Genomic DNA, 72,089 nt, shown 5'->3' on the forward strand with positions numbered 1-72,089 from the left:
TAAAATAGAGAAAATGTATTTAAATTCCAGTGCAAAAAGACAAATTAGAGGAATTCGGTGGCCACAAAGATAATATTCATATGTAATGCCATTGTTTAATAAATAGCCTACATGTATTAAGCTCTACTTTAGTTGCTCAAAACAGTTTTCCTGGTCATAACTGCTTATTTGTTAGGTTTTGCTCTTTAATGTACATCTAGACATTAACAAACACTAGATTTTTATAAGTTAGATTTTTTAAATGTTGCATATAAAAAGGTTCCTTACTGACAAGCAAATTAGGAATTTAACCCAATGAAGAAGTTTAAATCTTTTTACACAACATTTAAATAATAAAAACAACAGAGTTATGTCACAACTCTGGTACAGCGATATGCAGTGGGATATACATTTGAAATATGTTGTATTATTTGTGTACCATATAATACCTGAATGACAAGATGAATGCAGTCTTAAAATCCTAAGGATATTCAGTGAAAATAGCTTGCAGTGTTTTACAAATAACTGATACATGAAAAAAATATATTTATTTCTTGCAATGATGGGTGTTTTGATCATTGTGTGTGCAAATTGAAAGATTCAGCATTTCACATCAAAGATGTGAGTGTAAATATCAACTTACAAATAAAAATATTAATATGACTAGTTCTCACATTCAGATCAACAACCTCTCGAGTTTAGCTACATGCATGCTTGTTGTCACCACTAGAATTACCTACTATAGGAAAGCAAAATAAACCAGTCCCTTCAGGATTTAGCTAAATCAATCAAACTCCGCAATTTTCACAAAAGCTCAAACATTTTCAAAGAAAGGTTGTTTCTTAGTTCCAAAAATTTTAATTAACAGTCTTGCGTTCACATCATAAAGACAAATCACCAATATTCACCATGGATTTAACATTAAAACTACTGGAACAACTTGTGGCAGAAATGATGAGCCTGTGGCTAAATGTACATCTTTCATATGTAAATGCAGGCATCAAATAGACATCTCAGAGATGTAAATGTGCGATTTGGGTGCTTTACTGTCAGATGCTGGTGTCACCCTCTGTAAAACTTAATGGCACTAGTGCTGGTTTTCCTCAAACATTAGTCTGGAGCCCTATAATGTTTCTCGAAGTCAGAAAAGCTAGAGGAGTACAGTGAGAAGTTCTTGGTAGCCACAGTGACAATCAGAGGTTGTAAACCTTTTAGGGATGAATGAGTGCTGAAGGTGTGAGGGAGTTGTGCTTTGTCTACACTTGCATTCACACACTACTGTGTGATGTAATACAAAAACTTGAAACAGAAGATTCTATCCTCCCCTTATTCCCTGCATTATTGGGCAATTTTTTTAGCATGACATTAAAGAAATTCATTCTCCCAAAGTTAAAATCCTTCAGTGGACATTTATTTCACCCAATCTCAATGCTCTTGAGCAGCTGTGGGGGATTCTGTTGAGTTGAGCTAAGCAAAACTCCTCATTAAAGATCAGAGCATTTAAGGAGGTCATCCAGGAGTTAAACAGGACAGATGTGAAAATTTGTCATGAAGTTGTGAACATGAAGCATCAGAGCAGTGTACTTCTGGAGTAGATACTTGGAATTAATTTCTCAAGTGCTTAAATGTCACCTTATACTGTAGAATGGCTTAACTGTAGAGTGCACTTGTTTTTTTTAAATGTTAACCTTATGCTGCATTCCAGATAAAGTGAATAAAGTTACGTGACATTTAGCCAAGTATGGTAACCCATAAACAAATTCGTGCTCTGCATGTTACCCATGCAAAGTGCACACACACAGCCCTAGTGTAGTAAGTTCGTGAGAGGAAAGGAAGAGGACAAAGGGGTCGGCTGGACTGCTGACGAATTTACTAACTCAAATTCAAACTTAAACTTTATAAACACCAATGGTGACTTTTACTCTGACATCAACACAGACACGATCACACAACACGTCCGGGTAAAATGTATCGCTTCCGTTTCCGGTTCGCGTAAGCATTCTGTCTCTGTCTCGACTGCTTCTGTCTCTCCTGGCGTTTTATACTCTTTCCGCGCCAATTACTGAAACCAGAGACAGGTGTTGATCAGGCGGCAAGGAAGTCGACCGGAAGTTGAAGTCAGCCGTGTGCCGCCACCTTTTAGCAGAACTTCACTTGCGTTAGCATTCCCATTGACTCCCATTCATTTTGGCGTCACTTTGACAGCAAATAACTTTACATCTGAGGCATTTGAAGACTCCATTTGTCCAATTGTTTTTGTAAAAATAGGCTAACAATTGCGTCATAACCACTCAACTTTCTGTCGCATTACCGTACAGACAGGAGGAGAAGCTCGCAGGCAATTAACTTAATATGGCGTACTGGCGTTGCAATTTAAAAAAACTATACTAATACAGGTGGTCACTCTATTTGTGCGAGTTATTCAGCCAATAAAGTGTAGGCCTATGTATTTCAAATTTGTGTCTAGTACTATATAAATTACAAAGGTATTTCAAATGACCCGACCGACCGCAACCCGAATATAAAAAATATTTTTGGATGACTTGTAACCGCGGGTAACCACAGGCACCACCTTCTTTTTCGGATCAACCCGCGTATCAATGGCTCTCACATCTCAACCTGACAATTTTTACAAGCATTCCGTTTTTCATACAAAACAGGAAATGGGAAAATGGGAAGCTCTCAGTCTCTTTCTACTTGTGTGTCTTTCTTGAAGTTGAATTGTGTAATTTTTTTTAATGCATGCTGTATTTGCAATTCTATTTTGTGAAATAAGCTGTGCAGAAACTTTTAAACTCATTGGTTGCTTTTTTTCAGGAACAGGAACTCGAGCATGGAGAAGGAGTGGAGATTACTTGGTTTCCTTGTTCTGTCATTATGTTTTCTTGTCAGCAATGGTCAAAACATTGGTAGGGACAGATTTTACTTGATGAGAGTATTCAGCACAATTTCTGCATATTCCATTTGGTCTAGTTGTTGATTAAATTAAAAGTCTCTGGTTTCCTTCTCTCAGTCTGTACACAGAACACAGTGGCTGACATTGTATTCCTGGTGGATGGCTCTTCCAGTATTGGGCCGGAGAACTTCCAGAAAATCCGTGAATTCCTTTCCTCACTTGTAGAGAACTTTGAAGTTGCTCCTGACAGAATCAGGATTGGTTTGGTCCAGTACACTGACACACCATATACTGAATTTACACTAAACACTTACCAGAACAAAGAGGAAATTCTCAGCTACATCCAAAATCTTCGTTATAAAACTGGTGGGACATTTACCGGCAAGGGTTTGGAGTTTATGCTGAAACAACACTTTGTTGAAAAGGCCGGAAGTCGAGCAAAGCAGAATGTTCCTCAGATTGCCATTGTTATCACAGATGGTGACTCTCAAGATGAGGTCGAGTCACAGGCTCAGGAGCTGAGGCAAAGGGGAATCAAAATATTCGCCATAGGGATCAAAGATGCAAACGTGGCATTACTGAGGCTGATCGCGAGTGAGCCGTATGATCAGCATCTATACAGTGTATCAGACTTTGTAGCTCTGCAAGGAATCTTTCAGAGGGTAATTGGGAAAGTGTGTACCACTGTAGAGGAAACCCAACAAGATGTCATCCTGATGTCAAGAGGTAACATATTACATTGAAAAATTGCTGCGCTTCTCTGGGCCACAGCTTTACTGGAAAATATTTGAGTGAGAGAACCTGATGAGAAATCAGTAGCAACAAATAACTTTAATTCTTAAAACTTCATTATTTTTTTTGTCCTTTTAATATTAGTGTGACAAAGCCTTTTTTTAGGTGTTAAAAACATTTTGAGGGTTAGTTTGAAGTCCGAAGGTTATATAGTTTGAATATTTGTATCAAATCAAAACCATTCCAAGCAAGTCTCAGAGTATTCTGTCAATGTAAATTGGATTTTTAAGAATCTGCCATGTGCAAGTCTAATCATTTATAAGAAATAAAATATATGACGGCAGAACAGCCTGAAGGACTGTGCTAATTTTGATGCACATAACTTGAAAGCTAGCTACAGATTAGAAGTTTTTCATGGAATTGTAAGAAATTTTTCTCTCTCTATATATATATGAATTCTGATTACATTAGAAAAGACGGTAACACTTTAGTATAGGGTCCAATTCACACTAATAACTAGTTGCTTATTAGCATGTCTATTATTAACATATTGGCTGTTTATTAATGCTTATAAAGTACATATAATGCATGACATCCATAATCCTACCCAATACCCTAAACCTAACAACTACCTTATACACTATTAATACGCAGCAAATAAGGAGTTAATTGAGGCAAAAAAGTTAATGGTTAGTTAATAGTGAGAATTGGACCCTAAAATAAAGTGTGACCGAAAAGACATAGGAAGTTGAATCAGAACAGGCAGACATTTAAAATTATGTTGTCTTATGAAGTCTCAAGTTAAGGCAACATGAAAACAGTGGCCCATTTGCAGCTGATTACACCCTTAAAGTAATCTTGGCATTATATTTGGTATTTGCGCAAACGTAAGAATTAAGAGCAGAATCAAGTGGTCAAAGTTGCATCTAAAATTCTTTCCTTTGTTTTAGGCTGCACCGAAACTCAGGCAGACATTGTGCTTCTTGTTGACTCATCTGGTAGCATTGGAGAGAGTGATTTCGAAGAAGTGAGGAAGTTCCTCCATTATTTTGTGGACAGTTTTAACCTTGAACCTGACAAGGTGAGAGTGGGACTTGCTCAGTTCAGTGACAGACCGTACCAAGAGTTCCTGCTCGGTGAATATTCAGATAAGGGAGACCTGCACCAAAAGTTGAATGATCTCATCTACCGTAAAGGACGCACCAACACTGGTCAGGCTCTGACTTTCATCCGTGAAAATTACTTTAGACAGGCCAGAGAGAAAGTTCCTGGCATTGCCATAGTCATCACAGATGGGGAATCAAATGATAAGGTGGAGGAACCTTCCCAAAGATTACGAAGCCTAGGAGTTTCCATCTTTGTCGTCAGGGTGGGAAGGGCCAACATGAAAACACTGCGTACCATTGCTAATATCCCACATGAAGAGTTCTTATTCAGTATCGACAGTTATCAAGAACTGCAAGGTCTAAAAGAAAGTCTTCGCAACAAGGTGTGCCTTACTGTGACGCTCCAGTCACAAGGTAACACATTTTATTTGCTATGCTTTCCTATTTGTGTCTTTACTGTGGGATTGTTAAATATGAAAACCTTAGGATTAGTACAAGCAAAACAAAAACATTTCTTAAATGTACTAGCTTTGAGTCCCACTCCCATCATACAGTGAACTCCTATCTGCTGTTTTATGTGCTCTAGTATGGTACAGTTTATTGATGTATTGCCTAAATGCAAATAATTGTATTCATTGATTTCCATTCTCTTCAGCTTTTGAGCAAAAGTTTGCTGATCTCTTCATATTGGTTGATAGTTCAGCATCTAGACAAGAGCAGCAAATAATAAAGAATTTTCTTCAAAGACTGATCCAGCAGCTCAATGTGGGAAAGAATACTAATCGTGTCGGCCTGGCTCAGTTCAGTGAAAATGTCAAGGAGGAGTTCTTGCTAAATACTGATAAGTCCAGGAGTGAGATTTTGGCATCTGTTCGCAGCCTGACACTGAGGCCTACAGGGGAGCGTCGAATTGGCAATGCAATTGAATATGCTCGTAAAAATTTCTTCAGTACTGTCACTGGAAGCCGAGTCTCTGAAGGCTTTAAGCAGTTTCTGTTAGTCATTTCAGCTGGAGAATCCGCCGATGGTGTAATCCAAGCATCCCGCACAATCAGAAAAGATGCAGTGACAGTTTTTGCTGTTGGCTTGAGCAAAGCTGATGCAAATGAAATGAAGGACATCTCTAGCCAACCACACAACTACAAGTTAGTAGGTAACATCCAACAAGTACAACAACAAATTACATATGCCATTGACAAATGGGAAGATGCTGCTGTCACAAGGGGTGAGTACATGCATAATCTTCAAATCTTTCCATAAAACCTGTAAATGTTTGATTTGCTAAGAGTTTAAGATTGAAAAACTATTATGTAGTATATAATATACAAAAGTTCTAAAATTCTCTTGTCTTTTTGACAGAGTGCATGTTTGACAGGGTGGCAGATATTGCTTTTATTGTTGATCAGTGCGAAAATATCAGATCTGAAAAATTCCAACTGGTGCGCCACTTTCTCAAGAACACCATCGGAGGTCTTGATGTGGGTGAGGGAAAAATAAAAATAGCTTTGGTCCTCTATAGTGACATCCCTCGAGCGGATGTGTACTTCAACACCTTCGATGATAAGACTGACATCCTGCGCTATATCAGCAGCATGCCATATGGTCGTGGTAAACCAACACTGGAGCTGCTCTCACATTTGCCAAAGATAAAGTGTTCACCAAAGAAAGAGGCAGCAGAAGAGATCAGAATGTTCAGCAGGTTGCTGTTGTGATCACTGATGGAAAGTCAACAGATGACGCCGCCAGTGCTGCGGCAGCATTGCGGCGATCTGGCGTCACTGTATTTGCTCTTGGTATCAAAGACACAGAGGAGGAGGACTTGAGAGAGATTGCATCCTATCCATATAAAAAGTTTGTTTTCAATGTTAAAGAATTTCATGAACTAAATTCACTTTCAAATATTTTAACCAGAACACTTTGCAATCAAATCACAGATTCCTTGATACCTACAGGATCACAGAGCTTTGCATTACAAGGTTGGTAAGATGTTTTTACTAAATTTCTTTTAAATTACTAAGAGCACAGTAATTATGAAAAAAATAAAATAAAAAATAATAATATCTGTATAATTTTCAAAATCTCATTTCACTCCACTGCAGGTTGCAAGGAAACAACCAACGCCGACATATACTTTCTTTTGGATGATTCAGGAAGTATTCAAAATAATGAGTTTGATGATATGAAAGCCTTTACTAAACATTTGCTTGAAGCATTTGAGATTGGACAAAACCATGTGCGCTTTGGGTTGGTTACATTTGCAAACAACGCAAACATAGTTTTTAGAGTACATGAATATAACTCAAAAGCTGATATCGAAAATGCAGTGACATCCCTCGAACATAAGGGAGGGGCACCAGGACTGATCTGGGATTGAGAGAAATGATAAAGCTGTTCGATAATGCAGCACAAACACATGGGGAAGAGGTCCGAAAGATTCTTATTGTCATCACGGATGGCGAGTCAATAGGGACAGACGAGCCCGTAAAAGTACCTGCTGATCTGCTGAGAACAGAACATAATGTCATCATTTATGCTATTGGTGTGAAAAATGCATCTGTGCCAGAGCTGGAAGATATATCTGGCAGCCCACAAAGAACATTTTATGTCAAAAACTATGATTTCCTTAATGAAATCAAGAAAGATATCATTACAGAAATATGCGGTGAGAAATTAATGGCATATGTTTGTATGATATTTTTGCACAGTTACCTGATTTGCAAAATAATACAGTGCATGCCGATAAAAATGTTTTTCTCTTGGCCTAATTAGAATTTGTTTCAAGATTCCTTTAACAGAAGGAGTGATCATTTTATGAATTTATCTTATTTTTAGGTTGTGAAGGTCTTTTGGCAGATGTTGTCTTTCTGCTTGATGGATCAGAAAGCGTTCATGCTGAGGACTTTGAAAATATGAAGGAGATAATGAAGCTTGTGATAGATAAGTTTGCAATTGGACTGGACAAGGAGCGTGTTGCAGTTGTTCAGTACGGCACAAACACAAAGGAGGAGTTTTCCTTAAATACATTTAAAGATAAAGATAAATTATCAGAGGAAATTATGAATATTAAACAGATGAATGGAGAAACGAAGACTGGAAACGCACTTACAGAAGTATTAAAATCTTTCGCCATTTCTAAAGGAGGACGCTGCAGTGCTTTAAAGTTCTTGATAGTTCTTACAGATGGAGAGAGTAGGGATGATGTAGCCGAGCCTGCTAAAGTCTTGAGAGACAATTTCATCAACATTAATGCCATTGGTATGAAACATGCAGACAGATCTCAGATTCTTGACATTGCTGGATCCCATAATGGATCCGAAGAAGGAGCATTCTTTGAAGAAACATTTGCTTCCTCAAAAGACTTAAGTAATGCCATCATTCCCACGATCTGCAACACAGGTACGTAAACCAAATCAAGAGAGGTCAACTCATGTCAGTAACTTATGTCAGTTGATGTTAAACCCGTTGAAAAAATTTTTTTTAGTCAACTGTTATCTCTGAGGGTATCTATATGCAAGTGTACTCCTAAAAGTGCAAACATTTATAATAGTCTTTCTCCATGAACATGGACCAAAAGTACTGATGACACATCTTGCACTCAAAATCTGTTCCATTTCCAAAGTCCCCTGAGACTGTATGAATCTGACCAGTGTAGCATGTAGACTTTTATGGCTCATGTCTGTTTAGCTTAAAGAGAAGGATTGCATATTTGTAATGTGTACATGCACTAAAAGCTTGTAATTGCTCGTTACAGTTGTAATTGTATTACAGTAAAAATCACTTCAAATATTAGCTAAAGTGTGTTTGTCTCCTGCTAAAGTGACTTTTCCAAATGACCTCTAAGATTAACATTTTATATCTTTGCAGAATGCAAGACAAAACAAATTATTGACGTAATCTTCCTTGTTGATGCCTCTGGACGTCGCAATAAAGATGGTTTTCAAGAAATTATAAACTTAATGAAATATATGGTGAGCAAATCTGTAGTTGGAGAAAAACAGGTACGATTTGGGGCCATCACATACTCTGACAACCCGCAGTTGGAGTTCACACTAAATCAGTACTACAGTCAAACTGATATTCAGAGAGTTATCTCAAACCTCAAAGCTTCAGGAGGACGCAGAAACACGGCCGGAGCCCTGAAGTATACACTCAACTACTTTGATAAAAAACATGGTGGACGACGGGAAGAGAAAGTTCCCCAAGTGCTATTTCTGATTACAGATGGCAAGGCTAATGACTTTAATGGTCTGGCAAAATGGCTTGAAACCCTGGCAGAGTCAAATGTCATCTTTTTTGCTATTGGTATTCAAGATGCCGATAAGACACAGCTAAATCAGATGGTGGGATATGAAGGAACAGTGCACTATGCGAACACCTACAATGATCTGTGTGGACTACAAAAACAGGTCGCCCAAGAGCTCTGCGAACCAAGTAAATCTTATTCTTATCACCATACACCCCTTATCACAGTACAGACCCCCTCCCCCCAGTCCCAGACTAAAATGCATGTATGATCCGTTTTAACTGAAAGTAACTTGCTCTGAATAATCTTAAAACATGTCAGTTCCATTGTTTTGTCCCTGTCTGCACAAAAGTAGTGTTTTTATCTATGGCACATTTATAAAAACTGCTTAAATGTCCACTCATCATGCAATATGGGTTTGGTTCTATTTTCGTTAACTAAATTGGGTAAAAAACAATCAACACTGACAATAAAATCAATGTCAAATTAGCAATCAGGGCCCACACTCATGAAAAATCGTAGTGCTAAAAGTAAAAAAAAATATCAGAAATGTGGGTGTTTCCTCTTAGAATTAAAGATCGTAGTAAAGAAAAAAAAGTAATTAAAAAAACAACTTCACCCTTAATGGAGGTTTTAAGGACTTTTAAGAGGCTTTTAAGAGGCTTTTAAGAGGAGAAAATGGAAGAAACATGAAGAGGGAGAAGAAATATTTTGCACACAATGCATGGTAGAGAGTTAACAAGACGCTGAACATTAGATTGTGCAGGGATTATGTTTGTGACCAAGACATGCTAACATCTCCGACACCGCATTGAAACACCATAGCGCCAGAAATGGAAGTAAATCACTACATTAACCACATTAGCATATTTGGCAACTGGAAAAATACAACTATGCAGAAGCGATGATTTGGGTCTGTCACAACCTTAAGTGATCACACAAACAATTACAATACTTATTATGCCACTGTTCATTTCCTATAAAATACATTAAGTATGACATAATCTTCAATAAAAAATAAAAAATAATATTTATATATACCTATATAATGTGTGTGTGTGAGAGAGAAAGAGAGAGCCAGAGTATGGTAAAACAGGAAAATTGCACCTGTAATTTAAAAGTGAAGGCTTATAATAAACACTACTCTTAAAACAGCTCTTTTATTTCCCTCTTGGACAACCATCCAATCACAGTCTTCAAAGGACTGTCATAGCTAGCAACGGGGTCAGCCCCGTCTCCTCACTAAGATTTAAGAAACCTTGTTGCTGCCAATACATTATCCATTATCAATCACGTTTACATCAAATGTAATAAAATTACAATCATTCTTGCCGAAATTACAGTGCTTCCGTTCCGTATTTAGATGTATTGATTAGGTTAATTGTCCAGTCAGGCATGTAAAATTCTCTTTCACATGCCCCTTCAAAAAAAATAAATAAAATCCCCTTGTCCCAGACAAGCATTAATGTCAAGCTCTGTTATTGTATAAATTTAACCCATCAAAGTCGGAGTAACCATGTTACCCGTCACTGCTGAAATCCACCCACATTTGGCAGGTTGGCAGGTGTCATTGTCAAGCCCTGACTGAATATTAGAAAAAATCAGAATTTTAGCTATCAATAAAAAATAATTTGACTTCCCACACTTTTTAGAGAGATGGATGGTCATCAAAATTATTATCTTATTAACCTGGTGGTCAGTCTGTGCCCCTCTAAGGGATCTGGGGAACTCGGGGGTCGGGGTCTTAGACCACCTATTGAACTATCTGTAACTATCGGTATAAAAAAAAAAAATGTGTGATTTGAAGTGACCAAGAATAAATAGCCCCTACAGTAAATGATGATAAACTTGTGGCCTGCTAATCTACAGTTTCAGTGTTGCTTTAAAGAACTGTCCATTAATGTAGTTCTAATGTTTTTTTTTTGTTTGTTTGTTTTTATTCTCTTTCTAGTTTGTGAGAGGACACAGTTAGATCTTGTTTTTTTAATTGATGGATCAGAGTCTATTAAAAATGAAAGTTGGGTTGCTCTCAAAAGATACATGATTGGCATTGTGAGAGAGCTGGATATTGCTAAAGTCAAATGGCAAGTGGCTGTTGCCCAGTTCAGCGATATATTCATGCATTACTTTTACCTGAACACATACAATAGTTTTGAAGGAGTGAAGAAAGCTATAAAAAATATTGATCAGCGAGAACAGGGCACATTTACGTGGAATGCCCTGAGAAATATTCGATACTACTTCACAAAAGAGAATGGATCCAGAATAGATGAACGAGTCGCTCAGAATCTTCTGCTGATCACAGACGGAGATGCTAAAGATAAGGAAGACTTGACTGCAGTAAAATATCTCAGAGACAAGGGCATATCAATTACTGCCATTGGGATAGGCAAAGAAATACAGAAACATGAGTTGCAGAAAATGACTGGAGAGAATCAGGTCCTTATTGAATCTTTTGATGGCCTTGAACTGATGACAACCAGAAGGAGAGTGTTACATTTACTCTGTGCCCACATCCCAGACGATCAACCCACACGTGGTAAGTGACTAGATTTTATAGTATACGTATGTGTACATCCACAATTTTCAGAATTTTGGAATTAATTTTTGCCAGGAATTTTTTTTTTCTATGCCCTGAAAAGATACAACATTAATATCCTTTTTGAAATCACCTGTGGATGGCAGAAAATTTTTAAGTGATTTTGGAAAACCCTTACTACTTAAAAAAATCTAACATGGTAATATACTGAGGAGTGTACATATGTATGCATTTGCAATAATGATGATTCCAGACTGTTTTCTAAATGGATTGCAAATTTCAGTTTCAATTGCATTTTACATATATGAGCACATTAATTGTGACATAATCCAAATGCAATCGCAAAATCACTGTTTGCGTTTTCACAAACACGCAGTGGAATGTAACCTGCCAAAACTCAAATGGAATTGCAATGTAAATATACTATGTGCCGTGTTTGTATTGGGAAGTGACATTACTCTTTGAACAAAATAATAAGGCATCGTTAAAGGCAGCTGCCTATCTGATAGATGCGTTTGAGCGAACAGACAGTGCAAATCGGGTCTCCTTAAATGTGATTGGTTAAAATGTGCCCTACTTTAAAAACAAATGAAAATTAAATACAGCGCAGCATGACCAGATCTTAATTTAATGCCAAAATGGACAATGTCAATTCATTTTCACTTTGTTAGCAGCAGACGTAATATATTGAATTTGTTTGTGCAAAGGCATTATTGTCCAATTTAGTGGAATGTTTGGCCGAAATCCCCATGGCCAGGGCAAGGCTAAGACTTGCTCCACATTTGACAGACAAATCCAAGTTGAACTCTGCGACTCGTGATGATAAATTGATGTCTAAAAACACAAAACGATCAGTCTGTGCAAGAAACTCAATAGTATTTATATTGTTTAGTTTTTTTTTTTTTTTTTACCTCTGATTCACGCAATGCCCGAACTGTTAGGACCCTTGTGAATGTGCTTCACAGCAGCATGCACCTGAGGTATCATCTTCTTCTACTTGCTTTATGGTGGATCGCAGACTTATAAGTGCACTACTATCTCTCAAATGGACCATTGACACTCCTAATTGAGATATTGTAGATAATTGTAGATAGAGTGTCAGTGGTCCACTTGAGAGATAGGTGACGGTAGTGCACTTATAATAATACATAGATTCTGTTACCATTGCCATCCATTGTACAACTGAGAGATTGCACCGGCTGACATTAAAAATTATAATTTGTGTTCTACTGAAGAAACAAAGTCACCTACATCATGGATGCCCTGGGGGTCAGCATATTAACATAATATTTTCATTTTTGGGTGAACTATCCCCTTAATGGTGAATATTGACACTATTGTGCATTCTGTCGTGGCTCTCGTTGTGTAAGGCATCGAAAATTAAAATGAAAAAGGAAATGTGATTTAGTTTGAGTTTTGGCAAATTTGGGGGAAATACAGTTGTTTTTACATTTGAAATTTGCCGTTGCCTTTGGATTATGTAACAATTAATGCATCCACATATGGAAAATGCAATTGAAATACAATTTGCAATTCCTTTTGAAAATAATTCAGAATATTCTTCTATATCTTTCTTGAAGATTGTGACCGAATGTTTTGTTCAAACAGATTGTGATATTGACATTGCCTTTGGGTTTGACGTGTCCAGACGAACAAGCACACAAACTCTGTTCACACCTCAGGTGAAACAGTTGGTTTCTGCAGCCATCCATCGTATCTCCATGATTGGTGATCTGTGCTGCGTCGCAAAGGACAAGATTATAACTAGATTTGGCTATAGGCTTGTGTCTGGGACAGATGGGAGTGTTCTGGATGAATATGGCTTTGACAAGTACAGCCAGGGTGTGGTGGAGAAAGTGATGTCATGGCAACCTAAGGCACCCCTGGACTTCAACAAGCTTCTGTTAGATTCCTTCAGAGAAAAGTTCGCCTCTTCCAAAGCCAAGGCAAAGGTGGGAGTGTTTTTGAGATATAAAACTAACCATCAAAGTGATTGTCAACTCTATATTATATTCTTTATGTTAATGTTCCCTTAAATAAACGAGCACCCCTGCTGATGTTATTTTTAAATGAATTTAGATTTGTTTTACTTCTATACTTTCATAAGAAATGTTAAACTATCATTTTCATGAACAATTAAATACTATGCACTTGATGTTTGGCATGACATTTCAACCAAAACTACGCTTTAAGATTAAATTATATCAGTAAGAGCATTGTTGGAAAAAATATGAATTTCAAAAATGTTAATTTCCTAGTATGCAGCAGGATCTACAACAGGCTGTAAATGACAATAGATGGAAGAGTCCAACTAAACATGGTTGGAAAATCAGATTCAGCTCATTGGTGTACTCTTTATTTTTCTTTGGTCACTTAGGTTCATATCGGGCACCTAGATGCCATTAAATATTTATTGCTTATTTAGTTGATGGCACTTTGAAAACAGTGTTCACAATCCCCTGACATTTATTCGTCTGTCTAGGTTTTGATAATCTTCACAGACGGGCTGGATGATGAAATTGAGCGTTTAAAGGAGAGATCAGAGACACTTAGGCAAAGTGGTAAGTGATGTCTTTGGCTATGTCCACATTAATCTGGATTTATTTGAAAACTCTGTTTTTCGTTTTGTCTACTATACTGCTTTCAAGTGGTTTCCAAATTATGTACGCTCACATTGAAATGTTTGAAAATGCATCTATCACCTCACTGCAAATATGTAAAATGTAAGCTCTCTGAGTTATAACAAAAGATCAAACATAAAAAAGTTACTGTTTTATTAGAAAAATCCAGGACACTTTAAATCACTATTTCATATATTTAAATGCACAATTGATTGTAATTGCTGATCGCAGATTTTTTATTTGCAGGGCTGTGAAATTAAATGTAATGTGATATTAAGTACAAAGTAGCATTATCTTTAACAACGTTAGCAGTGTTAGCAAAAACTGAGCATTACACAGCATTTTGTAACTGCACACACTAGCATACATCATAGCATCATAACATGTTCACTGATAGACGTTTGGGTGGTAGTTAGTGTATGACTCAATGATGACATGGGAATACAACAGAAGCTTTATAAATATTGTAATACCTATAGCTTTCACTTACTTTTCATGTAATGAGCAGCTATCTTGAATTCTCAACTTGGAGTTGAGCAAGGCGAACTGAGTTCCCAAGAAGAAACTTGAACTTGCGTAAGCATTCCAATTGAAAATTCCAACCTGGAGCTCTGAACTCCCTACCTCCAATTATATATCGAACCCAGCATTTATCGCTGAACCATAAATTTCGGAGAAGTTGCAAAATATTTCAAGATTGGTCCACCCAACCCTGTGCTACAGGTTCCTTGTGTGTTTGCAGAACTTTAATACATTTTGTAAAAGGATATAACTGTATATTGGCTTGTTTTGGAAACACTACCTAAAGCTGCATTCCATAAACCTTGCCTCTTTGTCACCATCTTTGTTTGAAACCTGCAATTGCAGTTATTTGCTGAATTATCTCCTTTTCATGGGTTGTTCATTGGTTCACCTCCTCAGCGTGGATGAATCTAAAGTTTTGAGGTCTATGTGTGGTCTGTCAGTCACTGCACAACTGTGGATATTCACTGTGCTTCAGCATTACAGATACTATGTCTTGGAAGTATGAACAAAATAAGAAGGTAAATGTAGTGTTTAGCATTATCTGTAGATTTATGTTTTTGTAGTCTAATCTAATTTTCATACCACTCAAATGCCATTGAAAAAAAAAATATTTTAACCTTAAAAAAAACAATGTAATGTTCCTAAGGACTATTTGAAATACAAATTAAATAATAGGATACAAAAGGACTGAAAAGGTCAGAGCAGTGAGATCCACGTCATATGCATCAGGTTTTAAAGAGACAGTGCTTATTTTAAAGTGAAACCTGCTGAAGTCTGTCATTGATGTAAATCAAAGAACAAAAGAAAAAGAGAAATCCTTGGACTTTTCTAGTCACTGATTCACTTTTATAGCTTGAATAAAGATGAATCTATATAGTTTGTGCATATATAATTGTCACGGTGGTGCAGGGATGAACTCAAGCGCAGACAGATGTGGCAAAGAGTTAGTTTTAGGCCCTGACTATAAGCATCTACACATGCAATATAGCCTACTGGCTGGAACTGTTTATTTATGTTTACAGACGTGATGCAATAATGCAAAGACAAATGACCCAGACCATTCAAATTAGAAAACATTATTACAAGCTTACCATTGCTAATTGGGCTAAGGTAAGAAGATTGAACACTGATTCATTATGAACTTGCACAGTAATTGATTTTGGATAATTTTAAACCAAAATATATTATGGAAAGCAGCTTTAATTAGCAGTCCTGTGTAAGTAGCCCCCATGAATGCCTGTGCCAGGCCATTTTTGTGGGTCTTTTCCTCTGCAAAAATTTTAAGGCAACTGAACCATTTTTACTGCATTCCCTCTGTACTAAACCCATGTGTGCTCATTTCTGATGTGTAAACTAGGGGTCAGTGCACTGCTGATTGTGTCTTTGGAGGGAACAGTAGACTTTCACGAGCTGGAATTTGGCAGAAGTGTCGGCCCATCGCAGCCACTGTCCATCAACATGCTAAATGTAGGCAACGCTCTCATGAAACAGATTGTAAGTATCAAAACAATGCTTAAAGGTGCATTTCACTCAAAATAAAAGAAGCATTTTGCAGTTCTTGCATGGCTTATTTATTTACTGTATTAATTTATTTTACTCAATAGCAGCTGTTTTGAAAGAAATCTTATATTGAACCTAAAATATTATTTTGTGTATTTTAAATGAAGGCTTTTCATAGCTACTTCCCTTGAACTTCTTAATCGTATTGTCAGCTTTATTTTTTATTTTCTTATTAAATAAATGAGCTCTTACTATTTTGGATTAGTTCTGCTCTGTGGCCTTCCTTCCTGGCCCTCATTTTACATTGCACAGAAAAAAATTGTCTATTGTATAATCATCAAATATTGATGTTTATTAACATCTTTGATTTCCAGATTCTGTTAGTAGGCTTTAAATCACCACACAAAACACATTATGGTTAACACAAACTATTGCAACTGGACAAACATTTAAATAATTCTTAATTGTAACTTGTATATGAGTTTATAGTTTTCACTGTAATTTTCTTAAGCTACTACCAAGTGACGGATACATTTGTTAGTAAAGTACCCTAACATTTGATTGGATGCCTTGCTTGTGACTTCAACAACAAAATACAAACAGTTTCACTCATTGTATGCTTTTCTCTCCCCTCAGGAAACAGTAGCGCTGAGGGAATGCTGCGATGTGCCTTGTTCATGCACTGGTGATCCTGGACCTCGAGGACCCCCTGGAAACCCGGGTAAAAAGGTCAAAGCCTCTCAATTCTTATAATGTAGATAATAAATGTTGTGGATTTACAGTAAATATTTTTTTCTTGCTTTGTTTCCCTTGGATGGATTATTTTCTCACTAAGCTTGAAGCATTATGTCGTTATGCCAATTTTAAATACATTGCTGCTTTAGAATTTAACTAAAATGAGATATCTTAAAAGGCAGTATGATTTTTAATGGCCTTCGCATCAGGAACAACCCTGTTTTTCTTTTATTATTTAGGGCTTCGATGGTCAGAAGGGCCATCCTGGATTTCCAGGAGATGAAGGTAGTATGGTAAGTGAAACTGTCAGCCAACATGTACTGAAGGCAAGACATCACAGATTAATACGGTAAAAAAAGAACTAATAGATGTCACCGTACTCCCAAGTTGATTGATTAAATTAAAAATAGTTCAATGAAAAGTTATGTTTAAATAACATAACATAATAATGTGTATCTAACAAATCTGCATACATTTCCAAAACAGAAATCTGTTTACTGGATTTTCATCTGGTTTGAAAATTATTGGAAATTCATTGTTTCATTTTGTTGACATATTAGATTCAAAAGCTTTTACAGGTTGGATTTTCTCTTGAAACCCTCCATAAATCAGAAAATACTGTCAAAGGTCAGAAAAAAAGAATCACCATGTTTTTAGGGATCAAATGTTATATAAAATAAGGCAAATTATATATGAACAAATGTTTCTGTAAAATGTCAGAATATAGATGGGAAATTTTGGTGTTTGCAAGGGCTACTGAAGTGGAGAAAGACTCATTTTGGGAAAGGGATTTCAAAAAAAATGTGTTGGAATTGAAATCTACCGACACAAATAGATAAAGTGCAATAAACATCTAAATAATTTTAAAATAAGTTTAAGAGCAACCTGATCTCATAGGAATTCATATGTATTTTATGTAAAATGTGGTTCTACAAAACGTACAATGTACAATACTGACGCATTTACAGCATCTACTGTAAAAGCACAATACCGATGCATTGATGACACCTAAAACATAAATGATTTACATATGAACAACTTTACAAAGTTATAATTGAATCCTAATGAATACTGAAATCGCGGCATTATCATTTTATTATATTGTATTCAGTTCTCCTGCAAATGGCGTTATGCTTTCAATTGCAGTTTCAATTAAATTAAGTTTACTCATTTACTAAATATGAAATATGATCTAATTTTGTTCTGTTCTGTGTAACTTCTGCTGCCGACTTATTTCAAAGTATAAATAATGTTAAACAAGACTATACCCCTTGAAATTAATAAAATTTTTGCAATCGTCTAACCATTACTTATCATGTAATATTTACTATGTTTGCCATGCACGCCTTCATGGAGTAGATCGGGATAATAATCTAGATAATGTTTTCAGGGATTAACAACTTCATTTTGCTCTGCACCTCACACAAAACTATTGTATTCTGAATAAGAGGACTGCGGCTGCAACGCATTAACATTTTGATTATTTTTGGTTCTGCTTTTGACATTTTTGCGATAAATAAAATTATTGTGATTGCGCTTATCTTTCTGTCGTGTTTTTTTTTATACTGTATTTTTAAGCAATAAAATTATTATTAGTTAGGTTTATACGTGGGAGAGGGATTAGCGAAAAAAATCTATTTAATGCTCTATTGTTACTAAATTGGTCATTTCCATGTATATTTCAGTCAGATACATTTTATATCTTTTTATATACACTATAAAATGCCTAGGTTTGGGGTAGGTTAAAGGGGGCTAAAAATCGAAATAGCTTTTCGAAAAAAAATATAAAATGCACTGATATAAATCTAAATTGATCTAAAAAATTTTAATTTTTTGCTTTAAATACAATGTAATTACATTTTAAAAACTGCAATACATCCAAATTGCAAGTTTCAGCAACAATCAAAATGCACAAAAATGTACATTTCGTGCTTGTAAACTTTACGAACTAATAGCTACATATGAGGCAGTTTAGAGAGGATGAACGTTGTATTTCTCCCTTCTTGTTTCTGGCAGGGAGAGAGAGGACCACCAGGACCGAATGGATCTAAGGGACACAATGGTTGCCGCGGAAACAGAGGAATGAAGGTAATGTAACATATAATTATCATTGGAGATGCATCTCTTGATGTAATTTTTATTAGTGCAGTGATCTTGGGTCCGTTCTTCGTGCCTCGCTTAATACATCTGAGATGATTTGACAGATGCCAGATCATTTAATCGTGATGACTGATTACTGACAGCATTAATTACACTTTCTTAATCCATACAATCCATTTTATGACACAATTGACTGTGTTTAAATTAATTGTGCATTATAAAATAATTTTGAGATTTGAGAAGTGAGAAGTGAGAATTGAGTGTGCATCTCCTGCGATGCATTAAAGCAACCCACATCAAAGCTCACCATTCAAATAATGCATGGCTCGGACGAACTGTATGTAATGTGTGTATGATTGAAAAAACTATTTAGATGATTACTCCTTCATGAATAAACCTCTCAATGAGTAAACTTGTAAAAATTATTTATTATTATGATTATGATTATTATTATTATTATTACTAAAAATTATTCCAGCAACTCCAGGATGAGGTCCACGGAACCTACAATCCTGTATCATGTCAAATCATCAACAATAAAATCCAGCTAACTGAGTAATCCACGTATGAAGAACAGGCCCCTGCTTGGAATTTCAGGATTTATCTTAGTATGCAAAATAGTACAATACTCTAGTCTATGTCTTCATACACCACTTGTAAATAAAACTATAAACTGGTACTTTTTCTGTTTTTACATTCAAGTAGTTACCATGAATCTAGAATTTGACATAGAAATAAAATGGTTTAATATTTTGTTATTTGGCGCAAACACATTAAGTGGGACTGAATTAATTGTTTTAGGTATTGATATATGCTACCTGCATGCCTATTACTAACTGCATGGCTAGGATATGATTATGTCAGCGTATAAAGTTCCTGTGTATGAGGACAGATGAGATTATGTTTTACCGCTGTGCTGAGTAAAGGAAATGTTTTCAAATTTAATTTCAATAGGGCCAGAGAGGCATCGCTGGAAATAAAGTGAGTAACAAGATTTATTATTCTATTCATTGGCTGTTAGTAATATCATTGCTCCCACTTAAACAGTTTACTTTTTGGAAAAAAATGTATACTGAAAAAGATAGTGCTTTAATTTTAGGGTCATAAGTGCAAGTATACGTTTTATTTGTTAAGTGTTATTAATGACTTCCCTAAAGAGATTTTAAGTGTGTGACCACCTTTGACCTCTGTCTGACAGGGTGAAGCTGGGGAAGATGGGCTGGATGGAGTGGATGGAGAACAGGTCACATCTTTATTTCTCTCCTCTGCCTATTTTCTACACTTACATTCACAGTGTCACAAATGCAAATAAATGTACTTTATTAAAGGGCCTACTTTTTCTGAGATTTTAGCAGAGGTATTTGTGTTTCACATCATAGAAGACAATGCTAGCAGCATCCAATAATTGTAACTATTGGAGAAGGTCCATTTAAAGCTTTTTTTGCGCTTTTCATCTTCCTGGTTTAAAATCCACATCATGTTGACATCAGAATTTGTGACGTGGCAATCAACTATAGTATGTTGGTGATGCTTCAGTGTCTATTAACTTATTCATGAGAATGAGTGTTCTTATCCTTTGAATAGATGCTTCGCTTAATCATTCACAGCAGCATGTGTTGATATGCAATGACAGGCACTTTAGACTGTGTGAAATCGCATGCATTATCTGAGAGAAACGTTCATGCATTGGAGGAGAGTGTTTGTTTTGCATTGTAATAAGAGTGTGGCACAAATGCGATTCATTCACTTAGTGAGTATAACTGTTTTTATAGCCTAATGACACAACCGGTCAAAAAGCACATATAATCGCTGCAGAATAAGCCTTTAAATTTATCAGGGGTGCAACAGCATGTCCATGTCCATGTTTTCGATAGTTCTGCTATCTAGATGGAAATCAGGCTTTCGTTCTGTACAAATCAGTTTGAGTCTCGTTTTCTGTTTTTGTGCATGAAATTAAATGTGCAAGCAAAGTCAACATTGGTGTCCACACAAGTCAAAATGAATAAAAATGCAACTGTTGATGTCTGATAAAAAAAAAAAAAAAAAAAAAAAAAAAAGAATTAAAATCCTAAAATGTATTAAATATAAAGTTATACCTTCCAAGTATAAAATTCCCTCTTTTGATTGATTGATTGATTGATTGATTTGCCTGTTATGTATGGAATAAGTTTTCTGCCAAATAATTGGAGTGACAAATAAAAAAAGAATAAGTGTGAAACCAAAATTTAAAAAATGCAAGTAAATGGAAACAAAGTTTTCAGAATAGCAAACAACTGTCACAGGTCAAAAAATAACAAGTATAAATCCAAAATCTAATAATGCATTAAAAAATAATAATAAGCATGAAACAAAACTTTAAACACATTTAAAATGATTTTGCGCACAACTAACATTTTATTGGAAAATAATCCGTCTTGCACACCATATCATGTTTTCCTTGGTTATATTTGTCTTTTTTGACCTACTGTATGAAACTGCTCAGTAGAGCAACACGTCCTCACTAAAAGAGTTATTAAGACATTTGATTGACTGTACTCTTGTTTCTGTTGCGTGCAGGGTGATGCTGGCCTAAATGGGCTTCCAGGACCTAAAGGAGACCCGGGCAGTGCTGTAACTACATTATAACACACATTACAAATGCCTGTTTTGTTTGCTCACATCTGTCAATTTATGTACCATTGTTAATATTAACAGAAAAAATTTAAAAACAACCCAGTGTCTTCCTTACAGTAGTATTTCTGTTTTTCAGAATATGAAGGGTTTCAGAGGCAGTCCTGGACCTAAGGGACACAGCGGAGTGAGAGGAGATCCTGTAAGGATTTCTCTGTGTTTAAAGTAGCTAATTGTTTTGCCATCTAAACAGACTGACTTGATTTGTCTGTGCTTGATTCTCTGTTTGTGTTAATAGGGTGCACCAGGAAGAGACAACACAATCCGAGGTCCAAAAGGCGAGAGGGGAGATACTGGGCTCCCGGTGAGGGTCTTTTTTTATACTCCTTCTGAAAAATGTTAACTCAGTTTGAATGAAATGATGTTTCTAACGATGTGCTGTAAATCAGCGTTATAATGTCTATACACTACCAGTGCTGCGTGACCTAATCCTTGTTTAATATTGACTAAAATACATTTAATTAAACTTTAATATTGGACCATTTCTTTAAGACAGAAATGTTAAAGCTGCTGTCATCTCTTGAATATATGGACATCAAAATGTGTAAACTCAGAGTGAGAGTTTTAGATTTTATTTTAAAGTCGCGATGAACAGCTCGTATGTTCAGAAGGATATTGATGTATTCTCCTGTGTTTGCATAAGTTTTATTTTACCTTACAAATCTGATGAAATGGCACATGTAAATGAACAAACCACTGACAACAGCCATCACATCACATTTTTTTTTAACACAATCTATAGAATTGTTCTGTTTTGAGTGTCTTTATTTTAAATGTATTTATTTTGATAGCTTTTGTTTGCGTCTGTACAGGTATACTGTACAGGTACAGTATAATACAGTTCCACCTTATAAAATAGCCTAAATTACTTCAACCAGACATAACTATTAATTCACAAAAATAAATGTATAGCCTGTATTTGTCGACAAAACCGACAGACGCACAACAGACATCTACTTTCGTCTCCATTTTTCGACGTGTTTTTAAGATTATCCGATGTGTGAACATTATCAGTAAAAGTGTATTATGACTGTTCTGTTCTGTTCTGTGTGTTCAGGGTGACCAGGGCCTTCCTGGACCCTCAGGCAGACCTGGAGATAACGGTGATCCTGTGAGTATCACCTGTACATAGAACTGTCATTATGACTTACTGTAACTGTGACTTACTCTCAGAAGAAAGGAACAAAGCTGTCACAGATGCAGTATTGTAAGATACAAAATCTAAAAGGTATATATTTTTGTACCTTAAAATGCATATTGGTACCTAAAAGAGTAAAATCCTAGTTGTTTACTTTTTTTTTTCTGAAAATGTATAGTTTCTGTACTATTCAGTGTCACTCTATCCTTTATCTATCTATAATATTGCATTTTTTGATTTCATAGGTGTTACAGGTAGATATTTATTACCATTCAAAAGACTGGGTTCATTTTTTTTCTGATACGTTTATTCAAAAAGGACACATTAAATTGATCAAAACATTTATAATATTGCAGATTTCTGTTAGTAATAAATGCTGCTTTTCAAACTTTCTGTTCATCCACGAATCCTGAAAAACGACACTGTGTCATGGTTTGCACAGTTTCATTAAACAACATAACCATTTTCTGCTGTGATAATAATAAAAAAAAGTTTTCTTGCCAAATCAGCATATTGGAATGTTTTCTGAAGGATCATGTGAAACTGGAGTGGAGTAAAGAAAAATAAAGTTTTATTTAAATAGATTTCTATTTATGTATTATTGCAAAAATATATAATATATATAATATTGCAATAATAATATTTTTCACTGGATTTCTGACCAAGTGGATGCAGCCGTGGTGAGCATAAGAGACTTCTAAAACATGAAAATATCTTACAGATCCTAACTTTTGAATGGTGCCTGTTTTGATGTGACACTGGGATGTTTTTTTTATCAAAAAGGAAATAAATGAAATAAGTATAAAGATGTTTTATCCTTCAGATAACTTCTCAGTTTATTTTGGTAGGGTGCTCCAGGAAGAAAAGGCCGACCAGGAGCGCCGGTAATGTAGCATGACAAATACACATAGAAATCAGTTCTAATCAGTTATCATCTATTCTACTTGATTGTGTTTTTATTTAAATATATATATATATATATATATATATATATATATATATATATATATATATATAATTATGTCATTATTGTTGTATGTAAACTGCTGTTGTAATGTGCTGATGGTAAACGTGTGTATCTGTTTAGGGTGCATCTTCAAATGCCAAAGGAGAAGCTGGACAGCCAGGGCTTCCTGGTTATCCTGGACAAGTGGTGAGTACTAGGACATTTCACCCTTATTTAAATCGAATTGCACAGATAAGAGATGTCCGATGGTAGTGTTTGATTTTATGATGTGTTATACCTCCCTGATCTTTTTTTTTTTTTTTTGTCTGTTCAGGGACCACCAGGCCAGAATGGGTTTCAAGGAGACAAAGGTCCTCCAGGTGTACCTGGAATGCAGGTGTGCATTCAGTTAATTAAACTAGTTGTATCAGGTGCCATGTAGGATTTAAATCAAAATTTGCTTGTCAATACATGCATACAACATGTGCATATACACCAGGGACGGACTGGGAATAAAAAACGGCCCTGGACTTAACCCAGCCCAAAGTCTGTCTGTCTGCGCCATCTTTGTGTACTGTTGATTTAAACACTCAACTTAAACACTCTCTGTACTGTCAAGTATTTTGTCTTCTTCTGAGGGTGGTTTGACAAAAAAAAAAAAAAAAAAAAAAAAATCTGACTTGGGGCGCTTAAAAGTAATTTAAAGTTGAGCTGGAGTGAGTGTCTTTCTCTGCTCTTGGTCTAAGCTCAACCTGAATAAACAAATTATGAAATGGATAAAAAAAAAAAAAAAAAAGTTTTATTCCAAGATAGCATGGAATAGATTATATAATATGCTGTTATAACAACATATTATACAATCTATTCCATGCTGTCTTAAAATGAATTTATTACTTAATAATCTTAATTAATTTATGCAGTAATTAATCTTACTGCACAAATAATAATACCACATCTAAATGAAAATACACCATTGCAAATGTAACTTCTGTATTCAAAATCTTCAAAGTTTGTAAGCATTAACTGTAACATTACCAACATTTTAAAAAGTAAAAGCACAAAATATTTCTTAATATTCATTTTACAGCTAAAATGTTTAAGTTCAGCTGTTTTAACTACTGTAATCATTAAAAATGTAGCAACTTGAATATCACTTCCTGACATCATCCCTAGCAAGTAACTCTTTCTCCTCTCATGTTCCATACTTACTGTATTTTACGGACTATAAGTCACACTTTTTTTCATAGTTTGGCTGGTTCTGCGATTTATAGTGTGACTTATTTATAAAAATGAATTTGACATGACCTCTCACGGCTGTAGACGGTAATGTTTTCTCTTGGTTCTTGGTTCTAAATAAATGCGACTTACAATTCAGTGCGATTTATATGTTTTTTTTTTTCCTCGTCATGATGTATTTTTGGACTGATGCGACTTATACTAAGGTGAGACTTCATGCTTGGTAGGTGGTGGGCCGGCCTGCCGGCCGTTATGGAGTGCCCGCCGTTCTCCAGATCACACAGTGAAGTGAAGTGAAGTGAAGTGACATTCAGCCAAGTATGGTGACCCATACTCAGAATTTGTGCTCTGCATTTAACCCATCCGAAATGCACACACACAGAGCAGTGAACACACACACACACACACACACACACACACACACACACACACTGTGAGCACACACCCGGAGCAGTGGGCAGCCATTTATGCTGCGGCGCCCGGGGAGCAGTTGGGGGTTCAATGCCTTGCTCAAGGGCACCTAAGTCGTGGTATTGAAGGTGGAGAGAGAGCTGTTCATGCACTACCCCCACCCACAATTCCGTCCGGCCCGAGACTAGAACTCACAACCCTTCGATTGGGAGTCCAACCCTCTAACCATTAGGCCACGACTTCCCCGACTTCCCCAGATGACCAGTCCGCCCCTGTTCGTGGATGTTTCGACATGGAAAGCAGTTTGGAATGGAAATATTGATATTTTATTTGTTAACAACATACTTTTCGTATCTTAAAATCAGTAAATGTTATGAAATAAGAGAACTAAGTCAATAGAGTTCAGAGCGTGATTCATTTGAGTCAGTTTGGGAGTACAAAGTGGGTTTGCAAATCATTTAAGTCAATTTGGGGGTTTGGAGTACGGAGCGTGAATCATTTGAACCAGTTCGGGAGTTTGGAGCGGGATCGCAAATCATTTGAGTCAGTTCGGGAGTTCGGAGCGGCTTCGCGGATCATTTGAATCAGTTTGGGAGCTCGTAGCGGGATCGTGAATCATTTGAGTCAGTTTGGGGATCGCGAATCATTTGAGTCAGTTTCGGGAGTTCAAAGCGGGTTCGCGAATCATTTGAGTCAGTTCGGGAGTTCAGAGCGGCTTTGCGGATCATTTGAATCAGTTTGGGATTCGTAGCGGGATTGCGAATCACTTGAGTGAGTTTGGGGATCACGAATCATTTGAGTCAGTTCGGGAGTTCAAAGCGGGTTCACAAATCATTTGAGTCAGTTCGGGATTTTGGAGCGGGTTTACCCTTACAGTGTCTGCCGAGAAAAATTCTGGCCCTTTGACAAATATAGTTGATGACCCCTGATATAGGCTAAACTTATATAATTGATAATAATATTATATTAATTAGGGCTATATTTTTATATTTATTGTTATGCTTATTTTCCCCTTTCAAATCGTGTATTGGTTACCTATTAACGTTCTGTGATAAATTAGTGTTTTCATTTACAAATGAAACTAGCGAATTATTAATTTATAATTCTACTATTTATTATTATAGGGTTAGGATATTTATATAGTTATTGTTAAATTCATCCTCTTAAGTGCACTTCCAGTAAAAATTCCTGTCACATAGCATAATCAAAGCTTTATTGGCATGTCAGGCTTTTAAAGGCTATTATTTACAAAACTCTTCAGGGCTGTGTTTGAGTTCGGAGCAGGTTCGCGAATCATTTCAATCAATTCGAGAGTTCGGATCAGGTTCACAAATAATTTGAGTCAGTTCAGGAATTCGGAGCGGGATCGCAAATTATTTGATCAGTTCGGGAGTTTGTAGCGGGTTCGCGAATCATTTGAGTCAGTTCGTGGTTCGCGAATCATTTGAGTCAGTTCGGGAGTTTCGTAGCGGGTTCGCGAATCATTTGAGTCAGTTCCAGAGTTCGTAGCGGGTTCGCGAATCATTTGAGTCAGTTCGGGAGTTCGATACAGGATCACGAATCATTTGAGTCAGTTTGGGGATCGCGAATCAGTTGGATTAGTTTGGGAGTTCGTAGCGGGATCGCGAATCATTTGAGTCAGTTCGGGAGTTCGGGGTGGGATCGCGAATCATTTGAGTCTGTTCGGGAGTTCGTAGCGGTTCGCGAATCATTTGAGTCAGTCCGGGAGTTCAAGGCGGGTTCGCGAATCATTTGAGTCAGTTTGGGGATCGCGAGTCATTTGAATCAGTTCGGGAGTTCGTAGCAGGATCGCGAATCATTGAGTCAGTTGGGGATCGCGAATCATTTGAGTCAGTTTGGGGATCGCGAATCATTTGAGTCAGTTTGGGAGTTCGGACCGGGATCGCGAATAATTTGAGTCAGTTTGGGGTTCGAGAATCATAGCTGTATATGGAAAGGCATTTTTAACTAATTTAGTAGCTAGCTAGTTCTAATTACGTTTTCCAGGCATGGTTAGGTGTGCTATGTGAACTCGTATTTTTTTTTGTTTTAATGATGTGCCTTTTAACAGTATCAATTATATTCAAAAACTAAACAAATCGTGCCTAAAAAGTGCATGCATCTAGGCTAATGTAAAATTACATGATGAAGTCATACTAATGCGCTTGTGCATTTTGACTTTGTTCTATCACTGCATTATTCAGTGCATTCAAATGCATTTATGAATGCATGTGAATGATCACAAAATTTAAGATATGGGGGTTAGAAAATGTATATATTTATATCATTTTTTGTAGTTAATAAATATCACATGAATAGTGCCATTTCAGTTTTTCTCCAAAAATCAGCATGATTAAAATGTGATATTAAGTTACTAAAAATAATAATTTAATTACAAATACAAAATGTTGCAGAATAATGTAATATATGAATGAATATTAGCCTAAAGAACATTTGGCCCAAAAGGGTTCGTTCTTGTCATTATAGAACCTTTTTAGCATAAAAGGTTCTTTGGAGTTGAGTAAATAATCCTGTGGTTCTATATAGAACTCCAATGAACCTCTTTTGTAAGAATGCGTTGTCATAACGTTCACCTTGGAGATTTAAAATGTTTCTTTTTTGAGATCCCAGGAGCCCAAATTCAGACCCAGAACAATAAAACCCACAGAAGAGGTGGGAGTTCAAAGGAGGAATATTTATATTACCAAACTGCAGGGAGAGGAAGAGTAGATATAAATCATGATCTGCAAGATTAACCACAATCTGATGTGATCCGACCACCTCAGAGAAAACCAGTGTTGAGCTGCTGCAAGAGCTTTTGAAGCACAGCAGCTGTGGTCAAATAGTTCTCGTGTGTTCTGATTGGTGGATGATGATGATGATGTGTGGATCTGCTCACCTGGTTATGTTCGTATACACCTATAAACGTGTATATACATGGTGCCTCATGTAGCTGCATGTTCGTGTTTTACCCTTAGAGTATAAAGCAAATTATATAAAACACAGAAAGAAAAATACATTGTATGTTGAAGGAACCATGTGTGTTTTCATAGGGTCCCTTTGGGCGAACTGGACCTGAAGGTTCAAAAGGAGGTCGAGGACCCAGAGGACCAAGGGTATGGAAGACTGTTGTACTGAAGTTTTCTTTACTTCCTTATTTCTCTTTTGCTTGTTCTGTGAAAAATGCATGAGTTTGTTTCTTCATTAGAACAGATTTGAAGAAATTTAGCATCGCATCACTTGCTCACCAGTTCATCCTCAGCAGTAAATGGGTGCCGTCAGAATGAGAGTCCAAACCGCTGATAAAAACACCACAATAATCAACAAGTTATATTTGTTTACATGTGTTTTGGATTGTTTACACTTGTAAACGGTTCTTTATCTGCACATATTTCTCTCCTAATTTACAGAATACCATAATAATTGAAAGCAATATATTCTGGGTAGAGGACTTCTATTTTAGTAATGGGGTGAGCAAATGATGTAATGATAAGTTTCTTCAAATCTGTTCTGAAGAAGAAACTCATCCACATCTTAGATTACCTGAGATTCAGTACATTTTCAGCAAATCTTCATTTTTGGGTGAACTATTCCTTTAAAACCTGCTTGGTCTCCAGTATATTATGTGGTAGTGCTGCAGCCATAAAATGTTGTAGAGAAATTTTCCTCTTTTCACACTTTCCTTGCTTGTGTTTAGGGTCCACCGGGTGACCCGGGACTCAAGGGATCACAGGGACCAGAGGGATTCAAAGGACCTCTGGTCAGTTGATGCATTTGTGCATTGTTGACTTGAAAATGATAAAATGCCCATTTAAATATGAGACTCTCCAGTCTAAAGTATGACTTTATGTAAAAAGGGACAAGATGGAAGAGATGGGTATGGACCTGCAGGGCTCAAAGGACACAAGGTACCTGTGCCATATCTGAAACATGCTAAAACTTATTTTAAAATTAACATCAAGAGCAAAGCTTTGCATATGAGGAAAGTCCAAAACATTATTTTCTGCAAAATATGGTAACTTGTTTTTTCTCTTTTTGTGTATGTTTATTGATATTCAACTAACAGAATAAAATTGCTTTCAGGGAAACAATGGATACTTTGGCCTCCCTGGTTTGCAGGTCTGTTAAAGCTAGTTAATCATCTGTTGCAGCTCATCACTAGCCATTTTATGTGATTGTATAAATGGTAATAATAATAATTACAAATTAATAGTTCCATGATGTAACATTATTAATATCAGTGATTATAATTATAGGGTGAGGATGGTACCAAAGGATCCAGTGGAAGTAAAGGACATAAAGGTTATCGAGGAAACCGGTACACTTTTATTTAATTTACTTTGTGCTTATGTATTCATGTTTTTAAAAGATTTTTAATGTCCAACAGAACAATCATGTCTTTCTAAATTATATTATTTTATTTAACATCATAGAGAAGGTTCTGCATGTTCGCAGCATACTTTTTGGAAGTAATGCAGTTATGTTGTATGATGTATTGATGTGATCAGGGAAACACGGGACGTCCGGGTACTGAAGGTCCTCCAGGAGACAATGGGATGGATGGACACAGGGTTAGCCATTTGTCATCACTTTTTTACAGATTAAACAAATACTTATATACATCACAAAATATTGACAGTTTAACTCTCTGGTACTCTTTGGTCAGAACTGACCGAAATAAATATGTTTTAAATGTTTTTTTTTTTTTTTTTTGCTTCATTGGAATGGGAAGACACTTGCTGACTTTTGTCAGATTCGCTATGTGAACACACACACAAAAAAGTCATGGACATTATTCGAATATGTTAAAGTGTCAAAAAAAGTAACACTTGATACCTTCACAGTCAACCATTACTGTGGAAAAAATACCTCCTAAAAATGTTAAGTGTTGTATAAATGTATAAATGTTACATTGAATCATAAAATCCTTCTGCATGATAATAATTATATATATAAATTGAAGGGGCCTAGAGGCTTAAGCAAATGTAAATAAGATACTTCATGTTTATTTGTTTGTTCATGCACTTTTGTAATTGTTTATTTAATTGTATTGTATTTCTAGGGTGAAAAAGGTCCTCCTGGAATCAGTCCAATGCCCGTAGGTTCATATTAAGATACAATATCTTTAATTAGTGTTAAATTACTCATCTATTCTAAATGTTTGATTGTTTTCCTTCTGTCTTTTTCTGCTTCTGAACGTCAAGGAATGTGACCTGGTCGAACACATACGCAAAAACTGTCGTAAGTTCAGAGAACCTAATATCCAAAGAATACCAAGCAGAATGACTGCTAGTGATTTTAGTCATTAGCATGACCTCATTCAGTTATTTTATTTCTCTTCGTGATCTCTTATATGTGGCATTTAGCTTTCTGTATATTAAACTTTGAAATCATTTGATCTACATTTTATCTTTTATTTTGTCTCCACAGCTTGCTGCTCCGGTATGCTTTGCCTTACACTTTAACATTTCAGTGCCTTATTTGTTAGTAACTTTTTGCTAATTGTAATTTTTTTCTTCTTCATTTTTTCTAAAATGCTTTCAGGTAATGGTACCCAGTGTCCAGTTTACCCCACAGACCTGTTGATAGCTTTGGACATGTCTGCGGGTGTAACTCCTCAAGTTTTCCAGCGGATGCGTTCTGCGGCTCTTTCCTTATTGGAAGACATTTCCATTGCTGAAACAAACTGTCCACAAGGAGCACGGGTGTCTGTGATCGCCTACAACAGCGAGTCCAGGATCCTGATCCGTTTCACAGACCACCTGAAGAAGAAGACCCTTCTGGAAGCTGTAAGAACATTACCTCTAGAGAGAACCACAAAAACCAGAAACATCGGACAAGCCATGAGCTTTGTTTCTCGGAACATCTTCAAACGTGTCCGAAGTGGCAGGTTAATGAGGAAAGTGGCTGTGTTCTTTACAAATGGTCCGTCGAGGGATGACTCGAGCCTTGCAACAGCCATGCTGGAGTTCAAGGCTGCAGACATTGGCCTCGGAGTGATCGCCTTTAGTCCTGCTGATGATGTGACACGAGCATTGCAGGTACATAAGAAAACATCAGATTTGCAAATGCAAAAAAATGCAAGTCAGCTTAATTTAAATGTATTTGTATTACTCCATAGTAATAAACAGGAAAATAACAGTGTTCATTTTGCAAAGTTCTTCATATAAAATTTAAGCTGTAAAGTAGCACCAAACTAACAATAGCGACATTATTCAACTCAATTTCATCAGAATTTCAAATTACATCAATTATACAACAAGCGTAATCCAGCTACACTCAAAATAAAAATAAAAATACATTTTAGTTGTTTGCTCAGTTTACTTAAAATAAGCTAAAACAGCATAATTATTTTTTTTTTTATTAAGTTGTCATTTGCACTAAATTTTATTATATTAAGTTAAATTACATTTGTAAAATGTTAACAAACCGTTGAAGTTGAGTTGGGCCTACATGAATCATTGATGTTGCATTGACTGAAACTGGGCAGTGGATTTCTAGTTCCCAGCATGCTTTGCATAAGGATAGATCAGGAGAATAAATGTTGAATTTAAGTGCAGTTAATGTGTTTTGAACACATTAAACTGTGTTTTTAAACTGAATGCAGTTTAATGTGTTTTTGCTAAAGGGAAAGGCATATTAAAGTTGTTTAGTAATTTTTGACATTTAAAAGTGTTGATTTTTGAGGCAGTGGTAATGTCATGGAAACAATTTTACTTGATAATTTCTTGCATGGTACAAAAATTATACTTACAGTAACATGTGGAACAAGAGTTGTGTTGGCTGTTGCATTCTCATAAGAATAAATATGAGAATAAAAAAAAAAAGAGAAAAGCATTCAGTTTGAGGGCCAGCACGCGATTCACACAGTCAATATTTTCAGCACCTTCACAATCAAACAATCAAAGAACATTTACAGTATGTGTTTATGATAGCTGTTGACAACCTGAGCACAAGCTCTACTCTTCACCACAACAGTAACCAAAAAAACAAAAAACTAAAAAAAACAAAAAAAAAACATCATTTTATGTTTTGTGAACTCTTTTTAAATGTTCAAAATATCTAAACATTAAAAACTTAAACTCTAACAGGCCTTTCCATTTTCATAAAAATTCAGAAAACCTACGCAACTCTGAACGAAGTCACCAGTCTGAAGGGCAACAGTTGTGTCACAAAAATTGTCCTAGTGGAAATGCGGTCCTAAACTGCATCCTGCGCTATTGCAGGAACACAGTATTGGGGTTGCTTTTTTCAGACCAATGTGAAAATCAACCCATGTTTTTACCCTGCAAACACACAGAGCTGTAAATGAGAACTGGTGGAATGATAAGAAGATATTTCATTATAAAAATCTAAACAGTAAAATGAATTTATATGTTATTTAATTCATATAATAATGTATTGATAATCATTGTTTCAAATAAAATAATAATTAAGCCTTTTTAAGCATATCATTTAATAAAACTTTTTGTTTTTGTAAAGATTTGTATCTGAACTGCAAATCATGTTTTTTTACAATCATTTTACAGTTGAATATGTTATTACAGACATTGCCTTACCTTGTTCATATAGTATTTTCTTTATTTGTGCAGGTCTTAAAAAAGGTCTTAAATTTGAGCTTTAAAATCCTGCAGAAACCCTGAAAAGTTCTGCACATCCATTTGCATGTTGGTAATTTCTACCTCAAATGTCTGTCTCAGGTTGATGACACGGGAAGCTACATTATCGTTGATGGCAGAGGAGTAAATCGCATTAAGCAGTGCATCATTTGTTTTGGTAAGTCCAAAGTGCAGACATCCACGTTTGATTCTGTTCATCTCTTTGAGCATCCAAACATTTAAAGGAATAAAAGTAAAGGCTCTGTGCCAAAACCTATGTAGACAGTATTTTAAATAGTCATAGACAAGCTTCCGATGCAAGGTTTAAGCTGTTCCAAAATCTATACAGCATTATGCTGCCTCTAAAAATACATTTACATTTACATTTATCCATTTAACAGACGCTTTTATCTAAAGCGACTTACAGATGAAGACAGTGGAAGCAATCAAAAACAACAAAAAGAGCAATGATATATAAGTGACGTGAGTGAAGTCACTTATATATCATTGCTCTTTTTGTTGTAAGCGCTATAACAAGTCTCAGTTAGGTTAACACAGTACACGTAGCATGGGATTTTAACTAATATAATAAATAAAAAGAAAAACAGATAGAATAAAAAAAATAAAAGAATAGAGCAAGCTAGTTAGAGGTCTTTACACATACACACACACATACATATATAATTGCATAATAAATGAAAAGAAAATAGAATACAAAAAGATTAGAAAGGTAGTTAGATTTTTTAAAGAATAGAATTAGAATAGTCAGTGTTAAAGTTAGAGTGTCAAATAAAGATGGAAGAGATGGGTTTTAAGCCGATTCTTGAAGATGGCTAAGGTCTCAGCTGCTCGGATTGAGTTGGGGAGTTCATTCCACCAGAAGGGAACATTTAATTTAAAAGTCCGTAAAAGTGACTTTGTGCTTCTTTGGGATGGCACAATCAAGTGATGTTCACTTGCAGAACGCAAGCTTCTAGAGTGCACATAAGTCTGAAGTAACGAATTTAGGTAAATGGGTGCAGAGCCAGTGGTAGTTTTGTAGGCAAACATCAATGCCTTGAATTTTGTGCGAGCAGCTATTGGAAGCCAGTGTAAATTGATAAACAGAGGTGTAACGTGTATTCTTTTTAGCTCATAAAAAATTTATATCGCTGCCGGGTTCTGAATTAATTGTAAAGGTTTGATAGAATTGGCTGGAAGACCTGCCAAGAGAGCATTGCAATAGTCCAGCCTGGACAGAACAAGAGCTTGAACAAGGAGTTGTGCAGCATGTTCCGAAAGAAAGGGCTTGATCTTCTTGATGCTGAATAAAGCAAATCTGCAGGATCAGACGGTTTTAGCAATGTGGTCTGAGAAAGTCAGCTGATCATCAATCATAACTCCAAGGCTTCTAGCTGTTTTTGAAGGAGTGATGGTTGATGTGCCTAACTTGATGGTGAAATTGTGATGGAACGATGGGTTTGCTGTAATCACAAGCAGTTCTGTCTTGGCAAGGTTGAGTTGAATGTGATGGTCCATCATCCAGGAAGAAATGTCTGTTAGACAAGCTGAGATGCGAATAGCTACCATCGGATCATCAGGATGGAATGAGAGGTAGAGTTGAGTGTCATCAGCACAGCAGTGGTATGAAAAGCCATGTTTCTGAATGACAGAACCTAATGATGCCATGTAGACAGAGAACAGAAGTGGTCCAAGAACTGAGCCCTGAGGCACCCCAGTAGTTAAATGTTGAGACTTGGACACCTCACCCGTCCAAGATACTTTGAAGGACCTATCTGATAGGTAAGACTCAAACCATTGAAGTGTGGTTCCTGAGATGCCATTTGCCAGTAGGGTTTATAGGAGGATCTGGTGATTAACCGTGTCAAATCCGGGGGCAAGTTGTAGGGTGATTAGAAAGGATGAGTTTTGAGACTTCTGCCTCAGAGAGTGAAGAGAAGGATGTAAATGAGTGTAAGTTTGCTGGTGATATGAGCTTGACTGATTGTGGTGTGGAGAATTGTGCACTATTGTGTTTAATTTTATTAATGAAAAATGATGCAAAGTCGTCAGCTATTAGAGATGAAGCAGGAGGGGGAGGAGGAGGACAAAGAAGTGAGGAAAATGTTTTAAAAAGCATGCGAGCGTTAGATGAATTGTTAATTTTGTTATGGTAGTATGTCATTTTAGCAGAGGAGACATTAGCAGAGAAAGAAGATAGGAGTGACTGATACACAATAAGGTCAGTAGTATTTTTGGACTTGCGCCACATCCTTTCAGAAGCTCTAAGCTTAGAACGGTGTTCGCGTAGAACATCAGATAACCAAGGGGCAGAAGGGGCAAACAGTGTCTAAACAAGATGTAAGAGTGGAGCAGAAAGTATCAGTAGCAATGTTAGCATCCAAAGATGCAAACAGTTTAGGGGAAGTAATTGAAGATGAAACCATTGCAGATAGCCGGGAGGGTGAAAGTGTGCGTAGGTTACGTCGATATATGACAGATGGAGGGGTAAGTGATGTGTCAGGGATCATGTTTAGGTTAAGAGTGAGGAAGAAGTGATCTGACGTGTGCAGTGGAGTAACCAGAACATGATCAGCAGAGCAGTTTCATGTAAAATACCTAACTTTATTCAAATTCTAAGGGAACATTCATTCAAGGTCTAGAAATACATTTTCTTTTAGTTATTATATCTTGAGCTTTGTGTTTTAGAATATGGTGTTGTGTGCATTGGTGTAGTGTTAGGGCATGCAGGGTATGCAGATACGTATGGGCCCAGGCAGTTTGGGGGCCTGCCGAGCTGGTGGGAACTTTTAACTGAAACGTGGGAAAGAATAGAGCCCTGCATTGGCCCAATCCATGTCAAAGAGCTTATGCAAATTCTCGGCCCAAGTCCAACTGGATGCCGTGTCTTTTTTTTTCTCTCTCTTCCCCGTTACACAGCTATTAAAATAGTTTAGTTTTATTTTTTTAATGGCAAAGTGGTCATAATTTCTTTTTTTGTCTTTTTTTTGTGGGCTCAGGACTGACTTGCCACTGGTTGTGTGTCAAATTGCAAAAGATGCAAGATACGATTGTCATGCTCAGACATGTCTGTCTAGCCCATGTTTATGAAGAAAAACAATGAAAAAGAAGTCTAGGAAAATGCAGAAACACATCTGTGTGAATGTCCTCTAAGGCAGCAACTAAATGCCATAAAATCAATGGTGGACAAAGTTAGAGAAATGTTGATTATAAATGTAAAAATGGCATGTTATGTCCAATATGTGTGTGCATTAATCATTTAGTTTATTACAGAATTACTGTATGATATGTCCGCAAGCCAACTTCCTAATGAGAAGTCAATCCCATAATGCAGCTATGATGGCAGGCAAAGTTAGAAAAATGTTGGCTGTAAAACAACAACAACAAAAAACCTTTTGACCAATATATATTTGATTCATTTTTATGCTTAGTGTTGTGTAGTTATCTTAGCAACGTCAGCATGCCAACTTCTTATGTCAATGAGGAGCTCTTTTTGTATGATACACAGAGTTGCTGCTTATATCTAAAGTGTTCCAAATCAGTCATTAATGAGGTTTTTTTTCTGTTAGGTTGTGGCTTATGGTAGGTTTTGGATCATGGATGTCTTTAATTACATGCCAAGGTTTTTTATTCTCTCTTGCCAGATCGTTGTAACCCAGACCCAGTGTGTGGTGTAATTCTGCGGCCTCCACCTCTGCAGATGGATTTGGATCTGTCTGTGCTGATGGATGGGTCTGATAACGTGAACACTCAACACTATTTAAACATGAAGGAGCTTCTGGTGTCTCTGTTGGACCGGATCGATGTGAGCAGTGAACCGAGCAGAGCCGACAGAAAAACCAGGCTGTCCGTCTACCAGCAGAGCTCCGTTTATGGCTCATCTTACATCAACGAGGAGTTCAGCTTCACTAAATATAAAGATCGCAATATCATGAAGAGGCATATTAAAGATACAGTGAAGCAAGTGGGCGGGACATCCCACCCTGACTTTGCTTTGGAGTGGCTGATTACTAACGTTATCCTTAAAGTAGAAAGACCACGAAGCAAACGAATGGTCATGGCTGTTTTTGGTGAAGATTTTAAGCACAACAAAGCTCAGCTTGATTATTTGTCTAGACTGTGTAAGTGTCAGAATGTTGTGATGTTTATTCTCATGGCGGGACAGAGATTCGACCGGACACAGATGGAGGAGCTCACCAGTTCTCCTCTGGACCAGCACCTGGTGTTCCTGGATGACAGAGGTTATGGCACACGCTTCGCTTACGCCTTCCTGCATATGCTCCACAGTAAGAAATATTCATGGTTGTGTTTTCATAAGGCCGCTGTGAAAGATCCTGATCTGTTGGTGAAACTTGCAGACTTTTTCCTCTGAAAATCAACAGATGCTCACATCCTCTTTCATCTAAATAAAAAAAACAAAAAACATGCAGTAGTGTTTTTGCCTTTTTAAAACATTATTTTACAAACAGTCTTGTTTATTATTTTATTATAATTTTTTGATTTTTGATTTTCATTTAATTTTTTTCTGCAAACAATAGCCCCAAAACTCTCTACATTATTTGCTTTCTTCTTAAAATTAACAGTTGCTAACATCCTTTTTCATCATTTGCAAGTAGTGTTTAACCTACAATATTATTCATTAAATTAATATACTTTTAATTATTATTTGTTTTGTTTTTGTTTTCTATTTAATTTTTAGTTGTAGTAATTTTGATATAGTTGTTATTTGTCACTTCTGCTTACATGCTGAGTTATACATATTATTTTCAATTTAATTTTAGTTGAAATTTTAATAATTTAATTTTTCCTGTTTTAGTTTGTTATTTTAGTACTTCAAAAATAAGGAGCAAAGTAGAAAGTATGTTTAATGTTTTAATTTAATTTCACTTTTTGAGGGGGTGTGTGGCTTATTTTTCATTTCAGTTAACTATAATAACCCTGGTGTGTATCTGCTGTTGTTTTGCAGAAGGAATCTTACCCCAGTCATTAATACCTACTCCTGATTGTCGTGGGTTTGTGGTGAGGCCTGTTGGAACTGGACCACAACCCACAGAGAGGTAATGTTATTTACTTACCACAATCTTTAGACATAAAAACACAAAGGTTAGTGCATGGATTGTGTATTCTCAAAGCCATTTGGCTTATTAATCCAAAGGTTTTAGAGTCTAAAAATGTTACTGTTTAGAGTCTTTGAGCACTGTGTCAGAAATGGGAAACCTGGGCTTCATGAGCCATATTTTGTTTTTATTTGCACATTAAAATACAAATCGATGCTGCAATATTGAACAATAGTTAGCCTGTACAGGACACATTCTGTGCTTTTTAATGATATTAATGTGTCTAACTGTTTTTCAGTGCTATTCTGCCCACTGAAGCGCCCACCGAAGAGCCCACTGAAGAGCCCACCGAAGAGCCTTATGAAGTGCTCACCGAAGAGCCCACAGAAGAAACTTATAACTATTATGGAGATGAGCAAAACAAAGAATCATTCATTGAAGCCAGTCAATATGATGACACTGATCAATATAGAAAAGAGCACAGAAAGGACAAAAAGGACAAAAAGGAGCCCTCCAAGGCTAAAGGTGGTGAATCCAGATCTTACTGGCCAATTAAACCCTTGATTTAGTTTTTTTGGAGTTGCACGTATCTCTGGCATAGTACTGTATCCTCACTTACATTAAAAATGCACAAGCTTTAATGCTGTTTCTCTGACAGAGTTCAGTATTCAGTGCTGAAGGGAATTAGTGGAGTGTACTGTTTGTTTCCAACAGCACGCTGCTTCCTTGAGAAAGATTCAGGCCGTGTGTGTGGATCGTATATGTCCAGATGGTATTACAGCCAGCAAACTAAGAAATGCATGCGCTTCTGGTATGGTGGTTGTGGCGGAAATGAAAACCGATTCTTGACTGAGGATGAGTGCTTTAAGGAATGTGTGTCTACAGGTAAACTGACCAAACTTGATTACTGATATTTAGGCTGTTCATAATAAAAACAATTTATTGATGTAAATTCTGATAATTTCCTAATGAATTTTTAATACAGTACAGACCAAAAGTTTGGAAACATTACTATTTTTAATGTTTCTTCTGCTCATCAAGCCTGCATTTATTTGATCAAAAATACAGAAAAACGGTAATATTGTGAAATATTATTACCACTTAAAATAATAGTTTTCAATTTGAATATACTTAAAAAAAATAATTTATTCCTGTGATGCAAAGCTGAATTTTCAGCATCATTACTCCAGCCTTCAGTGTCACATGTAACATCCAGTCTATCACATGATCATTTAGAAATCATTCTAATATTCGGATTTATTATGAGTGTTGGAAACAGTTCTGCTGTCTAATATATTTGATGAATAAAAGGTTCAAAAGAACTGCATTTATTCAAAATATATATAAAAATTCTAATAATATATATTCTACTAATATATTTTCTTTACTATCACTTTTTATCAATTTAACACATCCTTGCTGAATAAAAGTATTGATTTTATTTAAAAAGAAGAAAATAAAAATACTGACCCCAAATTACTGACCAGTAGTGTATATTGTTAATACAAAATATTTATATTTTAAAAGCATAGTTTCTTTTTTTTGTTGTACTTTTTATTCATCAAAGTATCCTTAAAAAGTATCACATGTTCTGAAAAAATATTAAGCAGCAGAACTGTTTCCAACTTTGATAATGAATCATCATATTAGAATGATTTCAAAAGGATCGTGTGATAATGATCCTAAAAATTCAGCTTTGCATCACAGAAATACATTATAATTTAAAGTATAATACATTTTAAAACAATTATTTTAAATACTAATAAATACATTAAAAAAATTCTGTATTTTTGATCAAATAAATGCAGGCTTGATGAGCAGAAGAAACTTCTTTCAAAAACATTAAAAATAGTAATGTTTCCAAAATTTTGGACTGTACTGTACATATACTGTAATATTTTACTTTTACATATTGATTGAGTCATTTAGCAGACACTTTTATCCTAAGCAACTTACAAATGAGGCAATGGAAGCAATCAAAAGCAACAAAAGAGCAATGATATGCAAGGGCTATAACAAGTCTCAGTTTAATGCAGTTCACAAGTTTTTTTTTAATTATATAATACATAACTATTAATCAGACAGAATAGAAAAAGAATATAGAGCAAGCTAGTGTTAGAGGCCTTTTTTGCTTTTCTTAATTGTATAATATATAATCTATAAAATACAAAATTGAAGAAAAATTAAATATAAGAACATTATAAAATATGAATTATTATTAAATATAAGAAAAAAAAAACTGTAAATTAAGTTTAAAAGGGCAAAAAATTATAAAGAATAGAATAAGAATAGAGAGTGCAAGAGTTAAAGGGTCAAAAAAAGATGGAAGAGATGTGGTTTGAGCTGATCCTTGAAAATCGCTTGAATCGATTGAGTTGGGCAGGTCATTCCACCAGGAAGGAACATTTAATTTAAAACTTCAGTGAAAGTGATTTTGTCCCTCTTTGGGATGGCACAATAACGCAACATTCACTTACAGAACACAAGCTTCTAGAGGGCACATAAATCTGAAGTAATGAATTTAGGTAAAGGGGGTGCAGAATCTGTCACGTACGGGAACACAGGAGACGGAAGATCCAAGTGCAGTGTGGTTAAGGGTAATCCAAAACAAGGTGAAAAACAAGCCGGGGTCGTAACCAACAAGATCCAAACAGAAACAAACAAACAAACAAACAAACAAACAGGAACAAGAACTGGAACTCAAGGACTAGGAAACGCGAGGAAACTAGGTGACGGAAAGTAAGGACTCCATGAAGACAGGAAAAGACTGGTTAATATAGGGAGGGTAATGAATATCAAGTGAAGACACCTGAGTGCAATTAACAGGTGTGCAATTACTGTGATGAAGGGACAAGGCTTGTGGAAATAGTAGTGCCTGCGGTGAGGTGCCTATGGGGAAGTGAGACCAGGAGGGAGGTTGATTGGTGGATGATCAGGGGGAGGGACGGAGGGCCAGGTCCATAGAGGGAAACAGAGAGAAGAGGGCAAAAAAAAACAACAACAACAACAAAACACAAGTCCAGGAAGGACAGAAAGTTCAGTGGCCCAGGGCCGAACTGACAGGCCAGTAATCCAGGGTGGAGCAAGGTGGAACTGGAGCCATGCGGTTGAGTCAGGAACCCACCAGGGCGGCGCAGAAGACCACCACATCCGTGCGGTCGAAACAGAAACCAACCAGGGCGGTGCAGAAGACCACCACAGCTGTGCGGTCGAGACAGAAGCTCACCAGGGCGGCGCAGAAGACCACCCAACTCATGAGTGTCAACGGTGACTTGACCTGACTCTGGAGTGTCAACGGTTACTTGACGTGACTCTGGAAAGTCAACGGTGACCTGACCTGACTCTGGAGGGTCAACGGTGACCTGACTCGACTCTGGAGGGTCAACGGGAACCTGACCTGACTCTGGAGGGTCAACGTAAACCTGACTCGACTCTGGAGGGTCAACGTGAACCTGACTCGACTCTGGAGTGTCAACGGGAACCTGACTTGACTCTGGAGGGTCAACTGTGGCTGTCATCCCGTGTAGAGGCGCTGGACAAGCGGCCATCTTGTGCCATGACTCTGGACCGGCGGCCATTCTGGGCATTCTTGTGCTGTGGCGCTGGGCTGGCGACCACCTTGTGCTGTGGCGCCGGGCTGGCAGCCATATTGTGCAATGGTGCTGGGCTGGCGGTCCTACTGTCTGTAGACCCCGGTCTAGAGTCGCCCATCTCACCGAGAAAAACAGGTGTGGCTGAGTCATCCCACCGAGATCGATGCTGTAGGTAACTGGTGAAATCCCAAAAGTCCAGTATCTACAGCCCCTTCATCTCTCACCCAGGCAAAGGGTCATCCAGGCAGTCATTGAATAGGTCCTTCAGGGCCTTATCATTATACCCCATCCCCACTGCCATTGTCCAGAACGTTTGTGCCAAGCACCCCACATCACTCCCCTTTTGATGGAGAATGGTTAGGTTGGAAATTTTCCCTTTTATGGTGACCAATAGGGTTTACAGGATGATCTGGTGGTTAAAATTGTGAAAAGCATTGGACAGATCCAGCAAAATAAGTATTGAAGATGTGGCGAGTATCCCGAGGGCAGATAAGCGTCGCCCTAGAAATGTCGCTCCTGAACTAATCACTGACCTTGAACTCGTGGACATACTGATCAGTGCACCTGGAGCTTGTTTGCACAGCCTTTAAAGTTGGGAGAGAAAGGCAAGAAACAAACTCGGAAGAAGAGAGACTAATGTGTGTTTGCTCTCCACTTTCTTCCAAAGACGGACTGAACTTCTGGCCATTCACACCACTTTACAGAGGATTACAGACACTGCTGTCACTTCGATCAGAGTACATTCACAAGCGCCGTATTTGCACTTCTTTGTTAAATAAATTACACACTGAGATATTTTTGCTGTCACATATGCCTTCTGTGTCTGTGTCCTCATCCCGCTACAAAGGAATCTGCTCTTGTCAGTTTTAGGCTTCAACAACTGAGAGCTTGGCATTCTCTGTCCACTTCTGAAAAAAAAAGTGGTTGCTGTCGAGGAGGTTGTTCTGTGTGAGTTGTTCCTGGTTGAACACAACCCCCGCCCGCTCCCGCCGAATTTCTGACCATTACCGCCCGCTCCCGCAATGTATGTGTTACACTCCCGCCCGCTCCCACAATATGTATGTCGACTCCCGCCCTCACCTGCAAAACTCTGACAATTTATTCCCGCACAATAATTGAGATGCATTGATTTTGTGTCTTCTCCCGTCCCGCAGGGGGAAAAAAACACGTATTTGTATTGATATTATTAAAGAGATTCATGGGGTTGTTTGTTTCGTTTCCCTGGCCTGCATGTAAAAAAAAAAAAAAAAAAAAAGACAAAACACACAATACATTCAAATATAATTTCATTTTATATCAAAAACTTTGCACATAAAAATAGGCTGCTTTGCAAAAAATATACATAATATGATAAACTAGGCTACATGAAAAACAGTTTTACAATTATTAGCCAAATGTAGCAGGTATTCTGTTTGAAAAATACAAATAAAAATAAAAACATTCAAACTTAGGCAGCCTGCTCAATAACTGGCATCATCACGCCTCTTGACCTAATTAACAAATGGCAACGAGGGGCTGTGCTCAAAAAACAACACTAAAAAATAACATTAGGTTCTTTTCTACATCATCTATTGACATCTTCTCCATCATGTCGCTAGGCAACCTCCCTATCCCGCGGTGTTTTTTTTAGCCGCCCATTCCCACCCGCAGCAAAATTCAAACCGCCCGCTCCCGCGAGATTTGCGTTGGCGGGACTCAATCCCAATGCAGCCCTGTATATGCAAGTACAACTGCAGGAGAAATGGCTTGAAGGAGATGAGATGGAATAGGGTAGGATGATTAGAAAATATGAGTTTGGAGACTTCTGCCTGAGAGTGAAGAGAAGGTGATGAACAAGTGTATGTTTATTGGTAAGATGTGCTTGACTGATTGTGGTGTGGAAAATTGTACACTGATGATTTTAATTTTATTAATGAATGAGGCAGTCATAAGCTGTGGGAGTTGAAGGAGGGGGAGGAGGATGACAAAAGAACAAGGGAAATGTTTTAAATACTATGCGGGAGTTAGACAAATTGTTATTTTTGTTATGAAAGTATGTCCTTTTAGTAGTGGAGACATTAGCAGAGATGGAAGAGAGGAGTGACTGATACATATTAAGGTCAGCATGATTTTTTGATTTGCACCACACCCTTTTAGCAGTCCTGAGCTTAGAACGATGTTCGTGGAGAACATCAAATAACCAAGGCGCAGAAGGGGTGGTATGGGCTGGCCTGGAAGACAAGGGGCAGATTGATGATGATGATTGATGTTTTAAATTGTATTTATGTAATTGCTAACCTGTTTGTACTGTATTTCGAATGATTTGTATTTATTTTAGCCCTACTTCCCTTTCCCTAAGTGGTTATTCCACTTGTTATTCCACTTGTAAATAAGAACCTGTTCTTAATGACTTTCCTGTAAAAAATAAAGGTAAAAAAAAAAATCTAAGATGAAACCATAGCAGACAGCCGGGAGGGTGAGAGTGAGCATAGATTATGTCGAAACATGACATTTGGAGGGGTATGTGTTGTGTCAGGAACTCTGTTGAGGTTAAGAGTGAGGAGGAAGTGATCTGAGGTTTGCAGTGGAGTAAACAGTGTCATGTGTAAATAGGGCAAGGCAAGTTTATTTACATTATTGTTCACATTTCGTACAAAATTGTAATTCATAGTGCTTTACATAATACAAAGTAAAATAATCATAAAGAAATAATAATCACTAAAACTAAATTTTTAGATGATTTCAAAATGTATTTAAAATTAATTTAAGACAGTTAAAAATAGAAAATGATTATAAATACATAAAATACAGTGAATTCAGTTCAAAGATCTCAGTGATCATTCAATAAATGCACAGCTACATGACTACTGAAACTAAGGTCTGTCTCCAGAATCACACCAAGATTCTTAATTCGATTTCTAGTTGTTTGTCCCCTACAGTCAAGGTATGCATTCACCTTGAAAACTTCATCTTTGTTTCCAAATGCAATGACTTCAGTTTTCTGCCTGTTTAACTGAAGACATTTTTTGCTCATCCAACTGTTAATTTCAATGGAGCTATAGTCATTTGGTAATAAGGGTATCATCAGCATAGCTGAGAAATTTAATCTGTTTCTTTCTCATTATTTTACTTAGTGGGAGCATATACAGGCTAAACAAGAGCTGTGCAAGAATTGAGCCTTGTGGGACACCGCATGTCATGGACATCCATTTAGACTTATGCTTTCCTACACTCACATAACAAGTATGACCTGAATCATTTGAAGAACCATCCCAGAAAGCCCAACCCAGTTGTCTAGTCTCTGTAGAAGTGTTATGATCGACAATGTGATATGCAGCACTGAGATCTAGTAGAACCAGCATTGATATTTTGCCAGAATCAGAAAGTAAGCGGATATCATTTATTATCTTAATGAGCACTGTCTCTGTGCTGCAGTCTGAAACCCGATTGGAAATTGTTGAGTTTACGTATTTGTTCAGTTGATTAAAAACGACCTTTTCAGTAATCTCTCCTATAAAAGGAAGATTTGATATTGGTCTATAATTGCTCAAAATGGTGTTATGGACCTGTAAGTACCGAGAATGTAAAGGAATAAATTTCCAGTCATTAGAGATAGGCAGACCAGTACCTCCACCTCTTCCAGTCAGACAGGGACTGTGGGAAAATGAGAAATTATTGGAAAGTGCTGCAAGAGTAGCAGTGTTTGGTTTGATCCAGGTGTCTGTCAGGACCATTAGGATTAGTCTTGAATGACTAGCAATAGATGTAATGAAATCTGCTTTGTTTACTGCAGACTGACAACTCTAGAGTCCAATAGAAAGGAAGTAGTGTATAAGTAGACATAGGCAAAGTACACAGGTTGTTAGGATTGCACTGCCTACAGTATGTTGTGTGATGCGTGGTACAGTAGTAATAGTAGGGATATAGAAACATAGAGTAAGAGTTGGTCATTAAAACTGAAACAGAAGTGAAGCCAGGTGTAGAGGAGAGGATGAATCAAAAGCGATTCTTATGTCCCTTGCCGGTGTCCCTGCATGGTGGAGTTGCATGTTAGAGTCAATGGTCTTTACACCCTTTGGTCTTCACATGACAGCTGCTGTGGTATAATAACTATTTTATACCTGTTTTACAAAAACAGAAATTTAATTCAGCTGAACGCACTTTAACTGTTCACAACAAAGGGCAAAGCAAGCACAATGTTTAATGCACATATTGGATGTTTTATGTACTGTAGGCCATTTACCTGTACATAGTTTTGAGATTATTCAAATTTCTTCCACAGAATCTGAAAATCTTCAACAGGATGATTCCAGTTTCAAGGGTAAAAGATACATTTACTTGACGGATATGCAGTAGACTACCACTGTTTTTATTTAAAGCTAATTATAACTTCTATAACCTAACCAAACCATAAAAATTCTTTCACTTTTTAGAGTTAAATCAATTTCATCACTTGGAAAAAATGGAAATGCATATGAGAAGCATCCTTGATTTATTTAAACAATCATGTAAATCAAGTATAAAATTATTGCTAAGCACAATATGCATGGTAAAATGTGCAAATATCAAAAGTGTTACTATTTTAAATGGCTTCAAACTGATCAGCCTAATTTTCACTGGGTGTAACTTAAAACCTTTTTTTTCTATCTTCTTTCTTCTTATAGAATGTTTGCCAGCTCATAACTTGATGCAGGAACTTGCTCAAAACTTTTCAAGTGGAAATGGTAACTCTCAGACGTCAGCAAGTGGTGAATGTGTTCCAGTTCTGGTATGGAGGCTGTGACGGGAACAGCAAAGGTTCAAACCACTTCAAGGAGGATTGTGGAGATTCAACTGTCTCAAGGGCCAAAAAAAATATCTCAAAACATCTTAAACAGTGATAGCAGTTTGTGGTGAGAATTGTTGGCAACCCTTGGAAAAATATGAACAAAGTAACCCGTGGAAATAAATCTGCATTAATCCTTTGATATTTTATTTTAAACATTTTACAAGATCTACCTTTTAATTGAGAATAGATTTTTTTTTTCTGTTGGTATTTGAATTTATTACTTTTTTCATTACAAGGGATGCTTTTTCACCCTGTGTGTACCAAACCCCATCTAGACGTTTAAAGTGCTAAAATCTTATTTTTAACTTGAAACTGACATAAAACCCCAGTACCGTTTGAAGATCCAGAAATGTCTGGCTAGTGAATATGCTGGAGATTGTACTTGGATGAGAGCATTTTTGTTTCTTGATTTTTATTATTGAAACCCTCCCAAACAATGTGGTGCTATAGGTGCTGTTTGTTAGATTTTTTTTTTAATGCTTTCTGTCCCCAAGGCTCAGTTATTTTCTGTAACTCTTTAGCTGTGGTCCTTGGCCACTCAAGCTATCCTCCTCAGCTTGCATTAAGACAGTCTAAAAACACATCCTCCTTCATAATTTTACATTTTAATATTACTTTAATGCTCTATCAGAGCACTGCCTTTTGACTGAATTGCTCATCAACTTTTATGATGGCTGTTGTTTATTGATTATTATTCAATAAATAATATTTCATTTTCCATCTTGAAATGGTCTGTGTCGTCATTTACTATAAAAAGTTCCCAAGATGCCACAACATTGCACAGCATCTGGTTGTAATATTTGCCAAATTTAAATTAACAAAGAAATGGGATAATCTTTGATTGTTAAAAATGTGTTGGTTTATGTTTTAATATGTATTTTACTCAATATTACAGGTTTTAAAAAACTCTGGTAACGTTTTAATGTTGAGTTAGCTAATGGTTTCCTCTTGAATTGTGTTAGTTCAGCAAAATCATCTGTTTAAGTTTATTGCAGATATAGATATTCATACAAGCCTATAACTACAGTTGCATTGCAGATGCACAGGCAACTTGCTCTCCAGTGATCACAAACTGGTGTTTTGAGTGTTCCAATATGGCAGATTGATTATGTAGTGGCAAAGAGCATCTTATTAGGCATCTATCCACAGTATACACATATATGATTTGTACTTTTAACTACACCTTGTAATGCATTGACCAGCATTATGCTGGAAAATCCCTTAACTGTTGAAAGGATACTACAAAAAAGATTTGGCTTTCCTCAGTGGACATTCAAACTAATGTTTTATTGTGAATATGAGACTGACCTGAACAATGAATGCTGTATCCTACTGTATGTAGGTAATGGGGGAAAAACATTCAACATACACGTTCAGGAGGCGGTTGGCATCACTGAACTGTGACTGGGTGGAGATGGTAGGAAGTGATGATGTATCCTAAATAATCCTAAATGTAACTGGAAGCCAGTGTAAGAACCTGAAGACTGGTGTGATATGATCAGATGTTCTGGTTCTAGTCAAAATCCTGGCAGCAGCGTTCTGGATGAGCTGCAGCTGTCTAATGGTCTTTTTGGAAGGCCGGTGAGGAGCCCATTACAATAGTCCACCCTGCTGGTGATAAAGGCACGAACAAGTTTCTCCAAGTCTTGACTGGAAACAAAACATCTAATTCTTGCAATGTTTTTTAAAAGATAGTATGCTGATTTAGTTACTGCTTGATATGACTACTGAAACTAAGGTCTGTCTCCAGAATCACACCAAGATTCCTGACTTGATTTTTAGTGGTTTGACCCCTAGAGTCAAGGTATGCATTCACCTTGAACACTTCATCTTTGTTTCCAAATGCAATGACTTCAGTTTTTCCTTATTTAACTGAAGATAGTTTCTGGCACATCCAACTATTAATTTCATCATTGCATTGGCAGAGGGGAGTCAATGGGGCTGTAGTCATTTGGAGATAAGGCTAGGTAAATCTGGGTATCATCAGCATAGCTGTGGTAGGCAATTTGGTTCTTTCTCATTATTTGACTTAGTGGAAGCATATACAGGCTAAACAAGAGCGGTGCAAGAATTGAGCCTTGTGGGACTCCACATGTCATGGACACATGTTATGATCGACAGTGTCAAACGCAGCACTGAGATCTAGCAATACCAGCACCGATATTTTGCCAGAGTTACAATTAAGCGAATATCATTTATCATCTTAATGAGTGCTGTCTCTGTGCTGTGATGCGGTCGGAAACCAGATTGAAAATTGTCCAGGTATCCATTTGAGTTTAAGTATTTGTTTAGCTGATTAAAACCTACATTTTCTATAATTTTGCCTATAAAAGGAAGATTAGATATTGGTCTAAAATTGCTCAAAAGTGTGTTATCAAGATTGGTCTTTTTCAGGAGGGGCTTAACAACTGCAGTTTTTAGGGAGTTTGGAAATGTCCCAGAAAGAAGTGAGGCATTCACCACTTCTAAGAGATCTGCTTTTAAAGGTGCCATATGCAAAAATTTTGGTAAAAATATCCATAACATGACCTACACGCATCAAAATAATGAGAAGAAATGAGGGCGATGATGTCATTAAAAAATGTCAAGTTATAGTGCTGCAGAGATATCAACCTTAATTAGCATTAGCATTACTAGCCCCGGCCAGACAGGTGTCGTAATACCAATTTTCAGCCATGGGAGGTGGTATGCGGGCAACATAACCAACAGCCAACCTGCAATACACGAATAACTTGCACGGCTTCTGGGCGTGCCTGAACCTAATGTCAATCATGTGGAAAGTACAGCCCAGTACTTTCATTGAAAGTTCATTGAGCATTTCAGTTTCAGGGAAGAGAGCGCCACCCGCTACAGGGAAACAACCGCGCTCGGAATCACAAATCAAATTAACATCTACACTGCTTTTAATCGCTGGAGACAACTGATTCACTTGAAAGAAATGAGGTTCGACTCCGAACTTGCAACATTTCTTTTGGATTGGTAAGTAAGATGCTGTTAGTATTTCGCTAGAAGTTTGTTTTATATGTTTGTGTATTTGTTTTCGGGTTTTTCTGTGCGTGAAAAAATTGATGTGTGGCGTGAAAGCGTGTGAAAAGAGTCAATTGTGTGTGTCTCACGGTGAATGCTTGAGAGTTGGAACATTATTTCCCAAGAAGAATAAAGGACAGGTTGATTATTGCTGTTTAGTGTTTGTATTAATCTATGATGTGTCCCTGTTTACATACAGGGACATAAAAATGAATTAAAAGTGATACGTGGACCAAGGTGTCTGAGATTGTTCATTTTAAGTAAAGGATCCTAATATTTCGTCCACAACAATATTTAATGAGGTTAACTTATAACTCCTTATGGTTAGTCTGCACGAGATCAACAAGCTTGTTTGCTTTGCGGCCGCTTTAAATACAAAATAAGCATTCGATCTACTTTAGAGCGTCTGAGCGCTCACAAATCTTTCTGCAGCGTCGTGAGCAGAGCAGCAAGAGCGATTTTTGATGCTCTCGACGCCGGCGGTGTGAACGCACAGTTAGGCTTCAGCTATGGCTGTAGTGTTGTAGTTGTGAAAGTAGGGGCGGAGCTTAGAGACTATGCCGTTTCTCGTTTGTTACTCTAGAGTAGACCAATTCACTTTATTGAGGCATACTGCCCCCATCTGGGATGGTATGTGGAGTATGATTTGATTTTTTTTGCCAAATATTACAGATGGCACCTTTAAGCAGTCAAGCACACTTTTGAAAAAAGATGTGAAGTGTGTCAAGACAACAGGTTGACGATTTTAGTTGCTGCACTGTAGTTGTTGGTAATGTTAGAGCATTAGACCATTGATAAATTTGGACAGGTTATTTTTTTAATTCAGTAATCTTTATTACTGATTTTTTATTATTATTATTATTATTTCTTAAAAAAAATTAGTTTCAGTTGACAATAACTACATTGTTAAACGTTGTTTGTTACACACTAATGTTTGATACTTGGGAAAGTTAAAAAACTAAAAAAAATTTATTTAGTCTTACAAAGAAATAGTTCTTACAGCCGTTTAATCTTTATTGTCAAGAGATCTTCTCGGTTGATCTCAGCAGATCTTGGCGAGTTGGCTCATTTTCTCAACATTAGCCCAGCGGTAACTTTTGACTTCACTGGCTACTCAATAAACTCCATCAGGACATTAAAAAAAAGAAAAGAAAAAAGAAAAAAGGTTGATAAAAATATCACAAGGTGGAAGTTCTATAATGGCAACAGTGAACCAAGACATGCTGACTAAACATGCTGCCGTTTTCTGCTTCTGTTTTCTCACACTGATGTTGTTTACTTCCTTCAGCCGCAGTCTGAATAGTTTTGAGTCCAACACAGGTAAAGATGTCATTCACCTGAGCTGTAGTGAAAGGTGCCTGTCTCGTCCGTCATAGTCCACTCTTTCACAAAACCATGATCATTCACAACAGTGTATGACTGTAGCCCAGTTCTCCATCTGTAGCAGGTCACGCATGTTCCTTCTCACAGCTCAAAACCCTGTCCAGACACCCGTTCTTTAGGGTTCTTTGCCAAGAGTCATAGAAACATCATTTGAATTCATCTTCATATTTTCCTAGTTAAGTTGGCTTGAGAAAAAACTCCTTCTTCTTCTTCTTCTTCTTCTTCTTCTTCTTCATATTATTTTTCTGACCGCAAATTTTTTGACACTAACTCCTCCTATACCGTTCAAGCTACATACTCCAAACTCGGGTCAGACCTTCATACTGTTCTGACTTGGTGTGCTATATCTTTTCAGACTGGTTTGAGTTACAGTTTTCTTAAAAATTAATAATAAAACTCTTAAAATCCCATAGACTTTAATTGACAAGATGTTCAGATGACCCAAGCTCCAAATCCCATTAGACTCAATCAAGCTTTGATCATTTCTAGCATGCGATCATGCTAGCAACATGCTAGTCGCATGCTAGAAAAATGCTAACAACATGTTAATCATGCTAAAATCATGCTAGCAACATGCTAATCAAACTAGCAACTTGCTAGTCGCATAGTAGTCATGCTAGAAACAAGCTACCAACATGCTAGCAACATGCTAATCATGGTAAAATCATGCTAGCAACATGCTAGTCGCATGCTAGTCATGCTAGAAACATGCTAGCAACATGCTCAATATGCTAGCAACATGCTAATCATGGTAAAATCATGCTAGCAACATGCTAGTCGCACGCTAGTCATGCTAGAAACATGCTAGCAACATGCTCAATATGCTAGCAACATGCTAGTCGCATGCTAGTCATGCTAGAAACATGCTAATCATGCTAGAAACATGCTAGCGACATGCTAGCAATATGCTAATCATGCTAGTAACATGCTAGCAACAATGCCAACATGCTAATCATGGTAAAATCATGTTAGCAACATTCTAGTCGCATGCTAATCATGTTAGAAAAATGGTAACAACATGCTAAACATGATAGCAACATGCTAGTCACATTCTAGTCATGTTAACAACATGTTAATCATGCTAGAAACATGTTAGCGACATGCTAGCAAAATGTTAATCATGCTAGAAATCAGTCGTCAGTTTCCCGCCACTGCCTTGTCACAAACTCTGTTACTATGAACCTTATTCTGGATAGACGCTGTATTTAAATGGATAGCTCATCCAAAGATGTCAATTATGTCATACCCTCAAGTTGCTGCAAACCTGTATGAGTTTCTTCTACTGAGCACAAAAGAAAATATTTTAAGAATGTTGGTAATCGAACACTTAACGGTAGCCACTGACTTCCATAGTATGGAAAATAAATACATAAATACAACTTGCTGTCATTATTTATCTCCTTCATGATCTTATTTGATCAGTGGAACACTTTTTACTTTCATTAAAGGGGGGGGTGAAATGCTATTTCATGCATACTGAGTTTTTTACACTGTTAAAGAGTTGGATTCCCATGCTAAACATGGACAAAGTTTCAAAAATTAAATTGTACGTTTGAAGGAGTGTTTTTGTTCCAAAAATACCTCTTCCGGTTTGTCACAAGTTTTGGAAAGTTTTTTTTGAGTATGGGTCTGTGTGACGTTAGATGGAGCGGAATTTCCTTATATGGGTCCTAAGGGCACTTCTCCCCGGAAGAGTGCATGCTCCCGTATAGCACAACACTGAGAGCAGAGACATTCACTGATCAGAGTAAGAGACCGAATTGTCACAAAAGAAGTGTGTTTTTGGTTGCCAGGGCAAGACAACCCTGCACAGACAACCAAAAAAAAAAAAAAAAAAAAAAAACAGCATTAAGGGACCAGTGGATGGAGTTTATTTTTACAGAGCATCAACGGAGTTGTGCAAGTGTTTTTGTTTGTTCCCCTGCATTTCGAAGATGCTTGTTTTACAGACAAGGCCCGGTTTGATGCCGGATTTGCACATCGTTTATTTCTTAAGGATAATGCAGTCCTTACGAAAAAGGGTCACGATCGTGTGTTGGAACCGCAGGTGGTTAGTAAAACTGCTTCAAATATCTCTGTGTTGTTAACTTAGCTATCGGCACGTAAGCACATCAAGTAAACAACATGCGATGTTGGCATCAAACTGCACTTTCCACATGTACAGCTTAAAAAAAAAAAAAAAAAAAAAGTTGCTATATGTCAAATCATTTTTTTTTTTTTCAGTTTTCACAAGTCAGTTGAAATGAGTAGAACAGACAGGTGTTCTTACATAACTTTCGATATTTATTGCACGTCAAAAGACAGCAAGAGTTTTATCCTGCACTTCAAGTATCATCTTTGTAAGAAAAGTGTTTTTGGCCACTAGCTTTGTAGATGCGTGCGTGTGTCACACATTACATGTATACATGCACGTTCTTGCCTTTGACCACAATGAAGTTGAAGTAGCGCTTACATCTCCACGGATCTTTCATCGGATTGCTCCTGACTTGCCATTTATGCTGCTGCTGCGAATCTGTGCTGTTGTGTGTGTGTGTGTGTGTTTGTTTGGCGCCGCTGGTGCGTGTGCCGGCATGTGTGTAAAAACACTGGCTCTGATTGGCTACCATGAAACATATGACTCTGCCTTAGCTAATCATAATCGCTTATCTCGTTTCTAACCCACCTCCTCACTCGCTGTGTGAGCCAGGGGTGCGTTCGGATTGCATAGTTTATTAAATCAATGCATAGTAACGCACCGCATTTAACTTTCATTAATGGTAACGGCGTTGTAACGACGAGAAAAGTAATTAGTTAGATTACCCCGTTACTGAAAAAATAACATCGTTACCTAACGCCGTTCTTTTAAACGCCGTTATTCCAAACACTGGTAATGTCACAGCTTCCAAACGCTCTCAACGCAAAAGCCTACTCGCACTCGTGATTCTTTAGCTCCGCCCACACGTCACGCCTCCAGGCGCTCGTGTTTTTCCGGGAAAAATTGGTACAGACTATCTTTCTCTTATAAATATAATAAAACTAAAGACTTTTTGGAGTTATGAAGGATGCAGTACTACTCTGTAGGTACTCAAAATTAACAGGATATTGAGTGAAAACGAGCATTTCACCCCCCCTTTAAGAAAGGATGCATTAAATTGATAAGAAGTGACAGTAAAGACTGTTATAATGTTGCAAAAGATTTGTATGCTGTTCTTTTGAACTTTATATTCATGAAGGATCCTTCAAAAAAAATCTTATTGTTTCCACAAAAATATTAAGCAGCACAACTGTTTTCAGCATTGATAATATTCAGAAATATTTATTGAGCAGTAAATCAGCATATCAGAATGATTTCTGAAGGATCATTTGACTGAAGACTGGAGTAATGATGCTGAAAATACAGCTTTGGGTCACAGGAATAAATGACATTGTGAAATATATTCAAATAGAAAACAGTCATCTTATGCAGCCTTGGTGAACATAAGAGACCTCGACTAAAGTGAACTGAGGCTGTGTGGCAGTGTTACCGTAGAGACGTTACTCTTTTTGTTCATGCCAGCTCGCCAGAGGCTTGATTTCACATCATGTGAGAGTCTCTGTATTTAGAGGAGTCAAAAGCAAAAGACATCTATATTTTTTTTTTTTGCAGCTTATAGACTTCTGTCTAGGGATGGGAATCATAAGGAATGTAACTATTCCATTTTCACTTTATGATTCAGTTAACAATTATTTTAGTACGTTTAGAGGAAGCTGATGTTCTAAAATTTTAAGATGACTTCAGTTTGATTCTTTCTGAAAGATTCATTAAAAAAACATCAGTCCACAAATCAGACTGATCACTCAGCATGGGTTGCAATGCAAGACATATTGCCAATTTATTTGATTTATTTGATTGTTAAAATTAACAAAAATAACTTTTTTTGTGATTCCTAACCCTACATATGAAGTATTTCTGCAGACACCATCTGTATATTCTTTTACTATTATTTGTTATTGTAGTATTTGATGTTTTGAATTATTAGTTGAGGTATTAATATTCGATTTTCAGTTTCTTTTTCTATTTAGTTGAAGCTGTCAGTAAGTTGTCAATGAGCCTTTACCATTTTTTATATATTATTAATGTATATATGTTATCTACATATAATCATATATACATTTAGATATTATATTATATTATATATAAATGTTTTTTTTCTTCTGCTGAGCGCTGTCCATTCATACAAGTAATACACTTATTTTATCATGTCTTTAAAATGTAGTGAAGAACTCCAGTTCAGGGAGAAGTTTACCATGCATATTTAAAGTGTTGTTTTTCTGGTGTTTTGAACATGTATTCCCGGCTCTCTAACATGATCTGAACCGCTTCTGATGTTGTAGAGCTGTTTGCTGCCCTGTGTTTTTCGGTTTAACTCATTCTGTTTTTGGGTTTTTCCACAGATGACAAAAGCAATACAGAATATATATATATCTTTTTTTTTTTTTTTTTTTTTAAATGACTAAGTATATTGACATTTAACATTTTCTGTTACATCCCATAAGTTTTTTTCTTCTTCTTTTTTTTTGTAAATGTATATATGAATATAAAATATATGTGTATGACAATAACTATATATGTTTTTCTCATTTATTATTATTATTATCATCAATTAAATTTTTTATGGATTTGGTTGCTGAGGCTAGCTTTCCTCTTCCTAATTTCCCGATGTTTGAGGTTTGTGTGGAGTTGGATTGTGTTTTTTAAGTGGTGATGGTTTTGTATAGACCAGTTGTCTGCCTTCAGATGTGTGAAAATGGATGGCAAACATTACAGCATACAATAATGAAAAAAAAAAAAAACTTTTTAAACGAGAATCTTATTTTTTCTATTAAAATGTATTTTTGTATTCCTCTCTGCATCTCAGCGCTAATGGTTTCATTTCAATTTCTTTCTGTTTATATAGTTCATTCTTCACCGGGCTATACCCATCCAATAAAGCACTGAGGAAGTAAGTCACAGTATTATAATTTCTTTAAAGAAAACTGTGGTATTACTATCATGGTAGTGTCTAAAAAAAGCAAAAACATTGTATTACCGTGGATGTCTATGGTATGTTTTTATTGAAATACAGATCTATTTTGTGTAACATGTTTCCCTTTGCCCTACAATATACTTGAATTAATTTCAGGTTGAATCTAAGTGCAGAAATATATTATTTACCTGTCCGCTTAACTTTTGTTGAAACATGATCATCATAAATAAGCAATGAACTGATATTTAACACTGTGGATTTGACTGAAAAATTCAATTCATTAGACTTCATAAGTAAAACATTTTTGTCAGGAAATTAAGATTTATTTTGTGGTAAGTAATCCAAATATTATGTTTCATATTTAGATTTTCTTTTTGTGGTTTCATTTCAGTGGCTATGCAAGTCAGTCTTCAAGTTTTAATGAATAGACGGCGCTGTCACGTAGTTTTCACAATCATTTATTAATATTCATGCCTCTTACTTTTGAGTAACAAGTTACTTTTTCAGTACTTTTCAGTTTTTCGCTCGCTGGTCAGAATAAACCTACCACAGTCGTTTGAGGTTGCTGGAGATGCTATAGTTTGTTATTTTATTTTTTATTTTTTGCTAATTTTATTTTCTTTACTATTGTAATCGTCTCTGCACACCTTGAGCCAATCACTGACAGTTATGTAATTAATATTCATGAGGTACACGTTTTTAATAGTAGGATTCATAAATAACTATATTTTTATATCATAAGTTCGGTCATCTTCACTTGCGTAATTCTAAAATTATTTTAAAAAATGTGAATAAAATTCAGGTTGTATTTTAAAAAATCACATGTTCTGGTTTCCAGCCAATCAGAAGACGAAGTGTGGTTGGCAAATTATGAATGTCAGGTGTAATCCGCAATCTGAAAGTCGAGGATGGATTTGATTAACTGAAGTTAGATTAATAGCACTTCGAAACTGAACATTTTATTGTATCCGACAGGTAAATTTTCTAAGTTGTAATCTGCACTCAATTCTTTAATTTTCATAATTATCATCTTAGAAAACAGTGTGTTCGAGGGTTTTTACAAACTCATTGCACGCATTTCACCAAAACCCGTTTTTATGTTGTTTGAAAAACGAAGATCAATTGTTTGCGAGTTACTTGGGCAAGTATTTATTTAAACCATTGTTTGTCCTGATGCATTTCTTTGTTTGCATAAAAAGGAAGTATTAAATATGCATCAAATTGTTTTTTGGGGGGTCAGTTTGAATTAATGACCCCATCCAATCAAAATGGAAATGTCTGATTTATTGATAAACAATCTTTCTCAGGTGCATGCCCTCTGGCCAAGACAGTTTTATGTCTCCTGCTTTTATATAGCTGACCAGACACTCCTTTTTCCCTCTTTCAATCCTGACTGACTCCAGTTAAAAAAATATATGTCTGATTATTCTTCTTTGCATTTAAAACCACTATCAGGATATTCACACATGGTGTTCTCCAAACAGCAGTACAATGCCATCAGCCCTTTTTACAACATACAGTTACACATTTCCCATAAAGGAGCCAGAGCACGTAAAAGACGGCTGGATGATTCCTATTTCGATGAGACCTGCGAGACCCCCCTGAAAAGAAAATTTTCCCTGGATCAGGGATGCTTTTCTGTGGACGTCCTAACTGGTGTCCAGGACCTATGCAGCCATTAAAATCAAAAGCCATCACACTGCCTCGGTCAAAGGTCAATCAGCCTGTGACCCCTGTTGTGTCCGTCCCTCTGTCCAAGTGCAAACAGAACTGGATAGATCAAGGTCGGGAGAGCTGGTCTCCCTCCCAGATTCCGGCTCTTAAATGGGACAGAGAGGTTCCTGTGGTTGAGATATCATTGCGTGCGTCTCTAAATTTTGATATTTGCAGTTCAGTTTCTTTAGATGGCTCTCAGGGGCCTGTGAAAGATGAGGTCCGGGAGGTTTTGTGTGATCTTATTCCAGTCTGTGAATCAAAATCCCACATCGCACCCCCAGAAACTGTTGTCCCGGTGAAAGAGGAGGAAGGAGTGTCTGTCAGTCAACAGGCAGAGCCCAAGGTGACTCTGGGAAATGAAGAAACCACCGCAGAGAGCTTTGAGAGTGCACAGGTCCAGGTTTGAGCTCCATCCTTTATGTACTTGTGATAGTTTTACTAGTTTCTCTTTATTATTTACTCTTCCTGGGGCCTGGACCATGGTAGTAGCTGAACACAATAAGAGTTAGAGGATTAGTTTTGAGTTGACACAACCAAACCTTTCCAGTCCGGCTTTGTTGTTACCATGATTCTGATCATCAACTTTCTTTGTCAGCTCGGGCTTTGATCCTGAGTTTGTGAAGCCTCTGCACATGAATGTGACATCACTGGCGAACAGCCAATCACGAGCCTTGCAACACAAAGTATAACCTACCCCAGAGCAGGTTAGCCATGGAGTGTAAGTTATGGCAATGAATACCGCTAAAAGGAAAAGACTCGGTTACATGGCACCTAAAACCCTGGATTGGTGCAAACTAAAACTGAAATTTACCTGGCCAGCTAATCCTTCATGATACAGGCCCCTGATGTTGTTTTAAACCTGTTTTTCTGTATTTTGTCTATACTGTAATACCCAGAACATTTGAAGCTTTTTTTTTTTGCAATGACCATTAAAATTTGCAACATCTACATTCTTATGAAGCCATATGAATTATTAATGTGAGAAACAGACCAAATTTAAACCTGTAGAGTATTTTTGTAGCCAAACTAAACTCTCTTTTCTGTGTCATTGTTTAACGTTCCCTTTGCCCTCTGAGCAGGTGAAGTCTGAGGTGATTGATCCAGACAACACAAAGACCACCAGCAAACCTCTGGGCCCGTATTCATAAAGATTCTAAGAAAACTCTTAGAAAACTCTTAATTTAGCTTAAAAACTTTTACGTAGGAGTCTTAGCTTAAGAGCGATTCGGGACCAATCTGAGAGCAACTCTGAGTTAGGAAAAGACAAAAACTTTCATCTTGGTGTGGAGGCGGGGTTGACCCCGTTGCGATCTATGACACAATCTTTTGAAGACTGAAAAGAGTGATTTTAAGTATAGGCTCTACTCTAATTCTGACTTTGAATTTACATGCGTAATTTATCCTATTTGACTGTACTCTCTCTCACACACACACACACACACACACAAACACACATTATATGTGTGTATATAAATCCTTTTTTTTTTTTTTTTTACTGTGCTATTCTTTTCCTATAAGGTATTTGATTGGCTTAGAATGATAATTTTTCCACTCTTTCCAATTACAGTGATTGCTGTCCTATTTAAGTGGTGGTTTGAATGTTGGTTTTAATGTATCAAGCATGGTATCAAAACTAAGAAGGGCAAGAAAGCCAAACTGGACAGAGGAACAGTGTTTACTGTTAGCCCAGTTAGTGGATGAACACAAGGCCATTCTTAAAGGAAAATTTGGGGCGGGTGTCACAGCAAGGGACAAGAAGCAGACATGGGAGCGTATAGCACAAACTATTAACGGTTCATTCCCCCTGCTTGTGCGCACCTATAAGCCTGCTATATTTATAAATGCAGCTTTTTGAGCCTGCAAGGTGGGAATGTCCAGTAAAACCGAAATGAACTGCGACACAATAAGATGTTCTGAAAGTGCTGTAATTGTTTGTGTGACCACTCTGCTTACCGAAAGTTGTGACAGACCCAAATCATCACTATTGCATTGTTGCATTTTCCCAGTTGCCAAGTATCGTAATGTAGTGATTACTTTAATTTATATAGTAAATTATTAATTATTATATAATCTATACCGTCTTATCAACTCACTGTCATCCATTGTCTGCAACACATTTCTTCTGCCTCTTCGTCTTTCTTCCATTTTCTCCTCTGCTAAAGAAACTCTTAAGCCTTTTAAAAGTCCTCGTCTGTGCTCCTAACAAGTTTGACCTTAAGACCTCTTTTAAGGGTTAAGATGCTTTCTGAATTACTTTTTTCTTTACTAGGATTTATTCTTTAATTTTAAGAGTAAACGCCCACATTTCTAAGAATTTTCTTAGAATTTTGTCACTAGGAGCTACTTTTTGCATTAAGATTCTTTATGAATATAGGCCCTGGGCCCGTATTAATAAAGATTCTAAGAATCCTCTCAGAAAACTCTTAATTTAGCTTAAAAACTTTTACGTAGGAGTCTTAGCTTAAGAGCGATTCGGGACCAATCTGAGAGCAACTCTGAGTAAGGAAAAGACAAAAACTTTCATGTTAGTGAGGAGGCGGGGTTGACCCTGTTGCTATGTATGACACAATCTTTTGAAGACTGTGATTGGTTGGTTGTCCAAGAAGGAAAAAAAGTGATTTTAAGTATATTCTATTTCTCACTTTGAATTCACATGGTTAATTTTTCCTATTTGACCATTCTCTCTCTCTCTCTCTCTCTCTCTCTCACACACACACACACACACAAACACGCATTATATGTGTGTATCTAAATCCTTTTTTTTATTTGCTTTTAATTTCCTATAAGGTATTTGATTGGCTTAGAATGATAAAATTTTTTCCACTCTTTTCAATTACAGTGATTTACTGTCCTATTTAAGTGGTGATTTGAATGTTGGTTTTAATGTATCAAACATGGAATCAAAACTAAGAAGGGCAAGAAAGCCAAACTGGACAGAGGAACAGTGTTTACTGTTAGACAAGTTAGTGGATGAACACAAGGCCATTCTTAAAGGAAAATTTGGGCCGGCATTTGTGTCACAGCAAGGGACAAGAAGCAGACATGGGAGCGTATAGCACAAACTATTAAAGGTTCATTCCCCCTGCTTGTGCGCACCTATAAGCCTGCTATATTCATAAATGCAGTTTTTTGAGCCTGCAAGGTGGGAATGTCCAGTGGAAACTAAATGAACTGCGACACAATAAGATGTTCTGAAAGTGCTGTAATTGTTTGTGTGACCACTCTGCTTACCGAAAGTTGTGACAGACCCAAATCATCACTATTGCATTGTTGTTTTTTCCCAGTTGCCAAATATCGTAATGTAGTGATTACTTATATATAAATTAATTTATATATAAAATTATCAATTATTATATAATCTATACCTTCTTACTCACTGTCATCCATTGTCTGCAACACATTTCTTCTGTCTCTTCGCCTTTCTTCCATTTTCTCCTCTACTAAAGAAACTCTTAAGCCTCTTAAAAGTCCTCGTCTGTGCTCCTAACAAGTTTGACCTTAAAGGGGGGGGGGGGGGGGGTGAAATGCTCGTTTTCACTCAATATCCTGTTAATCTTGAGTACCTATAGAGTAGTACTGCATCCTTCATAACTCCCAAAAGTCTTTAGTTTTATTATATTCATAAGAGAAAGATAGTCTGTACCGATTTTTCCCGGAAAAACACGACCGGCTGGAGGCGTGACGTGTGGGCGGAGCTAAAGAATCACGAGCGCCAGTAGACTTTTGTGTTGAGAGCATGTGGAAGCTGTGACATTATCGTGAGGGAAAAACCATCATCCAAAACAAACCATGGCTTACAGTCAGATTCAGTCGTTTATTTATGATCCAGAATCAGATCCCGAGGCTGAAACTGAACGAGAGGAGCAGCAGCAACGACTCGCTCCAAGCGGGGCTCGAACCCGGGTCTCCGGCAGGGGAGGCGGACGCACTAACAAGGAGGCAGAGATATTTGAAGCAGTTTTACTCACCGCTTGCGGTTCCAACACACGATCGTGACTCGTTTTCGTTGGGATTGCATCATCCTTAATTAATAAACGATATGCAAATCCATTGTCAAACTGGGCCTTGTTTGTAAAACAAGCATCTTCGAAATGCAGGGAACAAACACAAACACTTTTTTTTGGTAATCTGTGCGAGGTTGTCTTGCCCTGGCAACCAAAAACACACTTCTTTTGTGACTTTTCCCGACGCTCTCGCTCTGATCAGTGAATCGCTCTGATCAGTGAAATGTATGTGCTCAGCCTCGCTATACGGGAGCGCGCGCTCTTCCGGCAGAAGTGCGTCAGGACCCATATAAGGAAATTCCGCTCCATCTAAAGTCACACAGAGCCATACTCTATAAAAACTTTCCGAAACTTGTGACAAACCGGAAGGAGTATTTTGGGAACAAAAATACTCCTTCAAACGTACAACTTAATTTTTAAAACTTTGTCCATGTTTAGCATGGGAATCCAACTCTTTAACAGTGTAAAAAACTCAGTATGCATGAAATAGAATTTCACCCCCCCTTTAAGACCTCTTTTAAGGGTTAAGATGCTTTCTGAATTACTTTTTTCCTTACTAGGATTTTTTTTTAAATTTTAAGAGTAAACGCCCACATTTCTAAGAATTTTCTTAGAATTTTGTCACTAGCACTACTCGCTGGCCTCCGTTACACTTCATGCTAAAATATGAATCTTCTATCAGAAAAATGCATTTTATTAAGGTTAGAAATGTATTTACAATTCAGTGAGTGAAATAAGTATTTGATCCCCAAGCAAAACATGACTTGGTGCAGAAACCCTTGTTGGAAAGCACAGAGACTAGATGTTTTTGCAGCTGGTCACCAGGTTTGCACTTATCTCAGGAGGGATTCTGATCCACTCCTCTTTTTAGATTCTCTCTAAATCCTTAAGGTTTCTTAGCCGTTGTTTGGCAAATCAAAGTTTCCGCTCCCTCCACAGATTCTATTGGATCTGAATACTGGCTAGGCCCCTACATGAACTTAATGTGCTTCTTCTTGAGCTACTCCTTTGTTGCCTTGGCGGTGTGTTTTGGGTCATTGTCAAGCTGGAAGACCCATCCATGATCCATATTCAGTGTTCTGGCTGGTGGAAGGAGGTTCTCGTTCTGAATGTTTCCTCCTCCGTGCTTGACCGTAGGGATGGTGTTCTTGGGGTCATAGTCAGCATTTCTCTCCCTCCAAACACAGCGAGTCGAGTTAATGCCAAAGAGCTCAGTTTTGGTCTCATCTGATCACAGCACTTTCTCCTAAGCCTTCTGTGAATCATTTAGATGTTCATTGACAAACTTAAACAGGCCTGTACATTGGATTTCATTTCATTGTGTCATTGTATGTAACCAAAGGTTTGCTTGGTGACTGTGGTCCCAATTGCTTTAAGATCATTAACAAGCTCCTCTTGTCTAGTTCTGGGCAGATCTCTCACCTTCTCATGATCATCTTTGCCCCATGAGCCAAGATCTTGCACGGAGCTACGGACCGAGGCTGTGGATATTTCTGAATAATCGCACCAACAGTTGTCTCCTCACCAAGCTTCTTGCTGTTGGTCTTGTAGCCCATTCCAGCCGTGTGCAGATCTACAGTCTTGTCTCTGACATCTTGTGACAGTTCTTTGGTCTTGTCCGTGGTGGTGGAAGAGGTTGGAATGGAAGATACAGATTGTGTGTGGACAGGTGTCTTTTAAACCTAACAAGCTGACAGGAGTAACTTCTTAATGTGGCAGGACTAATCTGGGTTCCACTTGGGCACATAACCAATCTGTGGGAGCCTCTATTCTTTCTTGTTGGCAGGGGATAAAATACTTTTTCAAATACTTTTCACTCACTGAAATGTCTCCAACCTTTATATAAATGATTAATGTCCATTAAAAGAAACCTCCCATAAAAAACTCTTAAAAGACTCTTAATTTCTTTGTAAGTGGGCAAACTTACTAACTCAGCAGGAAATCAAATGTTTTCCCCACTGTAGGACACTGTTGATTGGTGGTGTGACGTCTGTGTTGGCAGGTGTCATCACTGAGCTCCATACTTTGATGAAAACTGGAGGGAATGGACCACACTGGCAATACCCGTCAGACCTCACACAGAGGTAAATATTACCAAACCTGTCAAGAACTTTTTCTGGGTCACGTTTTACCCCCAAATCAAAAGTTTGTTTAGCTGCTTAATTCAGTCTTATGTACCAAGATTGTTGATCATAATTCTTATCATAAAGTCTGTCTTACTTACCACCATCAAACTTGCAAACTCATTGCTATTTATTGAAACAGGCAAATGTGATTTGTGCAAATCAAAAAGAAACGTTTTTTTTTTTTTTTTTTACTCTCATGACAAGTAATGTTTTTTGAGGGGCCAATCAGCTTAATACTATGATTTCTGAAAGATCATGTGACACTGCAGACTGGAGTAATGATGCTGAAAATTAACCTTTTCCATTACAATAATAAATTCAAATTTAAAATGTATTCAGTTAGAAAGCAGTTCTTTTAAATTGTAATAATATTTTACAATATTACTGCTTTTACTGTATTTTACTGCCTTGGTGAACATAGAAAACTTAATTCAAAAATCTATTCCAAACTTTTGGCTAGTAGTGTACCTCAACTGACATGATTTGTTTGTGTCTATTAACAGAGCCCCTCCACTAGAGGGAGGCTACAGACTCTAAAATGCTAAATTTACAAAACCCTGAGATCCTATAAAGGATACCAGAGTCTGCTTTGTTTGAAAAGAGTGCCTTCTGTCGTCTAATGAATAGTTCATGCCTTTAAAGTTAAATTCATTTCAGTGTAATTGCAAAAATGTATTTTGTTGTGAATTTTTTTAAATCATTTTTAAAGTAAACATCAAAATACTTTTATATTTTTAACAGTATTTTAACTTGAACATCTACTGGATTGAAGTAAATTGGGTTTGCTTGATTTATATAATCTTTAGAAAAGTTATGTTAAAATGTCAGTATCAAATGTGATCCATCAGGTTCTCAATCATCATTGGCTTGCATTGTTTTGTCTCCACAATAAAAACTACAGAGCTTTGCATCATAAAACTAAGCATGTACATCCTAAGACGTACTTTATTTAGAGAGATAAAATGCATTTTATATGCTTTTTATGTCAGTAGCCTGTTAAACTTTTAGAAAGATCTCACTGATTTACAAGCATAAATTGGCCATATATTGGCCATTAGAAAATAAAACGAGCTACATCACATGACATCACAATGGTTCATTGTTTATTTCACAAAAATAAAGCCAAGATGGAAAATGCATGTGTGACAAAGTTAGGGACAACTTATGATTCAATTGCCTGTAGATCGACTATTAGCAGCAATGATAAGTAATTTTCAGTCTCACATTTGTTCTGGAGGAATTCTATCTCATTTACAACGTTGCTTAGGTTTATTGAGGTTTATCAGCATTTGTTTAAGCCAAGCTTTCATCACAGCATTTCAGTCAGGAAGAGGTCTGGACCCCTTGATTTATTTTTCTTTATTTTCAGCTGTTCTGTTCATTTTCTGACGTGTTTGGGATAATTTGTCCTGTTCCATGACCCAATTTTTGCTCTTGGACAGATTACCTCAAATTTGACTCCAGTATACTATGCTATGGCATATAGAGGAGTTCATCTTTGATTCAGTGATTTAAAGACAAGCCCAAAATCATCAGCCCCTCCACCAGCATGTGTGACTTTTGGTATGAGGTGTTTGTGCAGAATTGCTCTTAAGTTTTCACCAAACATGGAACTGTGCATTATGTATTTTTATATATGTATGTATTCAACTTTGCAAACCTAAACCGTGCTGCCATGTTTGTTTAGAGAGAAGAGGCTTTCTCCTGGCAAGCCTTCCAAATGTGCCATATTTTTCTAATTGAAGTGTTGTGTTAACTGTGGCCTGTAGAGTCTGAGGTGTAGTACGGTCTGTTCTCGGGGTGAATTTCCTGGGATGTCCACTTCTGGGAGTATTGGTGTCTGTCTTGAATGTCATCTGCTTGTGAACAAACCTCCTCAATGTAGAATGATGGACTTCAAATTGTTTAGAAATGTCCACATTATTCTTCCCTGATTGATAGCAGCAACAGTTGCTTCTGTAAGCTCAATTCTGATGTCTTTCCTCTTTGACATTGTGTTAACACACACCTGAAGGCTCTGGACCAGCAAACTGCCAAGACTTCTTTAATAGAGCTGCTCACACCAGGGGCGCCTGCAGGATATGCAAGGGTGGGTACATGAGGTGTTGGATGAAAAGAGCATTGAATCATGGAATAAGGTGGATTAGAGCCCTGCACAAGCCTCAAATATAAACTGCAAAAAAGCTTAGACCTAACTGAGTTCGAGCTATGAAAATAGTTCAGTTTCATATGTAATGGAAAAGGTTTTTTTTTTATTATTATTTTTTAGTAAAACATTTTGTGCACTTAAATGTAAGTTGTTGTCTTTTAATTACTCCCTTTAGTGAAAATCAAGGTTTAATTTATTTGTCTGTGGTGTTTTTAACATGCCTTTACACAAACTATGTGCCTATCCATTAATCCACACCATTGCTGAGCATTTTCTCCTTAAAACTGTAGTTTCCCTATGGCAGTCCCAGAAATGCCCCTCTGTTTGCAATGTCACAATCCAATGGCCAATCACTTCGAAGAATAGATTAATCACTAGCATGAAAAAAATACAGATACCAGCACAAAAAAGAAAAAAAAAAAATGAGAGAAAAAACTCATGAAGCTGTGGTTTAATGTGTATGTAGAACTGCTAATTCCAAGAGGTTCTGGCTGCAGACTTGCACTTGCACTGTCAGACTTTGCATTCTCAGACTTGCACTCTCAGACACTTGCACTTCCGCTAGCGATTTTTTTTTTTTTAACTTTTTGTTTGAATTTCTCAACATTTTATAACAGTAGCCAGGTGGCGAAGACAAGAAAAAAATAAACTAAATTACAATGTCACTTGCAATCGCTACTTGCACTCTGGTACCTGTGACACTTGCAATCGACACAAATCGTGCATGTTGCCAATGGAGACAAGATTAAACGCAACGCGAAGTTTCGCGTTAAGCATTTTTCCATATGGAATAAACTGTCTACAACTCATTTATATCACTGTCTTTGTCCACTAAGCCACATTATGTGTTTTATTTATAATGATTTTCTATAGGAGGAAAACGTTATGTACAATTTAACGCACTGCGTTCTGTACTCGTCTGCTTGCCTATACAGAGCTGATCCTTTTAAAATCACTTAATGGATTTCATAATGCACGTTCATATTTGCTGGTCTGTATATACGCTGAGTCAACAACAAGACAGGCTATGCCTATATTGCCTATGCAGGGCCAGATTAACACTTTGTTGTACCCTGGGCAACAATATTCAAGGGCCCCTTCATCACGACCCCAGGATCACCATAATATGGTCACATACAGAATATATTACTGTAATATACAGTAAATATACTCAATACTTCAAATTCTAACTATCATCAGGTGTATTTTGATTTACAAATATTTAAATGCTCATAGAACTACAAATGCACTAAAGACATTCACTCACATATGATGCTATGAAAACAAAACACATCAGCATTTGTATAATCTGGTAAAAATTACCCACTACATTGAGAGGGAGGGAAATATCCTCCATTTTCACAAAAATGAATAAGCAACCACTTTCAAACCATTGTTTATTTAACAACATTTATCCCCAATAGAAATGTATTGAATTGATAGAGCTATAACAGAAGACTACAGACAACACATCAAGAAACAATTTGGTCCTCAGCTCATTTTAAGTTATCCCTCCACAACAATTTACAGCATTTTAATGAAGCTGGCACCTCAAGGAAAAAGCTCATTTTAACTTGTTTTAAAATAGAACAACAACATATCACAGCACAATTAACCAGTTAAACATTTTAGTGCTACCTAAACATTTAGAAATCTGTCAGTTTCTCTGAAGAAGACAAGACAGAAATAAATGCTACATAATCTGGCAAAACACACAATTTAAGTCCTAAATAATGACGAAGTGCATGTTTGAATTTGAAATGCTCTTCGCTCTCGGGGCTGTAAACGTAAGCTGGAGGTGTAGAAAAGTCCTGGCTAGCTGAGTTGTCCTCGTCGTTGACGGAAGCTGACTTAACAGAACTGTCGGCAACATTAACAGGAGTGAAGGAATTGCCTATTTTAGGTATATACTTTAAATTTTCTGCGTTTCTGATGTGCTTTCCTTTTTTAATTTCTGCTTCGCGCTCCCACTTAGCTTCTCCATGTCAGAGACTTTTTTTCTGTTGTAGAAACGCCGACTTAACCCGCTCGGCGTAACATTTGACCCACCTCATGCAGACTGACCAATGAGGAGAGGGTCTTAACTTGAGGTCCTCTCTTCATTGGTCAGTCTGCATGAGACTGACTCTCAGCCGCTCTCAACTATTATTTATGCCATGCAAAAACTACAAGATGACTTGAAAATTACTAGTCATCCTCTGAAAGCAGGGGTGATGAAAATTGTAACTCGGGTATGTTTGAATTTGGATTGGGGGAACTGACTGGCTTAGAGCAGATGCGGCCCTGTTGAGAGGGTGGAGGTTGAAGGGTGGTGAAGGTTTTTGGAGGTGGGGTATCAGGAGGTAGGAGGGGTGTACAATTATCTGAAAAGAATGAAGGGTGGGAATAGTGAAAGGGACCAGCAGAGACATAATCCTGGTAAAAGGGGGGACAGGGGTGGCCATCATTTTTGGGAAAACTTGGGCGTGTGTGATCCTGAGTAAAGGGACCAGGGTGGGAAAAATCTTGACTAAACCTAGGTGGGTGAACCTGATCTGGGTAATAGCTTGACCCTGTGGCATGGCCTGGGTGAGGTGGTGGCTGGTACGATGGTCTTCCTGCAAGAAACTGTGTAAACAATGTCATCATCTTTAATTCGTGGGCGTGCTGGGCTGCTTGCAATTTAAGCTGTAGCTCAGTATCATCTGCCTGAGACAGGGCTTCTTTGATGGTCTTTGAAAAAAATCCATTGTGGATTCAAGCTTTTTTCGCTTTCTACGTGTGGTAGGTGCACCTGTAAAAAGACAAATGTTTTAGATAATGAGCTATTTGTTTGTTGACTACTTTATCAATTACTACACTATGAGTGTTGACCAATGACATAGCTGTATTGCTGTAATATTTATTTTTGTACAAAAAAATAAGTACTTAACACCGTGAATGAAAATGAAATTACCTATTTATAAAAAAAAAAAAAAAAAAAATTACGGTAATACAAATGACTATTAATCCTACCTGGTGTACTACGGTCCGGTTGATTTGAGCAAGGTGTTGGTGTTGAGGCCCTTGTAGGTACTTCTGTGTGGCTCACACTGGTTGAGCCTCTCTCATTGAATGATGTGGTATCACTGAATGAAGCACTGGTCTCACTCGAGGTGGTCTGTGGCGTGTCCGGGGCTCATCTGTTTGACAAATGTAAATTGTAAATTTACAAAAAGTGGCTGATATGAACTAAAGATATCAGATATTACTCTTAAGAAGTATGACTAACTGTGATCACATGTTTGTCTAGAGTCTATGATAACAAAAAAAAAGTAATATAAACAAATGAAGTAATAGCCTATTGCATACTATATAATATTGAAGCATTCATCAAATTAGAAAGTCATGTTAGCTATCATACTTTGTAATGAATGATGGTAGCTATAATACTGTAATTGTTAACATATTTTTCTAATCTGTCGATTACTGAAACAACTTTAAAATGGTAGACTATCAAAAAAAAAACTGTAGCTTGTCCTTACCTGTAACGTTAATGTTCTCACACTCCGGCTCTTCACAGTCCACTGATGAAGCGACATCATCTTCTCTGAAGCTATCTAGTAATTCGGGTGGTCGGCAGCTTGGCCTGTCACCCAAAATGCCTTCCATTTGGTCTAAGAATGGGAATGTTGCACGGCTATTTCCACTATTATTGTTGTGGTCTTTTATCGCTTTGTATTTGCTTTTTAAGCCTTTTATCTTAGGTTGGCACTGTAGCCACGAGCGCTTAAAACCATGCCTCCCCATATCTCGTGAAATGTCTTCAAACACGGATTTATTTCTATAACAACCCTGCATTTTTGCCTGCACTGTCTCTTCGCCCCAAAGACTTAAGAGACAGGAAACCTCCGCATTGCTCCAATGTGTGTAGCCTTTGTCCTCCATCGCGTCTATAATAAGTCATGTGATCTCAGTTGGTGGTGTCCACCTGAGTTGACGTCACTGACGTACGACTCGCATTTTTTGGGGAATATCCGATTTGTCTGCTTACATGGCACACGCAAATGCACGCATCCGATTCGTATCCGATTTATTACCACATATGAATGAGGCTTGAATCCGATCTGAGAAAATCGGAATCCATGCGTTTTTTTTTTCTGCTTACACGTTCACTGGTCATATCCGATCTGTGCCACATGAGAGGAAAAAAATCGGAATTGGGTCACTTGAACCATGCAGTGTAAATGGGGCCTTTTAAAAGACTAGACAATACTCAAATCTGTTAACACTGCACACATGCACTATAAAGATAAAATATAAATCAAATCTATGAATAAAATGCATTTATTGATTCCCTCTGACAATCATCTGTAATTTGAATGTTTATAATTTGACCTGATCAGGGGGCCCATACCATGATGATAGTTGAATTAATTCAGAGTTACAGGATTACTTTAAAATTGACAAAAACAAACCACTTCATTCTGGCTTTGTTAGTATGCTGAACATCATTTTTCTTTGTCAGCTCAGGCTTTCATCCTGAGTTTGTGGAGTGTGTGCGTATGAATGTGTTATATCAAGGCAATCACAAGCTTTGCAACAGAGCGAGGAAGATTCACTTCTCGCGAGAGTATGGCCCTGTATGACCCCATGAAAGTCAGAGTTGCTTATATGGACACTTCTCCTGAGCGTGCAAACAAAGCAAAGAGAGCGAGAGTGCACCAATCAACATGCTTCATTCAGGTTTAGGGATGAGTATCGTTTACAATTTATTGATACCGTTAATGCTTATCGATACTAGTACTTATTTATATTGTTATCAATACTATTTGGTCCAAAAAGATGTAAAGTGAAAAGTTGTTGAAAATTTCAAGTTATTTTATTACTGCTGAACTTTAGCAACTGTATCAAAGTTCTTCAATCAAGAGCAGTGAGTTATTTTATTAACACAATACATTTTAGTTTCACTTTAATTTTCGAGATTCACGATCACACTTATTCATGGAGCGGCAGTACTTACCACACAGTTTACATGATTGAAAGTTTGTCAGTGGTGCTGAGGAACTGCAAATCTTTCACCATGATCCTCAGTCAGGTCAGTAAGCAGGTTTATGTTTGCTAATCAGCTTAGCTACAGCCATAGTGGGATGCCTTTGTCCATAGGGATTTCCTGGCATCAAAAGTTACTTCTATCATATGAGTCCGATCTGGAATTTCTGTAAGAAACCACCTTGCGGCTTCGAGTATGAATGAACAACACAACGCATGAATGTACAGCGCTCTTTGATGTTCACATCGTTTTGGATGAGAAAAAGGTGTCCAAAAAGTTTTATTCACAGTGGCCCTTGTAAACCTCTATGTGAACACAATTGGCTGAGAAAAAGTGCATGGGAAAGTGTTTAGGTTTTATTAAAAGTCGGCTAATAAGAATAAACTGCAACCTCTTGTGTACTTGTGAACTGTGTTTGTTTTAATCTAGAGCTCCAAAAACAATTAAATATTTGCATAATATCAGGTGTCTGAAAATCAAGATCCCATGTCTTTCAAAGGTGATGTGTCTGAACAAAGTAAGATTTGTTGTCCGATGGGGGCAATGGATCTCTGGTACTACCACTACATCCTCTGGGTCAGCATAAGAAGTTTGATTATGGAGAAGTTGCTCTGCTCCCTGGAAATTGAGAAAGGACATGTATTATAGTCTAACAATACAAACTGCTTTAAACTCCCATGACACATTTAAGGCTTAAAATATTTCAAACAAATAAATACACAATATATAAAATAACTCAAAATTATGCACCATTTATAATCTGTTACACCGTTGTGTAACTATTAGATGGGTGTAATCCCCCCATCCCCACCCCCATCATTGCATTATTATTACAGTCATTATGTTCAGGGCGCACGCAGAGACGCATCTCAAAGTCTTCTTGCTTTTGTACCGACAACAAATACATACAAAATATGTCAAAATACTCGTCTTGGAAAGTGTGTTCGAAAAAGTCTGTGGTTATGTCTTAAGTGAAAGTAAAGAGTTGAGAAAGAAATTGGATGTGTATCATTACAATGGATGCATTGTCTCTTAAAGTGACCGCGCCTAATTTACTAGCTCTGCTGTCAATGTCTTTAATGTTAATCCAAGAAAATTAAAGTAAATCACTCACTGCTCTTGATTGAATTATTTTGTAGTTTTAACAAGAATTTATCCCCATTCAATCTAAAAATCAGATATAATCAGTGTTGTGCTAGTTACCAAGAAATAGTAACTAGTTACTTAATTCAAAAAGTAACTCAATTACTTTGTTG

The 72,089-nt window shown here is 37.0% G+C and overlaps 1 protein-coding gene across 1 annotated transcript; it reads left to right on the forward strand.

Annotated features, from left to right (window-relative positions):
- The first annotated feature begins 6,501 nt into the window (after positions 1-6,501).
- On the forward strand, positions 6,502-31,205 carry LOC113092945 (collagen alpha-6(VI) chain-like). Its single transcript, XM_026258743.1, has 30 exons — positions 6,502-6,689; positions 6,813-7,375; positions 7,546-8,109; positions 8,578-9,144; positions 10,908-11,495; positions 13,104-13,447; positions 13,978-14,056; positions 15,999-16,135; positions 16,778-16,870; positions 17,116-17,169; positions 18,893-18,964; positions 19,931-19,957; positions 20,175-20,219; positions 21,533-21,586; positions 21,726-21,788; positions 21,885-21,950; positions 22,704-22,757; positions 23,633-23,668; positions 23,872-23,937; positions 24,065-24,127; positions 28,431-28,493; positions 29,075-29,137; positions 29,235-29,285; positions 29,461-29,496; positions 29,634-29,695; positions 29,886-29,948; positions 30,440-30,475; positions 30,582-30,618; positions 30,808-30,819; positions 30,922-31,205. The coding sequence occupies exons 2-30, from the start codon at positions 7,093-7,095 to the stop codon at positions 30,961-30,963; spliced, it is 3,720 nt and encodes a 1,239-aa protein (XP_026114528.1). The 5' UTR covers positions 6,502-6,689; positions 6,813-7,092; the 3' UTR covers positions 30,964-31,205.
- Positions 31,206-72,089: the final 40,884 nt, after the last annotated feature.

The sequence above is a fragment of the Carassius auratus genome, unplaced genomic scaffold (genome assembly GCF_003368295.1).
Source record: "Carassius auratus strain Wakin unplaced genomic scaffold, ASM336829v1 scaf_tig00214790, whole genome shotgun sequence".
Classification (NCBI taxonomy): Eukaryota; Metazoa; Chordata; class Actinopteri; order Cypriniformes; family Cyprinidae; genus Carassius; species Carassius auratus.

Coding starts and splice junctions, on each gene's coding strand:
- LOC113092945 (XM_026258743.1), top strand. CDS start 7,093: ATGATAAAGCTGTTCGATAATGCAGCACAAACACATGGGGAAGAGGTC. Junction 11,496..13,103: donor AGACGATCAACCCACACGTG/GTAAGTGACTAG, acceptor TTGTTCAAACAG/ATTGTGATATTGACATTGCC. Junction 20,220..21,532: donor ATGGAGTGGATGGAGAACAG/GTCACATCTTTA, acceptor TGTTGCGTGCAG/GGTGATGCTGGCCTAAATGG.